At 41.1% G+C, this 60948-nt stretch overlaps 1 protein-coding gene across 3 annotated transcripts; it reads left to right on the forward strand.

Annotated features, from left to right (window-relative positions):
• Positions 1 to 3377: 3377 nt before the first annotated feature.
• Positions 3378 to 44303, forward strand: C6H14orf132 (chromosome 6 C14orf132 homolog). 3 transcript variants are annotated; one of them, XM_036383956.2, is made up of 2 exons: positions 3378 to 3583; positions 36304 to 44303. In XM_036383956.2, the coding sequence occupies exons 1-2, from the start codon at positions 3554 to 3556 to the stop codon at positions 36526 to 36528; spliced, it is 255 nt and encodes an 84-aa protein (XP_036239849.1). In that variant the 5' UTR covers positions 3378 to 3553; the 3' UTR covers positions 36529 to 44303. The 3 variants fall into 3 exon arrangements, 2 of the variants coding, with proteins under 2 accessions (XP_036239849.1, XP_036239850.1); XM_036383957.2 differs by having other exon boundaries at positions 3378 to 3580; XR_008508444.1 differs by lacking the exon at positions 3378 to 3583 and having other exon boundaries at positions 36054 to 36584; positions 38528 to 44303.
• The last annotated feature ends 16645 nt before the right edge of the window (positions 44304 to 60948 follow it).

Below are 60948 nucleotides of genomic sequence, written 5' to 3' on the forward strand. Positions count from 1 at the left end.
TCTTTTTAGCAAACAGCTTTAAAGCTAATTAAAGAGCATCTTTACTTGTTTTTAAGAATCATGTTATACAATCATGTCTGCATTTTTAGCTGGGTGCTACAATGTTTGTCCACAGAAATAGCAAATTGTGACATAATCTTTTTAAGTGGTCTAGATATTTTGATGATAAAACTGGACACAAGGTGGGCAGGACAGCTGGCAGATCTCATTCAAGCTCTGCCTTACTGAAAGACAGAAGCACATCCAAAATATTTGTTTTACAGAAGAACTTACAGAGCTCTGATAAAGCAATCTATATCCAAAATTTATATCAAAAAATTTATATCCACACAAATTTATATCCCCCAAAAATGTATTTTGGGGGAAGATGAAGAAACAAAGCTTTGTATTTTGCAGTATCAGAATTAAAAGCTTGAAGAGTGGTGGCAAATGGAGTTACATCCAGCTGGTGGCTGGTCACCAGGATGGTTCCCCAGGGTTCAGTGCTGGGGCCAGTTCTGTAACCCATTTTTATCAATGATCTGAGGAGGGGATTGATGGCACCTCAGGCAGTTTGCAGATGACACCAAGCTGGGTGGGATGTGCCAGAGAGTAGGAAAATTCTTCAGATGGGTCTGGGAAACTGCACAGTGGAAAGAGACCTGAAGGTGCTGATTAACAGCAGCTGAACACAAGTCAGTGCATCCAGGTGGCCAAGAAGGCCATTGGCATCCTGGCCTGTGGCCAGCAGGACCAGGGCAGGGATTGTCCTCCTGTACTCAGCACTGGTGAGGCCACACCTCGAATGCTGTGTTCAGTGGAGTGAGTCTGGAGAAGGGCAAGAGAGCAGGAGCTCCTAATGAGGAGCAGCTGCAAGAGTTGGGCTTGTTTGTCCTGGAGAAAAGGAGGCTCAGGGAGGACGTCATTGTACTCTACAAGTGCCTGAAAGGAGGTTTCAATGGACTGGGGGTCAGTCTCTTCTCCCAAGTAACAAGTAACAGGACAAGAGGAAATGGCCTCAAGCTGCAATACAGGAGGTTTTGATTGCATATTAGGAATTTTTTTTTCACTGAAAGGGTGGTCAGGCAGTGGAACAGTCTGTCCAGGGAATTAGTGAAATTACCATCCCTGGAATTGTTCAAAAGGCATCTGGATGTGGCACCTGGGGACATGATTTAGTGGTGAACAGGGCAGTGTCAGGTTAACAATTGGACTTGATGATCTTAGAGGTCTTTTGAACCTTAATGGTTTATGATTCTACAAACACAAATAATTTGGTGTTCCTCAGAAATTATTTGTATCTTAAACAGTACATACCATGCAGTTTCACAAACACGGCAGTAAATCAGAGGAAAATCAAAAGTGAAAACTGAACAGTAATTTTTTTTCCTTTGTCAGGCTTAAGAAATATGAATTAGTGTTAATTTCTTAAACTTGTTGAACATCACAATAAAATATTTGGAAACCTGACTGGCAGATCTTGGTACCATTAGAAATCTTCCTTGAGCACTTTCATGGAAAGGCCAAAATACCATAAGAATGGTAAAAGAAAAAGACAAAGAGCAGTTCTCAGATGGCAAGTTGTTGTTCCAAAGAAAATAATTTCTTCCTCATGTCCCTGTTTGACAAAACCTTAGAGAATGGTCAGTGGAATAAATCTGTGCATTGCCTGGTAGGGAATAGAACATTAGACACTTTAAAGAGATTGGGTAAAGAGAAACACCCTGTTTGTAGGGTCACTGGTTGCATTTTAAGCAGATACATGAACTAGATATTTCCTGAGGTTCTTTCCAGCTCTGTTGTTCTACAATTCTCATCCTCTATAGAATCAAATGAGTGTAGAAGTCAGTGTGATTTTGAAACTTTAACTATGTTTTTATTCTCATGAACTATTTTATTATTCTCTGTTGCTGCAGATGCTGTGACTGACCAGGCCATGTTTGCTATGAGGAGATGTTTACCCAGCACATTTAAAATTTATCTGGATGATGAAAGATTAATACTGTTTTGAAGTTAATTTATGGCTTCTGACACACACATCAATATCCTTTCAAAACTTTGGAGAGACTTTACAAAGAGACAATTCCATTATTTACGCAACTGAATTAAAAAATCTTAAAATTACATTGCCTCTTTGGGATTTTACTTGTTTACTTAATGGGCCTCTTGACATAAAAGCATTTTTGGCAGACACATTAATAGTCACTGAAGTAAAGGACTGATTTAAAACAGCTGATTTTCTTTCCATCACCTCCTGCTGCAGCAGTGCAACAGTAGGCAAAATAGCATGGAGCTCACAGCACACATGGTGAAACATGGTCTATTTTTTCCTCCAGGCTTTAAAATCCCAGCACAAAGCTGATTTTCCATGTACTTCTGATGGTGGCGTACACTCGTATTCTCATCAGCCCTTGTTCAGACCCTGGCAACATGCTGAAGTAGTAAAACCACGGTCAAAGATTTCAGTCTAGGAGATGAAACTAACATGTACATGTCAAAAGGTTAAAAAAAAAACTCCACACAAAAAAGCTTTTAATGCATTAGGATGCACATTTTTATTTGCCTACTTTTTGTGTTGGTGTCAAAGGTTTTTTGGAAACAACCTGTGAAGGAATATACTAAATTTTTCATGCTAAAAGTGGTAACAGTATCTGTGAGGAACACGGGAAAAGCATAAGAAAAGGGACTGTTTATTGCGTACTGCTGAATAGTAAATTCTGGGAACAAGGAGGAGAGAAGCTGAATATAAAGTTCCAACAGCTCAGCCATGAAAAGGTGTAACATTGAGCCGTCGGGAGCTCTTGTCAGCCGTGGTGAGAGAGGGAACCCACTATTTTAAAACCAGGCTGATGGATCGGCAACCGCGGCAGGATTAGCGGGATGGATTGGCAGTGTGGCCGCCAGGTGTGCATCCCCAGAGGCGCGAGTGATGCAGAGGAGCCGCACACGCCGCCAGAGCCGAGCCGAGCCGAGCCGAGCCGAGCCGCATGTGCTCCTCGCTGCTTTGTCCCCCCTCGCTTCGCTCCCCAGCACTGCCCCGCCATCGGCTCCGAGCGGCGGGACCCAGCCCGGGGCCCCCCGGCCGTGCCCGCGCCCCCAGGCTCGGGCTGCGCAGCCGTTCCGCGTAGGCAAACGGCCCCAGGGCCGAGGGGCTCCTGCCGGCCCGGGCTGGCCCCGCCGCGGGGCTCCGGGGCCGCCGCGGGCGCTGCCGGCAGCGCGGGGAGCGGGGCCCGGCGGGGCCGCCCCACAGGTGCCGCCGGGCGGAGCCGCCCCGGCCTCCCCCCGCCGCGGGGGCGGGCCCGGCCCAGCCCAGCGCGGGGGCCGGGTCGCCGCCGCCCCCGCCCCCTGCCGAGCCAGCCGCGCCGGGCCGGGCCGTGCCGGGCCGTGCCGGGAGCCGCCGGAGCTGGAACTGGTACCGGTGTCGGCTCCGCTGCCGCGGCCGCGCCCGCCGCTGCTGGGGGAGGCGGTGCCCGCGCCGCGCCCCCGCGCCCCGCCCGCCCCCGGCAGCAGCAGCAGCGGCAGCGGCAGCCTCAGCACCTCCGCCAGCTCCGCCAGCAGCTCCAGCAGCAGCACCATGGACCTCTCCTTCATGGCCGCGCAGGTGGTGCGCGACGGTGGCACGGGACGGGACGGGATGGGACAGGAGCCGGGCGGGGGCGGCGGGCGAGCATCCCCTCCTCTGCTTTCCGCTCCGGTCCCCTCTACTCCAAAGTTGCGGCGGCGCGGGTAAAGCCTGAGCGGCCCCGTGCCTTGGGGAAGGGGCGAGGAGGAGGGAAAAAAGGGAGAAAATGAGGCGGCTTAGCGCTGCTGAGGAGAAGTTGGCGGCGCAGCTCGGGGCGCAGCACCTGTTAGCGGCCGGCGGCGGGCCCAGCCCGGCTGCCGCTCCCCGCCCGCCTCCGGGGCGCTGCCAGCGGGCTGGGCGAGGCCAGGAATCATCTCTCCATCCTCCCAGACCGGCTGTAAATGGAAATCGGAGATGCGATTTTTCGGTTCTTTTTCCCCGTTCCGTATTGCGACTATATGTGCAGCTGTGGTTTTGGGTTCTTTTAAGTTGTTGTCTAGGCATACAGAATTCAGCTTGGCGTGTATAGAAATACTCCTCTGTTTGCATGAACAATTTTTTTTAATTGCAGCTTAGTTCTGATTCCAGCTCGAGGCATGATTGTGGGTGTTGGTGTTCAATGTACTCATGCTTGATATGCAGAGAAGTATGTACTGGCTATAAGCCACCCAAAGCCAAAAATCATCATGGTGAATCCAGGTGAATTGGGTTTTTAACAGAAAGTGCTGTGCTTGAGACAAAGCCACACTCACTGACCATCCATTACCTTTTCCAGGATACATTCTTCTATTCATGTGGCTACCTAAGTATAATTGGCCTTTTTCAAGAATAATTTGGCTCCAGGTTTGTGATTTTGCCAAAAAGCATCACCCACCATTGAGAGGGGGAGTAGGGGTCAGGAAAGCCTTTCTGCGCTGTTGCTGCCTGAGTGCTGACTTCAGCTGGAGGTGTTTGTTAGAAGCCAAATCTAATCCCTGAGCTGTTGTTCTGTTTCATTAATGCAATGGCTGTTTTGTCTTGTTCTCTTCCTAAAGTCCACCTCTGAGAGGGTGTCAGGCTCTGCCTTTCTGAAGTTGGCTGTCCAAGCATCTCTTCCCTTTGGATGTGTTTCTAAGAATTTTTTTTTAAGGAAAACCACAGTAGGGAGGAAAGCATAGTTTCTATTGATATGAGATCTTCCTGATAACTGGAGTATTCCAAAGAAATTTTGCAGGTGTCAGATCATTTTCCTATGGTCCTTCTCAGCATAGTCAGTGAGCTCCCTGTGTCCATCTTTTGTTCCCTAAGCACTGAGCTGAAGGGGAATGCCCCCATAGCACAGAAGCAGAGGTGCAGCACACAGCAGGAGATTTTTACCAATAATCAGAGTGGAGTGTGCCAAAGTGCTGCCCATTCTCTTTTTAATACTCTCCCTTATTCTTGTTGTCCCATATTCTACATAACTTCTGTGCTAATTCTGTGTGTTGGAAGACTCACAAAGCACTGTTGCTTTGCTTCTCTCAACAGTTCCCAGTGCAAATGTGTCTTACACTTCCAAAGGTTATTAATGCAACAGTTTACAGTGAAACGTGCTTTTCTCCCTGATCCTTTGGGGTTAATTTGTTGTTTTCCTTTGTCACAAGAAGTGTGAATTGATAGTTTTTGTTTCAGTGTGAGGTGAAGGCAAGACAAAACACCTCAGGAAGAAAGACTTGGAATACCTTGGAGCTGTGTGGGTCAAAGCCCTTTGGGTGGTGAGGGTGGTGGAAGCAGTCAGGGCTGTCAGATCTCTCCCAGTGGGGGCACAGGGCTCAGTGGGTCTGCACAGCACAGGGCATATGGGGAATTCCTCCAGGGGGTATTTGTGTAATTATTAACCTATGATGAGCTGTAGGAGAGGATTTCCTGGGCTCCTTTTCTACTGAAGGAAATGAATCAAGTTCTTAGGTCACTGTGTACAGCAGAGGCTGCAGTTACCCCTGTTACTCCCCATCACAGGCCTCTTGTACCTTTCTGAACTGTCAGCCCTTTCCATTCCTGTCACCATGGTGACATTTAACCCTCAGTGTAACACTCCTTTAATTTAAGTATTACTTTTCTTCAACTCTCTTTTCACTGCTATATCTTTTTGGGTTTTTTGTTTGAATCATTTCTGTAGCATCTCTGGTGGTGTAGTCCGGTGAGATATCTTCAATAACAAATGAGTGAGAACACAAGAGAATTATTGGCTTCTACTTCCTGCTCATAATCACCTTTAAAGATACTCTGCTATCACTCTCATTATCACCCACCTGCAGCAAGTATTACATTTTACCTGATGAATACCAGACATATTAATATTTTGTAGAAAAGTAGGTAATACCTAAACTGAGATGCTTAAAGGCATACAAGCAATGGTTACCTCTCAAGTTCGTTTATTTTTACAGGATACTGAAGACTATTTATGTTCCTCTAAATTGCTTTCATGTTGTCACACCTTTGCACTGCTCATTTTGGACTCAAGTTGGCTTTGCTAGATGTCTTGTGAGACAGCATAAATGACCTGTATGTTAGAGCCCCTCTGATGTAAACACAGAAGCAGAGTGTGAAAGTTTGGTCACCACTGGCAGCCTCAGTGATTCTACAGTGTATTATGAACAGTTCAAATCTGACCTCCTCCTAAGTGCAGCTTGAGCAACCACTTGAGCACCTCAGCTGTCTTGTATTTATTAGCTGAGCCATGAAGAACAGCTTTTGACTGCAACTATAAAATCTGTTGTTTAAATGAGCCCTTTTGCATTAGCCCTTTCATCTCCAGTCAGTAGCTGATTGAGCAGGCTTGGGTGTCCTCTGTTCTGCTGGTGCTCTAATTGGCTTTGGTTTAAGGTCCCTTGTACTAATGAGCAAGACTCACACCTAGTCAAAGCCTATTATCAGCTGGTCACTGGGTTTCCATTTTAAATCTGTATTTTAGTTAAAGTAATGCTGTACATCTCAAGATGCTGTGCCAGAGATGTTCAGCCACTGCTAAGCTGTATGACAGCCTCATTTCTGTGTTGTTCAGTGATTTGAGAGTGCTCTTGTAGTCTAGGTAACCTCAGAAATAGCCACTTCTCATAGGTAGAGACTTTTGCTTGCAGCATAAAAGCCGGGTTTGGAGAGGTGCTGAGTGCTGCATCCAGCTAAGAGCACTCCCTGCTTTTGTCAGGGGTTAGGGGGTTGCTGCCAGATGCCCAGGGGTGAGCTGCTCCCCACCCTGCTTCTGACAGACCACAATTAATATTGATTTAACAGCCAGCTGGAGGAAAAAATGTTAATGGGAGCAGGGTTGAAATGTCTTCAACCTGAAAAAAATAGAAGCTTTTAGTGGGAAAAAAATGGGAAGACAGAGAAATAAAAAATGATGTCATGGTGTTCAGTATGATCCAAATTGATATGAGCTGGGCAGCACCTGCAGTTATAATGTTACTGATACGTTTTTCAAGATTTATGTTTGCAATTTAATTTTCCTGAAGCGTTTCCTGTATTTTCTGTTTCATATTGAAAATGAAGACTGGATTTCCTTAATTTGCAGTGTTTGGTTGGGTATGTCTCCCTACAGTAAAAATAAAATTTTAGTTGTCAGATAAATGGTCTTTTCTTCTTTTAAGTTTAGAACAGGGAAAAGGTAGCAAGAGCCTTCAGAGTATGGCTATTTTGGTGGATTTTTTTTGAGTAAATCATGTATAGTTCATGATTCCCTATGTTCAAAACCTCTTTGTAAACAGGTTCTGAGGATTTGAAGTACAAGAAGTTGAATTCTTTGTGTATAGTTTAATAATTAAAAGTTGTATTTTTATAATCTTTCATTTCAATTAGAGTAATAGGGGTTTGTTTTAAACATGAAAAGTGATACCATGCTTCAGGAGCTAGAGAAACAAATGAGCAAGTTTGGTACAGAAAGCAAAACCATTATAAAATAAAGATAATTTCATTGCTTTTGTGTTCTCTATTACTCTTCTAGGATTTCAGGTCTGGTCAGTGATCATTCAAGTCACTTGAAGCCTTTCATTGCATTGACAGTAATCCAGGTCACCTTTCCCCACAGTAGGGAGGTGGTCATTGCTGTGTCTTGAAGAAACCATATAGTTCCCTATTGGGAGAATAGCAATCCATGCTTCCACATGAAACATACACTATTAAGAGCTATATAACCTCTGAAAAGCCCTGGAATACACCAGATGAACTGAGTTCATGTAGGGTCAATAATATCATGCAAGTTATTTGTGAGAAAATATTATAATAGCAAATTCTACAAACTTTGATTTAAAATATCCTTTCATTTTGACTTATGGAATCATAGCATCATTGTCATTATGTCATTTAAAGATTGGAAAACACTTTTAAGATCTGTTTCAGCCATTAATGTAGCACTGCCAAGTCCACCACTAAACCATGTCCTTAACTGCCACATCTGCACATTGATTAACTACCTCCAGGGGTGGTGACTCAACCACTTCCCTGGGTAGCCTGTTCCAACACGTAGCAGCACTATGCATTAAGAAATGTTTCCTAATTTCCAATCTAAACCTCCCCTGTCCCAACCTGAGGCTGTTTTTAAGTTGCCATGTCACTTGTTGCTTGGAGGAAGAGACCAACCTCCACCTGGCTACAATCTTCTTCCAAGTGGATGTAGAGAGCAATGAGGTTCCCCCAAGCCTCCTTTTTCTTCAGGCTCCACATCCCCAGCTCCCTCAGCCACTCCTTATCAGATTTGTGCTCCAGACCCTTCACCAGCTTTATACTCACATTTTCCAGCTGACATGGACAGCCCATGTGCGTGCTGCAAGGCTGGTGTGTGCACAGAGGGTGTGCTTGGCATTCTTGGACACCCAGCTGCCTGAACAGAGCTGCTGCATTTCCAGAAATCCCAGACATAGGTCCAGTATCCCTTAATTCCTTTCTAATGAGATTTCTGGATGTTAGAGGATGCACAATTAGGATTTCCTGTACTCTGCTGTATCAGCACAGAGGAACCAGAGTGTAGGATAATAACTGCATTTGTTTTCTCACTATTTCTTTATCTATTCTCCCTCTCAGGGGTCAAGAGGGATTCAAAGCCTTTATTAGCTGTGTGCTCTTTCTTTCAGCAAGGTAATCTGAATTAAAAAAGAGAGTTTAGATTTGTGGTTTGGGCAGGTTAGTCCCACCAGCTCAAAACAGAATCCAGGCTGCTTGCTCAACGTGAGCTGCATGTGTCTGTGTGTCCATTCTCTGCTGCCAAGAAAGCTCCAGAGAAGGACAGACCTTTCAGCCATGCTTGCACCTTGGGGAGTATGTCTTTGAAAGTGCTAAATAGTGGCCATTTGGAAGCTTTGACATTACTGGTGTATGCTTAGGACTGTTTTTTTTTCTGTAAAAAGTGGGATCACCAAAAAGCAATCTCTTTGCCAAACCAATGGAGATTTGGGATTAAAAGATGCATAAACAACTCCTTGTCAAAAGCTGCCTTGATTGTAGTCTAAGACCTAAGACAAAACCTCTTTGATCTATATCATTAAACATTAATAATGTTAGCTAGGAGCTTGTAGTCGTTCTTTTATGTAACCAGTTCAGTGCTCACTTATCTGCATAATAGGGCACTGACCATTACTCTACCAGCTCCACTTTCTTCCAAAGGTTAAAGTCATTTTCTCTGGCATTCTTTGATTCCTCCAGACTGTCTTGACTTATAATAAATAGAATCAAAGCAGGTGTGAGTTTAACTAAAGAGTTGCCAGATGCTTTGGTTCAATCTTAAGTCCGGATGTCTTGCTGTGGAATAGCACAGCCAGAGGGTCCAGCTGTATAATCCAGATGTTGCCAAAATCCTGGTTTGTGTGCAGAAATCAGTGCCCTCATCCAGGATGTTGCCAACAGTTGAGGTGAGAATAATTTTCTTTCTGCTGGCTGCTTGGCACAATTGCATTAGATTTTTATTAGTGTGGGGAACAAGAGGAATCCCTTCACTTTTCTTATCACTGCAGTAACACTGCAGACTACATTTCCAAGTCTTGTATAGTAGAAATTTCTGTTCCAGGAAAGCTTTTGAAAATTCATTGGAGATTTGGGCGTACTGTTTTTATAAAGTGTTGATACTGCACTTTGGAGGAGGCTGTTGTTCCAGGATTCTGCTTGTAATTGCTGTCAAAAGATGTTAAAAGCAGTGATTCCAATCCAGCAAATCACTTAAACATTTACTGCACTTGGAACACGTGTATATTGTTCCAGTAGCATCAGCAGGACTGTCCACTTGCTTAAAATGAGGCATCTTAAAGCCTGGCACCGATGGAGAGAGAATGCTTTGCTATTCATAGAAAAATATCCTAGGAGAGCAAGAGAAAACCTACTGTTGGTCATGTTATTAATTCAGGGAAGCCTGAGGCTAAGTGTTTTGGGAGTGACTGTGCTTTCATCAATTAATGGCATGATTAATTTCTCATAGGAGCTCTTACATGTTGGAAGAGGAGGATGTGGTAGGAGGTGGGTGGTGGAGAAGGGAAAGGAGGATGTGGCTCATGTGGCACACGTGTTTGTGCACCTTTGCACACTAAGGGTTAGAAGAAACTGGAAATAATTTAATTGTGTTTCATGTGCCCATTAACTGTGTGACTAATTCTGTGACACAGTTAATATTTATTGAAATAATTTGCAGGGTTTTCAGCAGTCACATGCTAAAAACTTCACAAACAGAGCAGATGTCACATATTTCTGTCTTTGTTGAATGTGGAAAGGAGGGTTGTAATATAATAGCAAATAGACATTCACATGTTTTACAGACATAAAGCATTTCACTACTCTTTATTGCAGCAGTAGCTGGTGTCCTGTTGTACACAAATAATAGCTAGAGATGGCAGGTAAGGGGAATGAAGACTGAAGCAGCACTACATTCATGCCAATTGCTTGGTGAGGTGCCTGTTTTTTCTTGAACAGTAAGAACCCAACCCTGTCCTACACTGAGCAATGATTCTCTTGGGAGACACAATGAGAATGGAGTTTCTGGGCAGCAGCTGAATAGCCCAGTTGGGTCCTCAGAATCCATAGGCTATAAAATCTTAACTGGTTATAGATTGGGGTGGTGATGGTGGTGTTATCTTGGTTTTTGCTGATTTTGGATGGATTTTTCCATTCATTGATGAGCTGCAAACATGAGGGTGGAAATCCTGGTTTAAGTTTTGTTGAAAATGGAATGGATACTGGCCATTAGGAATCTAGTTTCACCATCTTCCTAAGTTCATTCCCATAACAGACAAAAGCAAAAATCTCCAAATGATTCAAAGGGTTATATAGGATTAAGAAAAGCAGTGATCCTTTGGTGACCATACACCATCAAATTAAATCACTGATAAAATATTAGACCATTCAAATGTAGTGCAGTGATGTGGAAAGCAGAAAATTACAGCAGCAATCCAAGTAAATTCAGCAGTGACCAGCTCTTTTAGTTTGCTATGTCTCTCTGCTGGACTTTAGTTTCTTTGGAAGTGTTTTTGTTCATGAATTGCATTTTCTGCCTAAGCTAGTGAGATCTGTTGTAGTCCTCTGTCTGTTTTCAGCAGACATCTTGGTTTGATGAGTATAGTATCCTATGCAGAATTACTGTCAACCCTATCCTCTTCTCACAGGGATGATGATTATTAGAGGTATCTTTTGAAAAACTGATGGCTCTCTTGTAAACATTTTTTTTTCCAGCAGATACATGCTGAAGTATGAAAGAAAGATCCTTGAAAATGGATTGTAAACTGATGATAGTTGTGTGGCTTGATCGGTGGCTTGATCTACTTCTTGTGCTGGTTAACATGTCAGGATTGTTCCATTTCCATGGAATGGAAGCCTTTGGCAAGCAGGATCCTGACATTTCATATGCAAGTTATGAGCACTTTGGAACAAAAAAAGGGGCAGAATGAAGTGTGTGAACTCCTTGATATCTATTTTGAAGGTGCTGTGTGGTCAGGGTGTGCAGTGTGCTGCAGGGAGGAAGGCCTGTCCTTACACTGGGCACTGAATAGGCACAGAAGACATGGCCAGCTGTGACACAAAGACCAGGAGTGCCAAGCACTTACTGACTGTGTTCTTTGCAGTGCTGGCAGGATTACAGGGAGCAGCAGGGTGAAAATCTCTCCCTTTGAGTACAGCCATGAGCACACAGCAGCCAGAAGTGGAGCTGTGAGCGGTGCTCACTGCCTGCCTGCTCCCGCTGGCTCACACACACCCACACAGTGCTCTCAGTCTGTCTCACAGCACCAGGCTTTTGAAATGACACCTACTCTGACTCTGAATCTTAAGTCTTAGCTGAATTCCACACTTCTGGTAGCTGCCAGAGCCCAAACCTGCCAAGCAGCAGCTAATTAGAAATCATTACTATTACGGTCACTTGAGAAAAGCTCAGCACCTCTATGAAGCAAGCTGCTCGATGCAGGGCCATTTCTTTTTGTTTTACAAAGTGATTGTCTCTAGTGTGGAAATGTTTTAAAAAAATAATAATATTAAAAGCTGTTAGCCTCAGCTGGTTCTGTTTGTTATAATTTTGTTTGTAAGCTTTTCAAATATTACAAAAGGTGGAACACCCTATGAATGAGCCTGCATTACTAAAACAAAACCAAACTTCCACTGTGGCTTTTTTTTTTTTCCCCTGCCAAAACAGCTGGAAGACAATTTGCAAAATGTGGGATGGTGTGCTGGGTTCTGTGACTGATATAAGAGACCAATACCAGAGTTGCTGCATGGAAAGGAAAAAGACAGCTGTGTCTCTTTGATGTGTAGAGGTTTTCAGGTGTATGTTCAGAGAGAAAAAGTAACAATAGGACTGATGCAGAAACAAAAATATTAAAATTAAAAGTTTTAAAGGATTTCTGAGATGTCAGCTGAACCCAAGGACATGGAGCAGCTGATCTCTTTTAAATATCTAGACCCTAATTAAGTATATGCCTGAAGTATGTAATTCTCTGAACTTCCCTTCTGCTTAAATGAAGTATATAATTAAATGTCTTGATCATCTGCAATAATTGCCAAAGCATTTTGAGGTGTTATAATAGATCTTCTTTAAATGTGAGCTCTACTTGAAATATGTTGGGTTTCTCTTTTTGTCTTTCTACCTTACCCTCCTTGATGCACCACATAAGTTTTTATGGATCTTTCTCAGGGGTTTCCTCACAACTTTCCTCTTGTTTGCCAGTGTAGAATTTTTCCTTCCAACTCAGGTATGCTCTCCTCTTCTTCCTTCATCTCTCATATCCTCCATCCTTACCTTCTATAAATTATTTCAGATGCTATAGTTGCACGAGGTCCAGTCCAAGTCCTACAGAAATCTGAGTTTACTTCTGGAAGATGGGGATGAGAGAGTAAACAATTCTCCTATTCAGGATCAAGAGATCCAAATGCATCAGAGGAGTAATTAAAATGCTGCAATCACTGAAACTGTAAGCAACAGGGCAGAAACTTTCCCAGTTGACTTACTAAAGACAGAAGCCTGTTAGTATGTCTTTACTGGGCTGCAGGTTATTAAAAATTGATGGTACTTGATATGGAATCTAAATATCAGGAATGGAAATGTCACCTCCTTTGCTCTGTTCTATATTTTGGTTGTTCTTCAGCTAGAGCAGAGTAATTTACAATCTCAGTCTGAAAAGTTCTGAATTTTCTTCTAGATGCTAAGCCCAGCATCAGTATCTTGTGCAAAAGATACTGAAATTTCATTCACAAACACTCTTCTCTCTTTGCCTGTGCTATGATATCTTTCCCCTCACTGACCTAGAGGTCACCTTAATTAAATATGTGGTTATTAGCATAAAGGCATGCCAAATGGTTATTCTGTGATAGGATCCAGGCTGTGAAATGGTTCATTCTGTGCTGGTCTCTGAGCAGTCTGACTGAGCATGTGGTGAAACCGTGCAGATGAGCAAGGCGGTGAAATTTGTTTTCAGGGTGGCAGATGTTTTATTCTCCTGGTGTGTTCTCTGGCATTTCTCAAGGACATGAAACAGAAGCAGAAGAAATTGAATTGCTGTGCTTGCTCTCTCCCTTGTTCTCCAAGGTAGTTTTGCAACTCATTTCTCCTGTAATCTTATGAAGTGTGAGAAGAGACATGCACCTCCTGACTTCTCTTACAACTGTCCTTTACACTTTCACAGGTAACCTTCTTTACCCAGCCAGCTGTAGTTTTCAGCATGGGTGGTTTTCATGGTGCATATCTTGCTTATCACTTTAGTGTACATAATACCCTTAACAGCACTTTAAAGATTGGTATTTGGATGACTAAATAAACATTGCCTGCCTCTAAAACATTTGAATCCCGACCTCTGCTCTGCACGGTGCATGTCTGGAGAAGGAGGGCATGGAGAAGGCAGAGGACACTGTGCTGATGTAAGCTGCAGTCTGGGCTGCCATAATAACAATCCCTTTCTGTGCCTTAAAGCCTTCAGGTGCCAGCATATGCCATGGGTTATGCTGACAAGTGAAGGGAATGAGAGGAAGCAAAGGTAGGTTTGGCCAAACTCTGCTGTCTTCCTTGAGGACACAACATGGTCTGATTTGAACTGGTGTAGAAGATGCTGGCCAGCTCCCAGAAGCCAGCTCATTGTTTCTGTAACCGTTGGCTTTGGAAATAGCAAAGTCAACTGTTACTAAAAATCTTGAAACTCAGTTCTAGAAAACAATAAATAGGAGAGTCTCTTCTGTAATGACAGTTGGTCTTATTTTGCCACCTGATCTTTGCTGTTAGAAAACTAATCACATAGTCTTACACTCTAGCCTTGCCTAATCAAGGATATAAGTTCATCAATGCAAACAGATTCAAGAATTTCTTAGTGTTAGATTTTTTAATTATTAAAAAATTCAATACCTTGTATTGCCCATGGATTATGATGGTAATTCAACTGGACTCCACCACATCCATGGTATCTTTTTTTACAGAAATATGTAACATTTAGGGTATGGGTGCATTTCCATACTTAGTCTAGAGATCTCAGGGGCACTACAATATAAGCAGCCATCAGGCATCTACTGTAAATTTGTGTGAGACATGATTAGGATAGTGCACCCCAACACTCTGATGATCTGTGGTGCCTCTGCTCTGTCCCACAGGAATGTGGCATGACCAGGGAGGTGAGGGACCATAGGCTAGGCTAGCATGGGCAAGCACACATAGGGTGGCAACCAGAGACAGACAATAGAGCTGAGTCTGTTGCTCACTGTATTTCAGGGTTGTTGTCCAACTGCTGCATCCAGCAGTGACCTGCAACTTACAGAGTTGACCTTCTAATGTGATTTTTATTCTCATAAACCTCAAAACTTTTCATGAAAAGTGTGAAGTTTCACCTGAAATTAAAGGATACAAAGAGGAAGGTTGGACTGTCCCATGAGGCCACAGAGGAGATAAGGGTCTCAGTGAGCACTTATTCCCAGTTTGGTGCTCCTTAGTGTGGAAGCTCAAACTGGCCATTGGTTGCAGAGGCAAAGCAGCAAATCCTTCTTACTCCACATGTGCAGTCAGGTGGCCCTGCAGGGATGCTCAGAGCATCCCTTGAGTTCTTCCAGATGTTAGTGAAGTTATGGCTTGAAGCTTGTAGCTTTGTCTTTTGGTACTGGATTCATGACTATCAAGATCTGATTTTTATGTTGTTTTGTCTTGTTGTTTGGTTTTTTTAAACTGTGGTGTCGTTTCCTTCAAAATGAGTCTGGCAGGTGATCTCACAGAAGTTTAGAAAACTGGGACTTTCAGACTCTGGACCATTGCAGTAAAGTTTGGCCAACAAGCAGAACAGGGTGTGCTCTTCCCCAAAAATAAGCAGCATCTTTCTGCGTGCTGATTTTGACAGAAACCCTGACATCAGTTTAGGAGTAATAGAGCTCATGTACAACTCTTTGCCTCAGGATCATCTATGCTCCTGTCAGTCCTAGTAGTCATCCTGTTCACTGCCTGTCTCACAGGAGCAGCAGAGTGGTGACAACAGAGGAGATGCAGCAGCTGTCACACCTATTTACAGTTTCGCAGTCACTGATGTGAGAATAAACAAACATGATATTCCTGCAGTTGCCTTGTTAGCAATTTATTTTTAAAATCAGTCACTTGAAAAATATTGAGGCACAGGTAAAATAGCTCTGTCAGCACTTTCTGTGTGGTTTGCAACCTACTGCTTGACCTGAAAATTTCACTCTGTTTCTGTTAACTTAATAGAGGAGCTAAGGTCAAGGCCACATACTTACCTGGTGAAAGCACACATTTCCTTTCTGAGTGAAGTGGTATCAAGAAGGGATGTGGCTCATCAAATGCAGGAACATGCTGATTCCTGTCTGCTGTTGCCATTGTATTCACTGATTTTATTACCTGCTCAGTAGTGATGAGTAATTCTCACATGTAAGCAAGTGATATTTACTGTAAGAAAGGTCAAGTAAATTCATAGTTGAGCAAACATTTAAAGAAATAACAATTAGAGATTGCTTTCCTATTTTGCTTGAAAATGTGGAAGGGGAAAGAAATTGAAAATATAAACATTTTTTCTTGGATAGCCAAGAAACAAATGCAGAAGTTCATATTTTCCATCACTGCATCCCCAGAAATGTGGGCATGATACTTGTATTTAGTCAGTAAATCTTTATTAAGTCAAACAGTGGTTGACAACAGATATATAAAAAAACCCAGTAAGTCAAGAAAGTTGATAGGATTAAAATCTGTGATCTATTTTGGGGGCTGAAGTGGAACAACCCTGGATAAACAAAATGAGGGTGAGTCCATAATATCCCATGAAGACACAGCATTTAGGGACATGGATATTGTGCTTTGGTTTTCCTTTTGTCTCAGCTTTCCTCCTCCTCAAAGCTGTGGAGGGGACCACACAGAAAAAGCATCTCATGGCAGGATCTGTATGCTTGGCTTGGAGATGAGAGCCATCATCCCTTGAGTGCACCAGATTGGTTACATGGTCTGATCAGTGGTAATTGCCCCTCAGCAGCTGTCTCTTGGAGAGACACCCCAGCACAGTGGCAGCTACAGAGGGCCTTTGTAATCAGGCTGGTCTTGCTGTCAGTGTTCCTAACTGGGACTTACCTACCCTCTGTTTTTGAAGTGTGTGGGAAACAGTATGGCTGTGTGTGCTTAAAAGCTCAACATGGATGGTGCTTTCAGGGGCCTGACTTCAGAGCTGTGATGAAATATTTTACCCTTCTTTGTTCTTTGTTCATCTCTCTCACTGCCACCCTGCTTTAATGGGCTGCTGCAGCCTTGCACCTGAGTCACAGCAACACAGGGCAGAGTTTGAGTATCTGTGCTGCCATCTGACCCTCCTTTGCCATGGTTCTGTGTGATGGTAGTGTTCCTTTTCTGTCTAGTATCAAATAATGTGGGTGCTGATCTCTGAGAACCACTAAGGGTGTATTTATTTATTCATTCAGTAACCTATATTCTCTGTAGGGTCTCATACCTGGATGTGTATGTCGGTGATGTTAATCTCACTGGTTCAGCATTAGGAGAACTCTGCCTTTCCCTGGAGGTGCCTGACTGTAGCTTCTGAAGCATAACAGTCAGCAGTCAGCATATTTGGCCTTTTTTCTTCCCCTTCCACTTAATTTTTTTCTAATTAATCAGAAAGTAGACTTGCTTTTGTGATCCCTGGAATTACTGGAACCAGTGCTAAAGCAGCAATCAGTCATCTTTCAAATGTGATGTGAACTGCTTTTGCTATAGGAGTATTTATTTTCTAGACTGTCTGGGCTACATTTATTTTTGTAGGTCAAATTTAACTGTGGCCTGTGCTGCCCAAACCATGCACTGGATTTATGTCATGGGAACCATCAGCAAAAACCTGAATCATCCAGAATTGGATTTTTTTTTCTTTTTATTCTATTTTACAGAAGCCACTAGGTAGCATCCACATGTATTTTTTGAAAAACCTGATACATTCTCAAAGAAACAGGCTGATGGGAACAATTGCTGTTAAAAAGCAGGAAGCAAAGCAGCAGTGGGGGCATATGTGCATTCACGTCATGTAAACCTGATGCTGACCAGAGGGAGCCAGCCCTCACCTTCCTCCCTGCCCAGGAAAGCTCCCCAGCAACAGGATGCCACCTGACCCTGTTGCCATACAAGGACAGGGTGAGCCCTGGCCATGGTGCCAGCGTGCAGGAGCAGGTGGCCCCTGTTTGTGAGCCTTGGGCAGAGCGGTGGTCCCTGCGTCCCGAGGGGCACGTGGGCAGGCAGCACTGGGGGGCTGGCACTGCTCTTCTGCTGCCCATCTGCCACTGCATGAATGGCCCCTGTCTGCCAGAGCAGAAGTGCCTTTCACTGAAGAGCAAAAGGGCAATCCAGGAGAGGGGTGTTTGTGACACATTTGCTGCCAGGTCCGTGACTCTGTGCACTGAGTGCTCGATGCTGAGAGCAGCTGTGAATCATCGGTGGGAATAAACACAGGCTTTGCCTGCATGATATAGGCATGATTCAGATAAGAAACAATGCTGGAAACATTGTGTTACAGCTGTCACATGTGGGACACATACAGCAGAACTGAAAAAAAACCGAAAAACCACACAAGAGTCACAAGCAGATGTAAATCCGCTCGCTAATATGTCTTGCAGGCAGTGTCAGGGGTGTTTTGGTGATAGCTGCTTCTGCAGCAGAGCAGGCAGCCTGAGTGCAGTGCCCACAAACTGCTCAGAATCCGTAAGTAAAAGGCAAATTAGCTTTGCACAGACCTGTGGAGAGAAAAATATAAACTGAGGAAATAACAAGCGAGTGATATGCACTCTGCACTTCACTGAATGCAGAGCAAACTGGAAGTGCTGTGAAGATTTGGAAACTTGAAAATGTTAACCAAAAAAAACAAGCAATTGTTTTGTTAGGTCATGTTTGGCCTTTTCTTCATCTGTCTCAAATGAGGACCATTTATATGATAAATGAACACTTTTATCAACCATCTCATCCATTCTTCTGTATTTCCCTTCAAAAGCTCATCTAATTCCAGCTGCCATAATCTCATCCATTAATCACTTTTTGTATTTCAGGACTGCCTTTCCCCATATATGTCCTCAACCTTGTATTTTGTTTCACACAAACAGCAAAGCCGCTTTATGGGTTTTTTTCCACAATACCTGCTGAAAACTGTCTTTTTTTAAAGTTGGTAAAATACTGGGCCATGGCTGGACTGCTGATGTGTGTAACAACCACAACAGTTCCAGCTGGACTTCTGTTTCATTTCCATCTTTGCCCTGTTGCCATTCCTTTATTTTTGGGTTTTTATCAAAACCTTTTTCTTTATTTTCACAGGTCCTATGAGATCCTTATATTTAACTAGAATTGTTACTACCAAGATAGAGTAAAAAAATTAAGACATTTCAAATCACAGGTATCTGCATATTCAGCCCACTGAACACCATTTTGAAGGATTTTTGTCTTTTTCTCCACATCTGTGAAGAAAACAAGCATAATTATATTCCCATACATGAAACCATATATGCCTGAAGCTGTCAGCCTGTCAGTGATCCTCCCAAAAATGCTCCATAGTCACTGGCTGTTTATCATCCAGCTACTGTATTCCAGAAAGCAGTGCCCTTTTCTTCCAAGCAATGAACTGGCTTACAGAGGAGCCTAACAGCAGCCTGTGTATATCTCATTTTGGGCAGGCTTTCAATGGCTTTCATATCAGGGGTTTAGCCAAACAAATAAAAGAACAACCAATTAAAATGACAAACAATAAAGAGATTGTCATTAGTTTATTAATTAGTTTAAGTAACAGCGAGAGAACAATTCTGAAAGCTGCTTACAGTGGTGGTAAATCCTGTTAGCCCTACAGTTTTACTGCTCTCACCTCAGCAGCAATGCAGTGAAACTGACAGCAAGGAATCATTGCTTTGTGGATATCCTTATTTGTGCAAATTTCCTTTCACTGAAGCAGTCTGAGTTCCCCTGCTTCTTCATTTGCTGGTCGGGCAGTCCTGCTGAGCAGCCAGGCCAGCCCTGGGAGTGGGGACGGGCAGCTTGTTCACATCTGTTTGCAGCTGCCTGCCAGCATGCCCCTCCTCTTCCCTCAGTGCAGCATTTTTAGTAATTGAGATAAAAACATTCTTGTGCCATCACACATGCATCTGCTTTCAGATCTGGATTTCCAAAGCACGCGTTCAGATCTGGTTTTCAGCATCACTGCATTACAAGGACTCCATTTGCATAGTCCATTTCAGGTTAATCTGGTTAGATTTTTCACCCTGTCACTGAAATTATGTCAAGATGGACTAAACATGCATTTTCCTCTTTCCAGGCCTTCTATGATCAAATGATAATTGGTTGTACCTTTTCTGCACCCCTCACTCCATCTTTTTAACCAAGTCCTTTGAGCAACAAGTTCAAGTTACCCAGTAGGAGTTTGTAGTTGGCTGTGTGAAAGATGAGATTGTCTTGTATCTTTTCAACAAATGCATGAGTCCTGAAGACAAGAATTTCATTCTATGCTGACTCCATGTCTTTGGAGAGGGTAAAAAAAGCTTGTGTGTGAGGTATGAATGAGGATGTCTAGAAAGAGGGAGCTATCACCTTGAACTGAAGTCAGCACCTCTGTGTTTTATGTCAGATAGGCTTGGAGTGGTTTGGGTCCAGTTAGCAGTTGTCTGGTTTAGAATAATTTCTTTTCATTTTCTGTATCTTTATGGGAAAATGAGGCAGATTCATCATGAATCTACCATTCATCATTTTGTGCCATGATATAATAATCTGAAATCATGATATAAAATAGCAGTTCATTTTTTATTAAAAATAGATTTAGTCTCTCTTTTCCTTCATATCTTTTTCACTTGAAAGAACAAGATGGCCAGCAGATGTAGAGGCTATCACCTGGAAAAAGCTTTCTTACATATGTCTTTTAATGCTTGATTTCTGAACTGTGAAGGATAATGCATCAGTATTGCTTAAATCAAGCATTTACATTTCTACTGTAATGCAAAGCAAAATCATTAAGGTCACAGACTTTGTTCTTTGACATGAGAAGTAACCTTTCCTTATGTTATCCAGCACTTTGTGTAAAAATGTTTGATGTGTTACTGGGAGATCTTAATAGCAACTGAAGCATTTATCTTAGTGACATCATGTCTCTTAATCAACAAAAGATCACAGTAACCTTTTGAGAAATCAGAGTACATCAATATCCCTATAATTCACTCTGCTAATGTCAAACTTTTTTTGTGCAAAATATCTTGTCTGCATTTCTGCAAAGGAAAGAAACATGTCATTATCTAGATTTCAGGTTTAAATGAAGGCCCAAGATGAAAATAATATGGATTAGATAAATATTTTAAGGCTGTCAGCTCATATTGGTTCATTTTGTTCTGTCTGTGGATGCCCAAGTACAGTTGGCAGATGCCAATGCTGCATTTTTTTGCTTTTCTGCTGTCATAGCAAGAGATCAGCAGGGGTCAGCTGTGCACTTTTCAGCCCCAGAATGCCAAGCAGCCTTTGACCAAAGCCACTGTGTTTTCTGAAAAGAAGAATGAGCATGCCCCTGTATTTTAGCCTCTTGGTGAAAGGTGTTCAAGATCAGCCTTTGGCTTTACTTTTATTTTTCCAGCAGGAGAATAGCTTGCTGTATTTAGAGTTTGTTCAGTGTTGTGAAGCCATTGGTTCATTAGGATTGGTGAAACAAGCTGTAGATGAGAATGATTAAAAATTAACATCAGAATATCACTAGTCCATTAAGGATTAAGGCAGTTTTGGAATTGGAAGTGAGATGACCCTAGTAATGTTTTAAAGACTCATTAGCTGCTCTTGTGGTGGACACTGAAAATGTGCAAAAAGCCCTGAAGAGCTTACAATCAAAGCAGACAAGATAAAGCAAGAAAGAACTTTACATATGAATAAAAGGGGAAGATTAACGTCCATAAAGAAAATTAGTTCCACTTTTCCTTCCTCCTTCATTGTGCAAATAATCAGATTTGTAACACAGTTCTTGTTGTGACACAAATCCTGACTGGCTGTTTTTGCTGATGTTTCTCTGCATGTGAACAGATTCTGGCTCAGGGCCCATCTTGTTTGAAGCCTTCGCAGGCCACAGTCAATTGGCAGCCAGGGCTTGGTTCCAAGTAATGGATAAGGGTTTTCTCAACACAATATGGACTATACTTTACATTGAAAGTGGTTTATTCTAAAGGCCAGAGTGACCCAATGATATTTCTTCAGTAATGAGCTGTGCACTCTAATGCTTTCTAGAAATTTTATTTCTTCTTTTTCTCCATCAGATCATCAAGAATTGGATGAATTGTTAATTTTCCTTCTTTTTTTCTTATGGAACTGTAAGAAGCTTGAAATAGAAAGGATGGGTATTGGTGAGATTTACAGGGAGTATAACTATATGGACAAGGGGTACTTGTGGTGTTCTTAAAACCTTAGTTTTTCTACATTCCTCAAAGAGCAAGCACTTTCCCTTTGGGGAAACAGATGGTGCCTGTACTACAGGATTACAGAAGGAAATGGGTTATGATGGAAGGTGAGAGGTGGAAGCTTACTCTTCTGCAAAATCCAGGCTCTGCTTTCACCTTGGAGATGGTGGCACTGGTTTTGTTACCCCAGTGCTGGAGTAATTCAGTGCCTTGCAGGGGGAAAAGTGCTGCTGTGGTTAGATCTGGGATACACAGGTGGGATCTGATCTCTACCTGGTGTTTGAAGAACATGTTTAAACTCAGTGGTGTCCCTAATGTGTATGTAGGAATTGGTGTGTAGTCACACCAGGGCTCTGTCCACCCCCAGAACCGAAGGAGTGGGACAGAAGTATTTGTTTCTGTTTCCTATTACTTCTCTATTTAAGCTGCAAGAAAAACAAGCTGATTTTAATAAAAATGAATGAAATGAGCTTCATGACAGCAGTGCTGTCATGACTAGACTCAAGCTCCACACTCAAACTCCACTTTAATGAGTTCTCATCCAAGCTGGTAAGACCCAAGCTTGAGAGACACAGCCTCAAACTGAAAATGAGCGCTTCCCTTTCCCATCACATTCTTTGTAGATCTTGCAACAGAAAGCTGAAGTTGACCAAGGCCCACTCTAAATCTTATGGGGGTCATATCTGAAGTAATCAAAAAAACAGATTTCTTGGGGAAGGTTTGCTCTGGGACAATGGGAAATACCCAATGCATATAGAATTTCCCACCAGCCTGCCTTCCCCTGCACATGTTTGTGATTCACCTCTTCCTTCTGACCCCCTGCCTACGAGTGTTTGTCTTTTCATATCACTCCTGTGTTATCCTTTCAGCAGTGTGTGATGATGCTGGAGCCCAGACTGGAGGGTGAGCAGGAGCAGCACACTGCTGCCTCCCAAGCACAGTCAGGGGGGCACTGCTCTTACAGGCAGAGATTGTGACAGACACCAGCAGTGTGACAATTGTTCCCCTTCCTGAAACAGCATGGCACAGTCTGGTTCTCTTCCCTCTGTTGCAGTGGCTGAATATCCCTGTTGGATGAAGCAGGGTGTTGGATTTTGTGAATATTCTTTAGCTGTGTCTTGTTGGTTTTGCCTGCAAGTGTGCAAACCCTGCAGCCCTCTGAAATCAGTGACATGATTGTGTATGACAGTCATTAGTGGGTGAAACAGAAATCTGTCTGGGAGCATCTGTTTTGAGGGAGCCAAATATAATAAAAGTTTAATCATGCTGCATTTGCTCTTTTATTTACTGGGACCCAGTCCTTCTTAGGGATCACAGGGACATTTCTTGAGGTCCTTCTGAGGGCTTTGACTTGCTCATTGTATGTGTGTTTCATATAAGTGCCTTTTGTATTACAGGCTGGATCAAACAAGTTTGTTCAGAGATTCCCTTCAGAATAATGAAACTCTACCTTCTAGAATATGTTCAAGTTCTTTCCAAGGAGAATACTTTCTGGTTTCAGGTTGTTCTGAATCTGGACATCCTGCATTGAGTATTGCATTTTATCAGTTATAATTCCGTGGTGCTCTTTGAGCAATGGGATGGATTAAATGTGGTTTTATTCTGCAATTAATTCTACACACTTGACAATAAATATATAATGTCTTAACTTGGTAAGTGGTACTTGGTAGGATGTAATGCAGGCATCAATGATGTAGTCTTCCCAGTTGGGAAATGTCTCACAGTGTGGTTTCCAGTTTATGTTCAAGGGAAAGTTGATCAGGTATTGAATTGTGCTAGGAGGAAAACACTCAAAGCAGCATCCCTGTTACAAAGATCTTACTCAGGACCTTGGAAAAACTCTGTAAAATCTTGAGTTCAGCCCTACCAACAAATACATAGAAAACTTTGGTTTTTTCAAATGTTTTCTAACTTGATTTCATTTTATCTTGAGTGAACATGGTCATCTTTTTATTATGGTCACCTCTATGTTATCTAATGTGTCTTTATTCCTCTGACTTTATTTCCAAGTACAGTCATTCATATTACACTCATGACTTGCAGGGCACTTCCAAAATGCAAAACTGCTTTGGAGAAATTGTAATTACTTTTGAAAAATCCTTTTATTTTTATCTGCTATTCCTTTTACTACTAGTTTATTGATTTAGTTACATTTAAAATGGGTCTGTGTAGTTAATTTTAGATATATGTTTCAATTTTACTGCAACTCTGAAACTTTAAATGAGTAGGAAATAAGTAGGGAAATATCCTTAAATAGTAATAGGTAATAGGTTCCTATTCCAGCACGTAATGAGATACATTTTTTAGGTTTTGTACAGATTTTCAAATAAGCACTGTGTGCACTGCCTTAGGATTAGGTACTTACCTTCCCATACATTGCCAATGGAGAGCAATATCTGTCTTCTCAAGGGATCTCTTCATGTCCAATTTAAATCCCTAAATTTACCTTCTTTTGACTGGATGGTGATTTTGAGAATATTTTTGAAGAGGCATCTCTGAGGGGGCAAACCAGGTGGAATTAAGTCCTCTCTGTAGGGTTTTTTTGCTGATGGCTTTAATTGTTTCTTGTGGCATCCATTGTAATAATTCTTCTTTGTGAATTTTCTTACTGAGCTCTCGGTGCCTCTTTGTGTTATGGATTTATTCATGCAAGACACAGAATGGTGGTGTGGGATGCACAAGGCTCTTGGAGATATTTTTGAAATGAAGATCTTCAATCCAGCATTTCAAAATAGAAATGATTAAAGATGAGAGGAATGCTTGCATTTTTGCAAGTGCTACATATTTGCACTGTTTTACTGAACGACTCCTATGCTGCTTTTTAATATTTCTGTGCTGGGTTTTTGGTGAGTGATGCTCAGCTTGAAAAATGCTTGAGCTGTAATTCAGGTTTCCTATGGCTGGGAAGGTCCCTCTGTGGCAGATGGGAACCTGTCAGGCCACTGGGTGAGGGAGAGCCCTCTTTCTCCCCAGCATGCAGAAACCTTCAGCGTGTTATAGGGCTATGTCCAATGAAATTTCCTTTGCCTGTTACTTTTCTTTAAAAAGCCTCCCTTATCAGGTGCTGCATTAAGCTCTAAGGCTGTACTGAATGATGCAGGGACACCAAACTTTGTTGTTAACTAAGCTGCACCTGTCTCAGAGCTAGTGGCTCCTTGGTGTAAATCTATGTGGATGCTCCAATTTTTGCCTCCTCCATCATTTAATCTTTTTATGGTACACTCATTGCTGCCTTGATAAAATGAGATGGTGATATTTTAATTAAATTGAGTTCAGAGCGATAATAAATAAACCATGGGTAAGAGTATTATAATCTAGATCAGGGAGTTCATTATTCGAATATATAAGATTGGACTGAAGAACCCAGCCAGGGGCTGGGAACTGCACTGCCATGCATGTGCACATCTCCTGGGGCTGAGAGTGTTGTGCTTCTGCTAGGCTTTATTTTTTTTTTTCCCCAAGCTGTTTTTGTAGGGCTTGTACTAAGGGTTTAAAAAAGCAAGAGTTTTGGATTTTGGTGCAGTTCACTTGCTTGATACTTCACCTTACTTTTTGTGTTCCCATATTTGATAATTATTCTCAATCTTAGACTGCTTTTGGCCAGAAGGGTTATTTTAAAATTGCATCTGTAGGTGCAAGATACCATCACAAAATTGCATGTGTAAATGTCTGAAGTTACATGGGTGTACATGTGTCTTGCTTCAGTGTGAACCTGTCTCTTAAAGCACCTTAAAGGTATCCTGTAGCTGTTTTGCTTCTTTGCTCCTTTGCCTATCTGAGGTTCAGAAGGCTCTGACCTTCATCATGCAGAGGACTCAGAGCATTTACTCTGGCTCTCAGGCTGTGGAGGAAACCTGCCTGACCTTAGAGCCAGCCCATTTCCTGATTACTTTTCAAAACCTTTTCCCTGAAAGATTTTCAACTGGTGCACTCTTCTGGTAGGGGGATTTCTTCAGTACCTAAACTGCAGCATACTCAGGAACAGCTGTCAAGTTCAGGGACAATAACATCTCTCTCCTGTTTATGTACTTTCAAGACATTTCTCCAAACATCCTGAGATCCTAAGACACCAGGGGAGTGTGAACTTGCATCTTCCATCAGGCCTGTGAGAATACCAAATCGTTTCTCTCTCAACTGTTCCAGTTCTCCAGGCCAGCAGTGATTCCATAATTCATATTCCACTGAGTGAAATGAGAAGAAAATGCAAATACAATACATTTTGACTTTATTTTCTTTGTTCCCTGCTCAGCCTTCCATAACGCAAGAATAACTGAACAAGCTTTTACAGAAATCACTTTTGGGTAGGAAAACATTACTTCCTGAGGAAAACTGTTACATATCTATGGCTTTAATTATCCTGAGCAGCCCCAAGAGTTCCAAGCACAAGTATTGAATTATAAACAGTTGTATAATAAATTAAACATTGTTTTGTACCCATCCTAGTATCTCAAGCACTAAGGAGTGCTATTTTGCCTATACATATATAGACAGGCTTATCTAGAGAGAATCAGTGCATAATTTATTCTATTTTTCTGTAATGTGCTCTGAACTGTTTGAACAATCTCAAACATAAGCACACAAACACAGATGGCTTGGCTGTTCTGTGTTTGTTTGGTGTGATCAAGCTGTCATCAGCTGCTGTCTAGTTCAGCCACACTTAATCATCCCTTGATGGTCCTGGTACACAAGCAAAACCTGGGTTGTGACTATCTGGGTTTGTGAGAACATATGGAATATTTGGCTCTGATGCTGGCTGTTCTCACACTTTGATGAAGGTTTCTGCCCCCCCCAAAGAGACAGTGAAATGTCCTGTATGGATTCTTCTCTTTTGCTTCAAAGCAAAGTGAACCAGGCTTATTTTAAGTCGTTTTGAGTTCTGTTCCTGTCATGTCTGCTGATCTTGCACCAAAGGGGAAGAGAAATACATGTTGCTTCTCTTCCTTGGGCTCTGCTGTGGGAACAGTTAATCCTAGAAGATGATTGAAATGATTGCTTGGTGGCACTGAGTTCTTAAGCACTCAAGCTTGACATGTGATCGAGCTTTTATTTCTTCATAATATTCAACAAAGAGTTAATGTTGGATGGAATTTTTCTAAGCCCGGTGAATACTACTCTTCAAATACTCAAAATTAGGAAACCATCAACATTATTTCACCTTCCAGTTTTTATTCTCTTGTGTAATGTGTGATTGGCTCATTCACCAGATAAAAAATGCAAGGGAATAGGATTAATTTTTAAGCAAATTGTGTCTCTTTAGTTATAAACTGTACTTACAGAATGAGTTGAGAGGAATGTGTAGTCTGTAGGCTGCTCAAGCCATATGTTGAGGCTAATATGCCTGATGGGATCACAATGGATGCCAGCCTGACACATGTTGGTATTCCATCAAATGAAGTGTATGCAGTAGGGGCATTTGGCAGTCCTCCTTTCTTCCTGGAAGCAGCTCTCTATTTTCCTTGTTCTTCATGCTGGCTGCTACCCTAAGCATCTCCAGACATGAAGAGGAGTGTCAGTTTTTTCTCCATTTTTTGTCCATCTCAACTGGAATACCTTGTTTTTGTTGCCTCTCAGGCTTGTTGTGTGTCCTGAACTAGGTGCCAAGTACGCAAGCAAAAATGTTTACAAAAATAGCCTTACATAAGGCGTAAGAGAGATACCTCAAATATTCTCTCAGCATACCTCAGGCCTCCCCACTCTTTTGTTTGTGAAGATGTAATGCAACATGAGAATGAAAGGGAAAGAAAAAATTAAATAGGAAAAAATGTTGGATAAAAATGCTGCATAGCCAAAATAATACTTCACACATCATTACCAGTTTTCTCTCTCTGCTGTTTTTTCAGAGAACTCTGATAGAATATATAGGCTTAAGGAAAATAATCTTTATGGAATAAGTTGAATCTCTTAAATTGTTTTAATTTCCATTCTGAGGCTTTTTATTGGATGCCTGCAAGTATTTTCCATGAGAGAACTAATCTCTGGAAGTCATCATAGAATAAAATTCTTCCCAGTGTGTTTGCATTATTACAGTGACCTAACTCTTGTCATATTTGAAGATAGATTCAAGGTGGCTATCCCAAAGATGCTGAAAATGAGGCATTTATGTTACATCATTAGGTACAGCTGAGCTGCAGTGATAGTAATTACTTCTCTCAATAGATAAATGTATCCCAACTTGTCTCTGCAGTACTGGCCATCGCTATGTAACATTAGATACATGAGATTTATAGTTTGGCAGGTTTGAAAGCTTTTGAATCTACATGGAATAGTAAGTAATTTCTGTGATGAAATAGAGCTAAGCCTGTTAGTATGGCTTAGTTAAATCTCAGCCAATTAATTTTTCATGGGCCGTGTAGCAGGGATTGGAGGAACATGCAAGACTTTTTTATTGCTTCTGGGTTTTGGTTTGAGCAGTGGTCAGCATATGCAACATAGAGGAATTTCTGTGCAGTTATTTTTTTCCTCTAGAGGAATTAGATGATGTCCGAAATGCTGCATCCTCCTAGTTCCAGCTCCTAACACCTGCCCCTTAAAATTATTTTTAGTGTTTATGAAAAGCATCCTGATTACAAAATACTGAAGGATGTAGCAAATTACAAAATTGTTACTTTTGCCCATGCCTGAAGTCTAATGGTTTAAACAATTTTTCATCTCAAAGTAGTTCTACTTTTGAAATTGTCATTGCTTCCCTTGTTGGGAATGGCTGCCAATTCCCATCTCTCCACACACCCCCCCCACCCCCCTGGAGAACAGCCTAAGCATCTTGTTAGGCTAAGGGAGAGGGAGCAGAAGGAAAATCGAAATAACATGAAGGTCAGTCTCTTTCTTTGCTCCACAAAATCTTGGCCACATCACCAAATTGATAATGAGGCATCACCATTTTCTCAGATATGAACAGGACTGCAAAGATTACGGTGGAGGAAGGGTCTAAGCAGCCCTTTTTCACTTTGAGAAATGTGATTAGGATTTGTTCAATGATTTTCCAATAATTTTTTTTTGAGTTCTGCTCTTTGGCTTTCCACTTACAGCCCATAATGTGGCCTTTCTGTTTATGGTGGGAGTGCCTTTTTCTCATCAGATACGAAGTGCCATTACAATCAGCTTGTGTTACTCTTATTTTCCTCTTTACCCTCTGGCACATGCCACTTACTCTCTGCATAAGAATGAACCTGCCACTGATACTGTGCAGCCATGTGCTTGCTTCCTGTCAGTGATACAGCCTTCTGTCCTTGGAGAAAAGCTGTCCCTTGGGACATCAAAACGTTACACAAAGGTACTTTCCTTTTCTCCCCCCAGGATTAGTTTTTGGTTGGTTGATTGCTTGCTTGTTTACTTAATTCGGGGTGGTTTTTGTAATAGAGGAACTTGACACCAGAAAGAAATTGCCAGCCTGGATCAAAACAGGAGACAATTAAGTCCACTTAAATCCTGTAGTTTGGCTTTGAAGTCACCAATGCCAAAAATTTTGGAAGCAGTGAGATAATCAGTACCTCTTTCTTTTCATGTATTAGTAGAGTTTAAACTCAGAGGCTTGTTGTTTGAAGCTCTCCAAAATGATGTTCTGTGCTAAACTGTTCCAGCTCTGCAAATTGCTCTTATCTCTAAAGGAATTCCTGTTCTCCCTGAGTTTCCCAGTGTGACTACACATGGTGTGAAGTGTCCTCTGTTTTTCCATTTTGGGAAAGTGTAAACAGATTTTAATAGCTCCTACTGATGATAACATTGATGGTCAGTTTTATACCCTCCCACTGAGGTTTTCCATTTTGATAAGTGCTTGCCTTTCTGGCTGCCTCTGTTTAGATATTTTCTTTTATGTCCATGTTCTCCTGGAAGCATTAAAGCTGTAGCTGTACATGGGGGCCAGACATCTTTTCCCTCACTGTAGTGTCCACAATAGGACATTGACATCAGTTGGATTAGATATAGAAGGTCAGCTAGTGCTACAATTTTTTAATTGTTCCACAGACATTCAGATAGTTTAAAGCACAGTCTGCTTGGCTGCCCTGCACTCTTTCATTATATTCACCATTCCCTCCAATTTAAGGTATACAGATTCACAATATAAATTATGTGTGACTTAGAGTTGTGGCTTCTTCACAGAAATTTGAATTTTTGTTCAATGCTGACAAAACTTGCTCTTTTCCTTGATGCATCGTTGCCAGCTTTGGCTGTAAAGAGAGGAAGAATTTTTGAGATCAGAGGTGGTATGAGAAACTTCTCTGCATCCTTTTGAGACTTGTCAGCTACTGTCAGCTTTTTTATTAAAAAGGCCTTTGTTTGTTCTCAGTCTTATGCACTTGGAAGATGAAATCCAGCAGCAGTTGGTCGAGAATAATAGTTTAAAAGCAGTAGGGATCTTTGAAATAAGCTATTTCAATGAGGCACTGGGCAGATGTAAATTGCAGGAGTGGAATCACAGCATGTTTATCATTAGGGTATATTGGATGCTACCTATGCAGAAATATGAGAGTGAAAATTTCACTTATCTTCACACCAGTTGTCTACACTGCTTTTTGCAGCTGATTCAGCAGGGGAACTTTCCACAGAGAGGTGCTGCAGCCTGCCCAGGACCTGTGCTCATAAAAGCAGTAGCTTAGGGCCAGCTGATCTAGCTGAGCTCAGTTCCTTGTGGGAATACCTCAGTTAAGGGAAACCAGTTTCTACAGCCAAAAGCAAACTCAGAGTTGAAGTGTCTGCTGCAGCATCTTGGAACATCTTGGGTTGTTCCTTCCTAAACATCCAGACATCTGTTGATCAAGGCAGCTCTTAGAGTGTGTGATTCAACAGCAAGGTTCAAATCTCTAGCATCTGAGATACTGCTGGTATGGAACAACTTGGAATAGTGCTATAAGCTACAAGGACAAAGACATTGTATCTAGCCTAGCATGGATCAGAAAGCAGTGAAGGAAGTAATGCACAGCTCCTAGGAATAGAACGGATTGGAAGAAAAGCAGAGATTTATAAAGTTGAAAGTTTTTAACAAGATTAAAATAAGAGGTGACATCCTGATGCCTCCATGTCAGAGTGAAAATTTTCCATTGCCACTGGTAGGGTGAACATTTTGACAACTATATTTTGAAAATAAGCAGCTGTTTTTCCTAAGCTTGTCAACCTAAGACTGTGATTTCAGGGTGAAGCAGGAATCTGAATCAATTAAAATGAGAATTTGAAGCTAAGTGCATAAAACATTTTCTTCCTCTTCAGAATTAGACATATTTAATTAAATTAAAGAGGATTGTCTTAGGCGGTGGTTAATTTTGTGTGTAGGTTTAATGTGTTCAAAAGGACCCACTTGCAGTGAACATAGAACAAGTCCTGATTGTCACTGTGCACCCAACCTACATTGTAAACAGCAGGGTGATATTCTGGCAAACAGTGAACAGAAGAACTTGGTTCTCCAGATATTACCTGTAAATCAATAATAGCCAGTAGCACATCTTCATTTACAGTGTGTGCTTTAGCTAAGAAGACTATATATTCATGTTTCAGTGAGACACAAGAGAATTACTGTGGACAGAATACTGGTCATGTGGGGTATCTCTTTAGTAAAAACATTTATTTAAAAAGAGCTTAAGAATTAAGATGTTGTTATGGTGAATTTGTGAACCCATATATTGCTACTGCCTTTGTAGCAACTGTGTTAGATTAATTGATGAGTGCAGGTGGAATGTTTTCAGACACAAATATGCACTGCAGTGATCATATGCTACCAGGGCAGAAGAAATAATAATTTCACTTTATGTATTCAAATCATACCATCTTGTAAAAAGATGATATCTAAAATTTTACAAAAAAAGAAACACTGGAAAGTTAGATATTCTGAAGTAGCAACATGGATTTTACAAAACAACACCTGAGCTGTGGTGACATTTCACCTGTTTGCATCCCATTCCTGGAGTGATGCTAGGGGAGACCAGGGCAAAGATACAGCAGAGCTGTTAAAGCTGCTGCTGAGGTTTCTTAGTTTCTCACTAGAAGATTGAGCTGTGCTTTCAAATATCTATGCCTAACCTGGGTTCCCAACAAGATGGCAGCAGCCATATGTCAAAATTCTCTAGCTGGCTATGGTAAAATGTCAGACACCTGATTCTCAAAGAAATGGAGCAATGTTATTGCTAAGGGATGGATTTTATATGCTGCTGCTTAAGAATGCTATCATACTTACAGTATCAATGACTGGTATCTGACACGCTGTTTTTCATTCCTGTGGATCACTTTGGTTATAAAATAGGATTTTTCTGCTAACTAGAAGTGCATCACAGAACTGTTCAAGGGCTGCTCCCCTCGTGACCCCAGAGCATGCCAGTGGGAGGTATTCGGCGCAGTGGGTGTTCTCATTATCACTTGACATTTTGTTGTTTGGTTTTCTGCCTGTTGCTATTTAATGATTTCAATTCTTTCTTTGCTAGTCCTAGAAGCCATTTAGCAAGCAATGTACTATTACTGCTGCTTAACAATGTCAACACAGTCTCTAGGAAAGGAGTTTCATTTCCAAACAGTGTGCTACAGCGTTACCCCTCCCCATCTGTCCCTCACTGTCCTGTTTCTCAGTTAACCCTTTGCCCTGGCCTCCTCATCCTGTGCTCTTGGGGAGGGTGGCAGCCTTGCCTGAACTACAAATACCCTCTGAGGCTAAACAGACTGCAGGTCACTGTAATGGCTGTGACATGGGTGAAGGTTTTGGATGATGTAAATTGGCATATATTTGCTTTGCAGAGGCACAGGCAGAAAAATAGAGCAGTCACAGAGAGCATTGCAGGTTTCTGTCCTTAGCCTACTGTTAATCACAAGCACTTCACAACTCCCATTAGTGTCAGGTCTGGAGGTCTCAAATAAGTAAAATCTCAAATAAGAATGCAGAGGGAAGATACTGTACCTTATGGGAGAATGAAGACATAAAGACTGAGGATGAGATTCATTTCACTGAATTTAATCTACCAAAAAGATAGATTGCCATTGATAGTAATCATCCCTCTCTCCTGTGGAGAGATGGCATATGTCCCAAGGATGATTTACATTACTCTAATCTCTGAGCAACCCTGACTGTTAAGTGGCACCAAGAGCCCAGATTGAGAAGGATGCTCAGCTTCAGATGAGATCAGATATAGTCTGGACAAGTTCATGGTAGCAAAATTCTTTGCAAGTTGTTAAATCCATAGCAAGGTGTCTGGTCTATGAACTTCCTAAGCTGAAAACAGAGGCTGTGAGTTATTAAGGGGTAGTATCAGACATGTTTCTCCTGTTGTGCTGTTACTCTCCTAAGCATCTATTTATGGCCACTGTTGGAGCCACTCCCACCCAAGGGAGATGGACTTTCTCTTGGACACCATATGGCAGTTCCTCCTGCTCTTATGTGAGGCTGCTGGAGCAGTGAGAAGGGGGAATGCACATTTAGCAAGAGATGATTTTTGCAAATGGGAAATTGGCAGGAAGGTTTATTTCCAGATCTGTCGTGAAGTGCTACTGACCTACAAACAGAAAAACTGGAATTCAGTCTTACAGAAAGAGCCTGTACCAGGTGCTGAATGTCAGTGCTTTACACCAGGTCACCTCAAGCTTTTCAGAGATTCAGATGAGCTGTTTCACCATGTGCTCCCCTCAGATGGTGCAGACAGCTTGTTTGAGCCTTAGACAGTACAAGGAGATTCAGATCTGACAGAATTTACAGCGTGCTGTGTCGCTGCGCTGCTACACGGATGCTCCTGCCTTTGTGACAGCAGCAGGGGAACTAACAGGGTGGAAACTTGTCATTTAATATAACTCCTTGAGAGCACAGAATGTGCAGCCCAAAACCCAGGTATCAATCACCAGAACAGTCCTTATGACCTCCCACTGTATTGGGCACGTGCACTTGTGTGTGTACCTCTATACTTGGAATGATTCAGTTGAAAGATTTTGCAGAATTGACTGTCCTAAATGCTGATAGCATTAAAATTATTTGTTAAGGAGGCAAGCACCTCTGGTTGAGCATTTTGCTGCCAGTATGGTAAATGTATTCCTGTCATTTGGAGCAGAGATCTTTAATTAGAGTCTCTGTAGCTGTTACATGGCATCATCACTGCATAAATACACTTCTGTTTGAAGTCAGAGCTGCCTTTTATGGCAATCTCTACATAAAAAGAAATTTTGATAAAACTGAGAAATGCTTTCCTTATCAAATCCCATGACATATAAAAAGGCCGGTGGAATTGGATTCAAGAGATCAAGCTAGGCTTTTGAAATGGAAGCTTTTGCTCTCTTTTAAACCACACTCTGTTGAAATTGCCAGCAAAAATCTTTGATGCAGGGAGAACGTATCAGACTTTACTTTTGCAATTTCCTGCTTGGTTTCTTGTAAACTGCTTTTGTCTAATCATATCTGATATCAAAGATAATTTTATTTAATGTGGATTAGGTAGCATGACATATCCACTGTGGTCTTTCATCATTCTCTGTTTAATTTTGAATGTGACATGATATTTTCTAGCACAGATGAAATTTGTTCAGCAGTCAGCTTTGAAAAAGAGCCTGTCTTTTATGTCTCTCTAAAACGTTACTCATGGCAAGCAAAAAAAATGACTTCATTCTCTGACTATCAAAGTCTTTAGTGCTGTCTGTAGATTTCAGCCAGTATAGAGAGAAGAGATGGTTTATCCTCACATGCTGTCCATTTCAGCAGCCTCCATAGCACAGCTGCACACAGCCAGAATGGGTGTAGTTTGATTGCAGAGGGAGAGGTTACTGAGAGAATCAAAATGTGATGCAGGAGAGGAAGGACAGGGTGCTAAAAGAGATGATTTTTCAGCCCAGTGAGTATTTGACAGGGCAGTTTAGGGCTGAAGGTATAGCAGCCTTCTGTGATATGGCTGAATGAAGGCAAGGCTTGTTCCTCTGTTATTCATAGGCTGTGGTGACTTCAGCAATAGTGCTGAAGTAGAAGAGAAAGGTGAAAATTAATACCAAAACCCCAAAGGCACTTACTAATAGGGTGTAAAACAGGAGATTGTGTCTAAAGATTGGAGGATGACAGCAGCAGTGTGGAAACCACAGTGAGGGTGTTTCTAAGGACAATATTCACAGATGTTTTCAGCTTTCCTTGAAGCCCTGGACTCACAGGGGAATGTAGGTAGGATGCACTGATGTCTAGGTTTTACTCATTGCTCAAGATCAAACAAATCATCTATGCCATGATGGAATTTTGGCGGAGAAATTTAGACATATGACTCTGGGGGTTTTTTATCCAATAAATACATGGGTTTGATCTACCTATGTGCTACAGTCCTGACAGAGTTTGGTTAGAGAGTACTGCAGAAACTTGGGCTTTTCCATACCTCCACTGCTTGTGGTTTTTTACAGGATATTCAGGAATGTATGTCCTCCTGAGCATTTATAGATATGTGAAAGAGATGTTCTGCAGCTTTTTCTGAAACATTGTCCTACACTTACATGAGACTTGGAGCCGGCACTCAGTGAGTCAGGGGAGATTCTTACAGTTCTGCATTCCTAAACATACAAGGGACAAGGATGGAAGCAAAAAGCTTTTGTGTGAACCTTTTTTAGTTGTAAATGTTCTTTCTACTGCAGTAGGTATCCTTCTCTTGCCTGAATGAGGAATCCATTCATTTGCAGAAGGATGTCATTTTATACCACTATGTAAAATAGTTCTTGAACACTGAAGAATACAGTTTCTTCTTCCTTTATCTTTTGCAAAGTATATTGAGTAACTGTTATCTTACCCAGAACATTTTCTAGTACTGCTGAGAAATCCACTAAGAGCACCAAAGAAACTTGGTCCTTCCCTGTAGGAGGAGTCTGGTGTGGGAAAAGTTTTAGAAATCTGCCATTTACTGCATTGTGATGGAGCCTTTCAAAATCCAGTTTGAAGTTTTCTGTTGTATTGATTTATAAATCCTGGATTGTTGCAGTGCTGTGTTTTGCAAGTGAAGTTAGTGCACTGAGTACATTCCAGCTTTTTTACAGTAAGAACTTTTTTGCATGATCTCTTCATAAGCCAAGAGTTTGCTTCTGAGTGATGCATAAGAGGAGCACAAATTCTCTGCATCAGATCCTCTCTGTGCTTGTGCAATGTCTTGCAGTGACATAATACCTTTTCTGGTAGTCACAAAACAATCCTGTTGCTATCAACTCAAATTCTGATATGTGGGTGCTTTGTGTACATGGGTATCTTCTAAATGCATATGATTACTTAGGCTGACTTGAAGCCTGCATTTGAGCTCTTCTGTATAATTGCATGTATTATATGTAGGTTTTCTTCAATAATAGTGATTCCAACAGAAATGGGAGAAATATTAGTCTGTGATATTCCTGACAGGTTACCACCATGTCCATGAATCTCAGGAATTTTAAAAGTTAGCTAATGGTTAGTCTTTGATAATGACTTTGAGGCAATGCAAAAGCAGATGCTAGCTTTCAGTCTGATTCTGCCGTATTTTTCTTCACAGCTTCCTGTTATGGGAGGAGCCTTTATGGACTCACCCAATGAGGACTTTAGTACAGAGTACTCCCTGTTTAACTCATCAGCCAACGTCCATGCAGCTTCTTCCATGCAGAATCCACCAGAAGAGACATCCCGTTCTTCAAATGATGCCATATTGTTATGGATTGCAATAATAGCAACAATTGGAAATATTGTGGTTGTGGGAGTGGTGTATGCCTTCACCTTCTAGATGACTGTCACTACAAACACTGGAAGAAAGGAAATCTTCAGCAGTATTTGTCATGTGTATGTATGTATGTATGTATGTGTGTATATATACATGTATATCTATATAAATACATATAACTAGAGACTTTGTTGATTAAGTGCTGCCACAGTCATGGAAATGAAATGCAAGTTAATCATCTTAAGTCTTGATGGCAGAAAGTTTGGATGCAAATTGTGTGGAGGTGAGAGCTTTATTTGAGAACAGAGCCAATACCAGTTTTGTATAGAAATGTAATAAAAGAGAGATCAACTTGGGTATAGTAAATACAGAGAGATATTTATATAGAAAGTGCTTATTTTTTACTGTAGATTTTTCTAGCAGCTCTTCTGCAGTTTGTCAGCTCTCTTTTTTTTTTTGGTGCATTTTTTACTGTGGTATAACATTACATGGAATTGTTCCAGGTCGTGTTTTCTGGACATCTTAATTTCCTTGATGGACCAAGTGGTTGGCATTGGCTTGGTTGTGATGAAATCCAAGTTCATCATGTGTGGGTCTTCAGCATGGCTGTAGACTCCTGGGCTGTACTCAAAATCATCAGTCTCACAGCCATGACAGGCAAATGCAGGCTGTCTGTTACCTGCCTCCCAGTTTCAGTAACTGGAGCTGGTGATCAATACATTTATGCTGAACCTGCTGAACTGCTGCTCTGCAGACCCTCTGAATTTCAGAGGAGAAAATGATAAACAGAGTAGCAGCACAAGTTCCCATTTCTGTCTAGAGGTACTGGTTTGCAGTGGTTTGTATATGCATTCCTTCCAGGAAACAAAAGCCTAATACCACACTTCTCATCTCACTGGACTGCAATCCAGATTTCTTACAGCAGCTGTGTGCTTTCGTAAGGTTATTGATGTACTGAAAGAATGATGGAAAATTTTTAAATCCTAATTAATAGTGAATATGTCTATGAGAAAGATAAAATTGAAAGAAAGCTTGCTCACTTCTGTGCTTATGCAGGGGTGAATTCGAGAGTTGGGTATGTATGTCCTGGGGTAGAAACAACACAAGAAAAGTATTAAGTGTCAGATGTGCAAGTGCTTGTATCTCAGTATTAATATATCTCTGGGTTGTGGTGAGAGCCTTGGATGAGATGTTTTTTATAACTGGCTTTAGGTAAAGACTCTGATTATCCTTTGGATTTGTTCCACTGAGAGGCAACATTTTTACTGCATTTTTTCCACGGGCAGTTCATTTTCAAGAGCTGTGTCTTTTCAAGACAAGCTGTAGCTTTCCTTGCTTGAGAAATTGTAAAATCTTGAGAGAAGAAAAAAAAATCACCACTGTTGGAAATCTTCCTTCACCTCCATAAAAATTAAGCAACACTTCGTAAAATGTATGCACTTTGAGAGCAGCAGACAAATTCTTCTTCTATTTCTGCATGTACTGTCTAGGTTTTCTGTCTCATGTAGCTAATACTCTAATTCCAGAAAGCCTTGTCTGCAGGAACAGAGACTATTTTTGACACATGCCTGCTACTGAGCTTGAGGCTGGGCTATGAGCTGCTGAATGTATAGAGAAGTTTGGATTTCCCACTTTCCTCTTTAAACCCATTTTCCTGCAGGGCTGGTGGACAGTTACTTGAATCAAAGCAGCATGCCCCAAATCAGTCTTTATAACCACTCAGCAGTCACTGTGTATATTTTTTCCCTCTCTATGAACTGTCCTTTAAAGCTAGGAAAGATGCAAACAGAGCTAGCAGTGGGGAGAAAATAAATTAGGTTATTTTGAGGCTGAGAAAAACAATTATGAGCTTCTCTGTGTGTTGTTATTTCCCTGTTTGGAGGCAGGATTTTGTGAAGATGGTTGAGGACAGACAAGACCTCTACTGGGAAAAAGTTTAGGAAGTCCAGTTCTGCAAGATCAGAGAGAAAGAAAAAATTCTGTCCAATAAAATAACTGAAGTCTTAAGGACGATAGAAAAATTATGATTTTCATTTCCTAAAATAGCTATTAATTCCTTCAGGGCCACAGGACAACAAAAAGCAGAGGAGCTGCATAAATGATCTACCTTGTTTGTTTTTGCATCCCTTCTTATTCTTGCTGAGCAGAAAGGAAGCTGTGGAAGAAGGAAGAATTGAGCAGGACAAGGTCTGGTGTGTAAACATGTAGAATCTGTGAAAATGTTGCTTAGTGTAACGTACTGTCCCCAACCATTTTCTGATATTCTGTTGCCTTTGTAATTGTATCACTCATGGACTTGTCTTCATTGTTCCTGCAGGCTGTCTAGTTAGGCCAGATCCTGCAAGCATTTTGGCATAAAGAGCAAAACATTTCCACCATGACTAAAACCAGTTTGACACAATGGTAATTGCCCAGTGGGATTATTCTGCTGCCTAATGAATTTGCCAGTGGAGTGCTTTGCTTAAATTTCCTAGAATATTAATCTTAGTGCAATTAGCAATGTTTGCATCTCTCCCAGAGCACTGGACTAAACTCTTCAGCCACGAAGAAAAGCATTAGAGTGGGAACAGCAAAAAAAACCCATTATTCTGCTAGTGAAACCAAGTGACACTTTTGTGTGGCTTTTCCCAAAGAAAATGCCCTACTTCATGTGAAACTGATAGTAATAGCAGGAGCCTTGGAAAACAATGAGTTCCACCTCCTGCATCCAGATCATCATCATACATATTTTCATTGTTAGAGGCTGTGTTGTCAAGAAGGGCCAGACAAAACTTTAATTTAAGTAATTGGCTTGACAGGGTGACATGGCAAGCTGGGTGCAAGCAGCAAGTGCAGGCATTTCCTGCCTCATAGTTAAACTGCACACTAACTGTGTAGCTTCTCTGTTGGGAGGAAAAGTTAGTTCTAGGATGCAGGTACAAGGATACTGCACATGAGTGTCTGTGTGGAATATTGTCAGGTGTATTGAAGATCCCTAAATTGCAGAGGTGGTTCAAGCTCTGCTCTACTTTGATAGTGACAATATGCACACTGCATTTCTGGATGTTGTGTTCTGGCTTTGTCCACTACAACCACTTCTCTCTTCTGGGAGGTCAGTGGAGGTTTAAATTAAACCATTGAAAAAGGGGACAAATTCATCAATAAGTTCAGAGAAGCTACAGAGGGGAATGGAGCAGTGGCTGAGTGGGGGATGTTTCACAGGTATGGTCCTGTGAAATATGTTGCCTCTTGAACTCTCAACACAGCGTGACTTGGAGCACTGTGGTTTCTCTGTTCCTTGGAGACAGGCAGCTGGATAATTGATATCACTCACTGAGGAGTGATGAGGAAGCCAAGCCCAGACACATTCCCCAGAGCTGTTTTCTGAAGCCTTTCTTTAAAAGAACAGGGTTCTGTGCTTTGCTGAGCACTTTGTGTATGAGCCTGAGAAAAGGATTCCACTTGAACAGTGCTTCAATTAAAAATATCTAGCACAGATAGCAGTTAGAAAATTCTGACTGCAGTTCATTCTGTGGGAGTTGAAGCAAACCTTTCTACATTCTATATGCTCTATCTCTAGAGGTGTTTTACCTCCAGCCCTGTTGTGCAACCTCATCATACAAACACAAGGAGCAACTTTGCCCTGCAAAGTTATCAATGAGCCAAGGAAGACAAACTGGGTGCCCTAATAATTCCCTTTTAGCCATGGATCTAGGGATCTATGGCAACATACCAAATAATCAAACTCCCTCTAAAGAATTTTTTTTCCTCAAAGCAGCCACCTGCTCGACACAGCAGCTGTGCAGCCACCACAGCAAAGAGACTAAAGGCCAAACAATTATTCAGGTGGGTGCAATGGCACATTAGAAAGGAGGAACTGAGTGGGCAAACCCACTAGAGCTATTCCTGTCATATTTTTATCTTCAAGTAGGAGTCTGTGTTTGCCTACAGTATTAACAACCTGTATTTCTGTGTCAGCACACTTGCAAAGCTGAAAAACCGACTTTGAAATGGATGCAACAGTAATAGCAGGGAGACTCATCTGATACAAAAAAGACATTTAGCCTTTTCAGTGGGCAGATGAGGTCATAGATATCTCAGAAGTAATGAGATCCCTGCTCCAAAATCCTCACTTGCAATAGGACTTGAGGGCAGTCAGCATCCCACCCAGCTGCTAAGCAGACTGTAATAATCAGCCCCAAATCAAGAGTGAATAGAAGCATCCAGCCATTGTTGTCTTGCTCTGTACACCCCTTTGAACATAAAAAAATACACCTTTGTGTCTGGGACCAAATGAAAACAGGAGCCTCTAGTCGCTGGGTTGTTATGTATTTTGTCTATTATTAAAAGCTTTCATTTTGCTATACTCAAGCAATTCCAGTTGTTAATATCCTTTTCACATTTCTCTGCTGGCTGCTGAGAGTTATTAATTTCATGTAGCACTGTCCATTTATCCAAGGTAATTTGACTGAGTTTCCTGTGGCTAATCACAGAGTAGAATCTGGAAATTTGCTCTATTTAGGCGTGATTTCCATTTGAGGTAAATGGACTAAAGATCAGAATCCCAGATCAAAAAGGCATCTGTGCCTTTGGAACATTCAGAGCTCTGGAGAATTGGATTGCATGTGATTAATGTGCAGGAAGGAAAGGGCAGTGAGGTCCCTGGTGATAATGTCAGCCATGAGGGTTCTGACAGGCAGGGCTGAGTGGTTCATTAGCTGCTGCTGTGTCCCCCTGAGCCCTGCTGGCTCCCTGGACACACAGCCAGGGCTGAGTGGGAGCTGAACCTCCAGGTACAGCACGTCCCTCCTCCCCTCACAGCCTGCTAATCCTCAGGGAAACAAGCACATTTGTTCTAGTCACAGAAGAGCCAGAGATCAATATTCTGTTAGCTGTATTGTTCCTGGTACATTGTTCAGTCACCAGAAGGTCAAAAGAGGGGTGGTTTAACATGCATTTAGCCCTTTACCCCTTGTCTGAGAATGTCCTAAAGCAGTCAAGGCATCCTGAGCCTTAAAGTCTCCTACTGCCCTTAATCTGACACTAACTTTTTGTGTTGTACAACCCATCTTTGCCTTTTACCTCTTCTTTTCAGTGCAAAACAGGGAAAATGAAGTCATCACTATGCTCTTCTCTGGACATGTAGGAAACTCGTAACAGCTGTGTGCCAGCCATGTCCCATTTTAGTTTGTGGTTCTTCAGGCACAAATAAAGAAGAAAGTATCCAATTACCTACATAAGCAGTTCCAGGGAAATATTTGCCTTTGCAGAACAAAATGACAATTTTATCTCATTCTGGCCTGTCCCAGAGCATTTACACTGAAACAACATGGGCAGAACTACTTTTGCTGGTTTGGAGATTACACCTGCACAGCCGTGAACTGGAAAAGAAAACCCTGATAAGACAAACATGTCACAATCATCTCAAGGACATGTTTCTAAGGCAGTTTTTCCTGAGTGACAGACTTGAGCTGTTGGTAGCAAGCAAGTGCCCTTTTGTGTGAGCACAAATAGTCTCCCTCTCTTTGGGAATTCTTGGGAGCATTGTCCCACCCATTCTGTCCTTCTCAGGCTGCTATTTTCAGTTGTAGAAAATACTCTAAAATATTCCTGTGTTAGTAGAATACATATAGGATTTACCTCCCAAAGCTCTGCTTAGTCTTCCTGCAAAAGCAAAAACAACACTATTTTCTTAAGCATGGAACATTAATGAGTCAAGTATCATCTGTACAGTAGCATTGTCTCATTTTAATCTTCAGTTTTCCTATTATCCAGACTTTAAAGATGCTGAGAAAAGAAACAAGCAAGAGAATCACAGAATGTCTCCAAAGTCACTGCCCAATCCTTTAGTCTATCATTCCTCATTCCTCCCCATATAATCCTTAAACTCACATCCATCTCTTTTAACTCATTGTCACCATCACATAGTCTCTTTGCCTTCATTTTATTTCTCCCCTTGTCTTTGCTGTATTCTTTTCATTCCTTGGTGTCAGAGCATGTGAGCATTTGGAAGCCAGCAGTGTTCTTCAGCCCTTTCTAGCCAGCTCCCTGGCTGACCTCTGAGAGTAAGGTTAGTGATCAGAGAGGACATTCCACAGTGAGGACAAAGAACAGTGACACAAGGCCTCTTCTGGGAGAAAATCTTAATCATTATCTGCCTTAGCAAATCACAAAGTGTTTGCCCTAAGCAGAAGGGCAAGATGTGGCCGTGAAGCTTGGTAACTGTGTTGTCAGTATCCATACAATGCAAAGTTACCTTTCAAAAATTCAGACTTTATAGATAAACTGCACTGTTCTGCAGCCAGCACTTACTGAGCTTTTCCCAACACAAAGTCCTTTGTTTTTTTTAGCAGATCAGAATCACTGGTAATGCTCTTGGGGTAAGGTGAGGGCCGTGGGAGTGGGCCCTAAGGAGAACAGAAAAGCTCCATGTGATTTACTGTGGGGTCAGGGCCATTAAGGAGCAGTAAAAAAGTTTTTCTTTTCTATTCAGTAAAGAAAAACAGGCACAATGTGCTAAGCTATTTCAAATCTAATCACACCTGCAGTTCTCAGACACACAGCCAAGCTGCTACAGCCAGATTGAGCATTTAGAAATGCCATTGTACCCAAAGGAAAGCACATTCTTCTGCCAGAATTGAGGGAGCTGTGCAGCCTGGTGTTCTGGGAGCTTCCTGAGCTGCAGCCATTACGGTGATATCGCATTTCCTCAGGAGTTCACTCCCACCAATGAACAAATAACATCAAACTCTTCAAGTCTAGGCCTAAAACCCATCTCAGCTGCTGCCTTCATAAGGATGATTGAAGTTCCTGAGCCTGCACGCTGCTCCATCCAGAGGGACCTTTGCCTCCACCTGGAGTCAACTGCATTAATAACACTTCTTCTGTACTTCTGACATCTGCTTCACTGGATCAGTTTGCAGGACTAGCTGTGGGCTGCTGGGGTTTTATTTTAAATGTAAAGATGTCTGTAGTTTCCTAATCAAAAGCAAGAAAGAAAGCAGAATGCTGTATTTTTTTAAATGAGAAGGTAATAAAACCGAGTCTGAATATTTTGATAGATATGCTGGAAGGGTATATAATGTAGCAAACAGTTGCACTATTTTTTCCTAGTATGAGTATCCAACCTGAGAAATATTTGTTCTTTCTCTAAGTCCTCTTCCAGTTCTGAAGTTTGGAAGTTCAGAAGGAGTGGAGTACAAAGTCTCAGTGAAATGTGAAGCTTATGTAAATAAATCTGGTTGTTAGCTTTGTGAGGTAGCCTATTACGTTTGTTTTTCAGTTATCTCAAATACTGCCTAATTATCTGGGACTTTTTCTCCCTAAAAAGCTAAATAGTGACACTTCTGAAAGCATCTGTGCTTCACACAAAATCACAGTCATATGGAAATTATATTCTTCAGTTCATGTAAAGCAGCTTTACAGGAGCCCTTTAGTAGGCACTGTTACTTTTTCTTAATAATCCTGAACAATTTAATTCTCTTGTGCTTTCTCTCTGCTACCCTGTTTTGTACACTATCAGGTTTGCAGGGATTCTCTGTATTGTTTTTGTAATAAATGGGTTGGTTTCTAGAAAAACCTTACTGTTGTAATCATTGTTCTTGGATCGTGGAGCTCTATCTGTAAAGACAAAAACAACTTTAAAGATGCCCTCTGCTTTCTCCAAGTTTACTGTAATTAGCAAGTTTAGTTAAGAGAAATGTTCTTTTAAGCTCCTGTTATGTTCTTTTCCAATTATTGACTGCTTTCACTATATGTGTACTTAGTACTGGTTCATTCCTTTACTATGGTGAAAATGACAAGTTTTGTTAATATCAGATGGAAATTGTGGTTTTGGATAAAGTTCTTCAAATTGATAACGGTGTGTGATTTTTCATTTTGTTCTCAGTTCGCTTGAGAGTAGTTCGAAGTCTGGAATCGCAGTTATTTGATTATTACCTCCAGTGGTACTCTGACACCACTTATTTCTTGCAATTTACAAACCTGCATGATCGGTAGTCTTGGGAAATGATCTCTATTGAATGTATGGCATGGAATTGTGGCTGTTTCTACAGAAATGCATTTACCAGCTCTCAAAGTCCAAGAAGTGCTTCAACACATCTGGGAGCCCAAAAAAAAGGTTTTGTTTTCTTCAAACATTAGCTCAGAATTCCTTACCCCATGAGCTGCTCTCTGCTGGTTCTCTCCTCAGCTGAGCTTGGCCATCCTGACCCCCAGAGCTGTGCAGGGGCCTTTGTGGCTGTGGCCCCAAAATCCTGACCAAAGGCTTCTGGGGAATTTAAGGGGGCACCAGACCTTGCTGCAGGATGTCCAGCAAGCCTCACCAAGGCAGATAGTGGCAGTAGGAAAAAAGGAAAACGTTTAGCTCTGCTAATGCAATACAGCATACAGATTATTATGGGCCTTTCCTTATGATCCTCCTAAAGGGATGCAACGAGGCAAGTTGAGTTTAGATCTGCTGAAAGAATGGCAAAAGGGCATGCTAAGAGACCTCTTAAGCACAACTTAAAATTTAAAAAATTATTTACCTTTGAATGTAGCAAATTCAGTTCATGAAGATGCATGAACCAATCCTAATAGAAAATCTCACAAAAATTCACTTAAAAATACAAATAAAATGCATGTTTTATGTAGCCCCAGTCTTTATCAATCTAGCAACATTACATATTCCAGAATTTAGCCATCAGAATGTAGGGCAGTGTAATTGCTACACTACAGCAATATCTAATTATAATTCATTTTTCCATTGCAACTGTGGAATCATGCAAGTCACATTTCTGTTCATTTCTGAATTCTGCAAAATATTAAGAAATGAGTATAATCTAGAAATGGAAGAGAATGTTCTTCTCAACAGTCATTTAAAAATTCAGCTATGTGTGTTCAGACTGATAAAACCAATTGAAATTGTCAGCACTGTTTTTTGCACAGCATTATCAATATAAACAAGCTGTCTGCTAATGTAAATTGCTCTGCAGTGAGACTAACAAAGAACATCATTCTTTTAGCCCAAGAGAGCCTGTCCACTATAGCATTTCAACTGACATATTTTGCTGTGTCTAATGCTACATTACAGTTTTCTTTAGGATAAAAATAATGAATTCAAATCTGACCAAATGGCTTTAACTGCAGCAGGCAGTGGATATAGGTGAAGTTCTTCTATGAGCAACCTGCTATCTATTTCACTGCCTCCTGTCTTAACAGAAGCATTGGACTCAAACAGGAGCTTGCCTTTTGCTATTGCTTGCAAAGGCATTATTCTGAGCTAAGCAAATCACCCACAAAATTTGTATTCCATTTTGTAAAGACAGACCTTGTGATTCTGAATACATGAGATCAAATAACTCCTGTATTTCCCTTACATATTCAGACAATCCTTGCTCATTAGAGGCAAGAAAGACACTCCTTTCATGAAGATTTTTTTGTGATTTCTGTTTGGAATTACAAGCTTTTGATGCCTACAGATGTTAGTTGGGTATAGAAAAAAAGGCTTACTGCTCTCTGAATTTCCCTAGTGACTCCTTAAAGGATAGGTAAAGTGATTTATGATTCCCAGGGCCTTCAGTGTAGCAAACAATTTTAAACAGAATTCTATTTTCTTAGCAGCTCAGCTCTTCTTCCAAGCGCCTGGTGCTTTTAATTTATTTCTTTAATCTCTCTACTCTTTCATTTCTTACCTAGTGTGAATACCCAAACTCTTTTGATCTTTATCAATATTTATTACTTGAAAAGACTTTGAGTAAATATACCTCAAAGTCCTCTGCAATAACAGCTGATGGAAACAAAATAATTTAAAAGTACTTATTTCTTTCACCTTTTGGTAAAACTAAGCACCCCATTCATTCCTTTGAAAGTCTCATGCTCTGTGTTTTTTAAATAATTTTTGTGACCACACCAGCTGCTCTTAGCCAAAATCATTTCTATCTTCTGTGCAACCTTCCTTAATAATTTCTGCTTACTATTTACTTGACTTTGTTTCAGGCAAGTCCTATCTTTTGAAGTACATCTTGACTGGACTTTCCTAAAATCAATCTCAGACTTTGACCTTGTAAGAATTTTCCTTACCTTCCTATTTCTTTTATAGTTCAAGGATATGTAGGACTCAATTCTTAAAGTTGTTGTCCCCCTTGCCTCGCTTCTGATTGTAGGGTACTCTAGATGAAACCTTAATTTTTCCATCTTCCAATCACGATCTAGAAATTCTTCTTGTTCTTCAGGCAATTTTGGGAAAAAATACATTCTAAATGTGAAAAAACAAAATAAGCAAACATAAAACTTAACAACATTTTGTCCTATTTCAGAATAGTTTTGTCTAGCTTTAATGCTATCTATAAGATTTTGAGACCTCTGACATGACAAGAATCAGAGCATTTTTAGTGCAGTACAATGGAGCATCATAACTGCAAACAGCTTTGGACATTCACATGCTGAAATTTTCAATATAAACTTGCCACTGAAGCAATTTTGAAATATATCAGTATGTGAACAGCACACTGTGTCAGATTATGCTGTATTTTTTTTATAATCTATTATCTGTTCTGTGATAAAAACAGCTCATGGGATGTGTTTTAATGTGTGTTCAAGTGCCGAGTTAAGAATGTTTTCTGCAGTGAGGCTGATTTAAGTTAGATGAGAACCATCCATACTTTATAACTCGACAGCAGTCCTCAGTGCTTCTATACTTCCTCTGCTTTAATTCTTGCTAAGTGGGGAAGAGCTGTCTCAGAAACCTGATGCACCATGAACAAATTACTTAGGGATCTACAAAGTTCTGCTTTTAAACTGACTGATTATCTGATCAGCACAGGAAATTGTCACAAGTGCTCACAAAACCCCAGCAGGGCTGCTCTGACGAGGAGCTGCTGCGGGTTTGTGTGCAGCCTGGGGCTGGGAATGAGGGCTCAGTGCTGGCTCCTGGCTGGGGCTGTGCAAGGGCAGACACTGGGCAGCCTCACAGAGCTGACCTGGGGCCTTGCCTGGAGGTCACCCCATCTTCCCTGCTCACATAAACCCCATGACTCACTCCAGGGAAATAGGAAGTGCCTCCTTCAAACCTGCCTGGTAAGAGACTTCCATTGTAGCACATCCATTCTAACAGGAAAGGACCACGGGAAAAGAATATCTGTTAAATCAAGTGGTGGAACAATGTTTTATATTAAAATAAAGCAGCACCAAAAATCCCCATCAAAACAAAAACAACAAAGCAAATTTGGCATAGAAAAGAGGATAATGTCTCTCAAGCCACTTGACTATTTCCTCCATGCTATAATACAAGCCACGGAAAATGCTATCACATCAGATAATCAGAACTAGAATGTGGGGCCATTCCACAACTGGAAATTAAAAATCCAAATATCAGGAGTCTTTTTCCTGTACTGCAGCTGTCAATTGCCTATTCCATGCACATCTCAGTTACAAAATAATAGCATAATAGCAAGATTTAATAAGGAAAAAACAAAAAAACCAAACAAGCCAGCTCAAAACACAAAAGAAAACAAAAGAAATACAAACAGGGAAAAAAAAACACTAAAAAACCTTAGACAGTTTCTGAGCACAGAAAGGCAAGTTTTGCCTGGAGGCTTTATTCTGACTGTCCCCTTGAAGGATAGACTGTGCTTTTTGTAGCCTGCTGGAAGGGCAACTCTGGCAGGTCCAGGAGCAATCCTGTGACTGACACTTCAATGGCAAGAGCGACTTGGCCATGACTTTGACTTACCCTCTGGACACCACTGATGGACTTCACCTTCCAAGGGACTTCACTTCCCATTCCTCATGCATCTCCCACTTAATGTTGCAAGTTTTTCATAACAAAGATTGTAAAATAAGATTGTATTTTCATAACCAGTTAAGTATCATGTCATTGCACATTTCTCCCACTTTATTTAGCATACCTACAACCATGTTAGTTTATCCTGATGTGTTTGCCTCACATCAGAATTAAGATTTCACTGAAAAACTGCCAGAATTAATATCTCAAGTCTCCTCTGTGAAAACTAATGCAACCTAAAGACTGATTATTACTTGTTCACCTTGAAGTCTTTGCAGCTGAAATTTTTGGTAGCATAGGTTCAGCTAATGATAGGACCCATATGGTTAACAGCTCAGGTTAAATGGAAAATGTGATCATTTCTGAAGCATTTCTTGAAACTTGAGGCCAAGTCAGCTGAAAAGTTCTTAGCTGGTCTAACTGGTTTTCACAGTGTCAATTTGAGATTTCTCTTTCCTGACCAACTTGAAAAGTGTAATCACTTGGCTGGGGATATTTGAAGGCAATAAGTTTTTTTCATGCAAAATAGCTCTCACCTTCTCTGCCTCCTTCTGATTTCGATTCTCACTTCATCTCAGGGAAGGTATTTAAGAGTTAGCATCCATCCCACTTACCACTATGGAAAAAAAACGGGCTAGGAGAAGACATGAAAACCTTTAAATAACTTCAGTTGTCTGTTCATCAGCTGGAAATCTGCACAGCATTTTCTACGAAATTTGAAGTGATCACAGTGGCTGCATTAATAAACTCTGTCTGCAAAACTGCACATTAGTGCTTTTTGTCTAATCCCTCTTAAAATATGCAATTGGAGAAATAGTTTAAGACTTGTCTACTCCCAGCTGTTTCCTAACCACTAAAACACTTGGATTTGCTCTCTTGTCCAATTAATCTCTCTTTAGGGCCTAAGCACTAAAATGGGAATATGGCAAACAGTATTCTACAGCTCAGTGCAGTCTTGGCCTCAGAAATATGAGTTTGCCTCCCCATGTGCAGAAGGTGAATCTGAGCTTTCTCCTCCACAGTCAGGTAAGTGCTCACTCTGACAATGACTGCTGGGCATTGCTGGGGGAGGAGAAGGAAGGAGAAAGAATATAATACCTTAGTCTTTCATGGTTAATTAGTTCTATGGTGCACTGAATCTCACAGATGAAATCTGTCGTTCATGGAACACAAGCTGCACACTTGGGGTCATCAGAAGAGCTTTCCCTTGGGTGGTATCCCAAAGCCAGCTTTAAGAACCCACAGATATTTGGAGAGTTCCCAGGTTAGACCACTTCCAGGAGAGATTTAAAGGTTTTACATTTTGAAGTTTTGGGAAATTTGGAGCTTTGGGGTTCTTTTTGGTTGGTTGGCTGTGATTTTTTAAAATGGAAAACTAATGACAAAATTCAGAAACTTAGCTTTATTATGGAACTCTTTTTAAGCCACTTGGATGCCTAAGTCTTATCTATTGATAGATTTATACTTGAAATTCATTAAAAATTGGTACAACTTCACAACTGGTTTGATTTCTGTCACTGTTAGGATATTCAGTTGTATGTTTTTTTCCAGTGAACAATATTATTTATAAGCATGTTACCTCTTCAGGATGGAAATCTTTCTTATAATAGGATTCAAGACAATATGATTTTGGAGTAACAGATTTTAGTGTCTGTGCAAAGGTTTTGTTTAATTTAATTGGCTTAGTGCAATCTGTCAGGCTGTCAGAGGATGGCATCATGGTTTCTGTAAGTGGAATTTAAAGAAACTAAAGGAGATTTCTGAAAGGAAACTGTAAAAAATGTCTTCTTCCAATGAGAACTGAAGCAATTCTTCTGATTGTTGGATTTTCATTTGCAAAATGCCATTCCATGTAAACTTTGCAGTGTCTGTATCTCCAGTTCCTTAGTTTTAGAAACAAGTTAGCTTGGCTATGAGGTACTGATATAAGTTAGAAATGGTATTTCTTCTTTGCTATGAAATCAGAGGCAAAATCCTTACATGCTTCCAAGAAAGAACAGCCTCTAAGCCTCTATTGCTTAATTTTCCAGATTCAAGGCTATCCATGTTCCTTTTTTCCCTTGACCTACAATATTACCTCAACACATTACAATTTATAAAAATTATTTTTATTCTATAGTGATATTTACTTACCTTCTTTTTTCTCTCCTGTCTTGTTTAACTTATATTACTGCACACACCACAAATGCCTTCCATTCTTCAAAGATAATTTGACCCTGGATAAGCACATGGCTTTCCCTGGACAGCTGCAAAGCTGAGACATGAGATTGAAGTATTATTCCTAATGAAAAGCATCTAAGACTGGACAATCTAAATCTAAAGTGATATTTTTCCTATCTTGTTTGAGAGACCAGTAGCTTTGAGATAATCATAACCAAAGCATTTCCCTTCTGTTGCATCTGTAACAAATAGTGTGTAATGTAATATTTTAGCCTTGAGACAGCATTAGAACACTCTGCTGGAATGCTGCATTATCTACCATGAACAAATCCTTATATCACATCACAGTTGCAGTGACTGATGAGTCTTTTTCTGTATGGGCTATGAAAACATGATTTATATCCCATCTGTTCACCACTACATGAGGAATTCACAGAAGGCACTCGCCACCCCCCTCACTGCTTGCTTTATCCTAAGTCACCTAGGATACAGTCATGTTAGTTATGTAGAGATGAATCACCGACTCGAAATAGATATTGAAACAAAAATATACTGCTTTTCTTCTCCTAGATTCATTTTTCAACACAGTGTTGCTTTGAAAAACTATTCCTGCTCAATAAATGTCACTCACTTACGGAAAAGATTCGGCACTGTTTGGAAATTTGTGCTCTATTTATATATAAGATCCAGTAAAATAATCACAGTGTCCTCTGGCTTTGGAATCCTTTTAAGGATTCCTCTGAAATATTGTTGAATGTCTATAACACAGCCTTGAAGCTTTCCTCTCTTGTGCAGTTTAGAAACACAGAAAAGTTCTTTTCAGTGGCTTCCTTTGTAGTTTGCTGAGAATCACTGAAAGCAAGGACATGAGAATTTGGTTTCCGTTATTCAAAATAGCATCATAATCTACTGATTGGAGCAAATTGAGCAATATTTTCAGCAGATAATATCTGCTGAAAAAGATAATCTTACTCATCTTCTCCACACACATTTCAAATGATTGTACCCAGTGCAATGCTCGCTTCAGCAGGGTCTTTCTTGATTAGGGCCACTAATAGTAAGCTCAAAGTCAGACCCTTTATTCCACATACCACCCAGAAAATTTCTAAGTGCATGACTGAGAGGAAAAGGATTCTCCCAAGTTATTCTTTAGCAAGCTCAAAACCCAGGGGAATTAGAAAATCTTCCCTTTTTGCATTGCCATGATACCTGTAAATGTTTCTATTTGCAGAACAGTGACTCAGCTTTCCCCTTTTGAATCAACATATTAAAAGAGTGAATCTGTTTCTCACATCCTGCGAGTACTTTTCCTCCTTTGGTATGGAAACCTACATCCCTGAAGGCAATGGGAGGAAAATTGTCTGCATAAGGATATGAGAACTGCTGTTTGCCTCACAAATAGATGCCTATTGTCCTTTAGTTACTTCATATTTTTGAAACAACACACCCCAAGACTAGTGGGCCTTGAAAGAAATTTGCTGTTATGTTTCCTGTCGCCACTATTTGACACTGCTTTCCCACTTTTCCATGAGTGATATCCTGTCTCACTAGGGCAAGAAATAAAAAATAACAGGTTTCCTTTTTCTGGTGTTTCCCATCAAAAGAAATAGCATCTTAGTGGACATTATATCTCTGATCAAGCTTTTTCCTTGCTTTTTAAATTTTCTTTTAAAAATATATTCAGTGCATCTTCTGTTTTTTGTTTGTTAACAAATCATATTTGTTTTCGGATTCTTTGTTTTGGGGGTTTTTTTTAGGGGGTGGGGGGATGCTGTTTGCAAGGGAGTTTTTGTCACCTTCTTACAGGATATTTGCTTTTAATTTTGGTCCCTTTCTATGTGTGAGATTTCATTCTACAGTTTGGTAGTCACCACTTAGGAAGCCTCAGAATCTTAACTCAATGAGTCGGAGCTCTTATCTTAAATCTATAGTGATCATTGTAGTGAGACCCACTTTGAGGCATTTGGGGTTCTTTTGTTTATTTGCTTTTCCTTAAATCTACAGCATCCACAACAAACCTTCAATTTTAGGTCCCTCCCAAATGAAATAATCTATTCTAATATCTCGAAAAGAGTAAGAAGACTCTATGCTTCAGGATCTCTTGATTATTGGTTCAGGGTTGGTTTTTGTTTTCATCTTCATTCTTTTCATTTCCATCACCTCTCCTATGAAGACAGATTGAGAGAGTTGGTGTTGTTAAGCTGGAGAAGGCTCCAGAGAGACCATACAGCACTTTCCACTCCCTAAAGAGGGACCTACAAGAAAGCAGGAAAGGGACTTTTTACAAGGGCAGATAGGGGATGAGAGGTAATGGCTCTAAACTGAAACAGTGTAGGTTTAGATTAGATAGATACTAGGAAAAGAATCTTTCCTGTGAGGATGGTGAGGCACTGGCAGAGGTTGCTCAAAATTTTGGATGCCAGGTCTCTGGAAGTTCAGGGCCAAGCTGAATGGAGCTTTGAGCAACCTGATCTAGTGGAAGGTGCCCCTGCTTATGGCAGGAAGATTGGAAATAAATATTCTTTAATGTCCCTTTCAAACCCAAACAATTCTATGATTCTGTGATTAAATATGTTGGGCATTAAAAAAATGAAATAAAAAATTGTAATTTCAGAATCAGCAAGACTGCCATTTCCACCCTCGATGAGAAATCTGAGACTTTTTGCTTATTGTCAAGTGTAAGTGAAGAGAAATAGGAGACAAGCTTCTTCAGAGATATATTTAGTGTAGGAACCTGACTATGCAGAAACATCTTGGTAAATTATCATTAAACAGGCAAAACGGTGCTGGGCAACAAAGCCACATTAGTGGAATTAGTTAAAAATAAGTTTTGTCTGCAACACAACAAATTATCAACAAGACAGATGGCCAAAAAGAGGAAAATCAGAATTGTTTCCTCTGGGACTGGATTTCTGAAAATAAACACTCAGTCTTGTCCCGACTTTGTAACAGAAAATAGAATTCAATAGCATGGAGGAAACTGGAGAATCACACAATAGCAATGCAGTGTTTGAAAGTGCAGCAATATGAGGGAGGGGAGCAATAATGACAATTGCTCTTCAGGTCTGTGCTGAAAGCAGACTGAGAGGAAGTTTGGTCTGCCAGAGAGGCAGAGGCAGTCTGGGTGCTGGGAGCCCTTGGCCTTTCTGGCTCCTGTTTACTCCTCATGGCTCAAGCAAACATTGAATCCCCCTGTTTATACACTGCTTCCCAAGCCATAGCTCTGCCTGGGAGGAAAAAGTGATCAAGGTTTTCATCATATTTTAAACAAGAAGGGAGTTGGCAAATAGTTTTTCAATGCCGGCATGGTGATGTAATGAATAGCTCCAAGAGAACACTCTGTGGTGGTGGTGGAGGTTACAGCTATCAAAGAACAGGGAACACCTGTCACTTTCATTTTAAATGCTTATTTTTAGCTTATTTTTAAAGAATTCTATAATTTTGTTTAAAGGCTTTGATTAGTTTTGTCACCACATTTTCCAGAAAGACTCTGCTTAATTTCCCCATGCTTATCCAGTGAAACTTTGACCATGCTGAATGAGGGTGTCTCCAGATGAAAAGATCATTTTGTTAGCACAGATGAAATGGCTGCTCTGGGAAAGTCTTCAGCCCAAGGAATCTTGAGTGTGCCTAATTATATGGATGGAACTGCCCAAAAGACTACTTAGGTCCCCACAGATTTTGGAGACATTTCTAGGCCTTTCCATGTAGGAACAAGTTCATCTGTGAAAGTTGAGATGAAAATCTTTTCTTAGGAATAGAGTTTAGACACATATGGGTCCCTAACACTCTGAGCCCAGAGATAAAAATCTGTCTACAAAATTCTAGGGCATACTGAGGCTTCTTCATTGTTACCAATGCAAATTCTGATGCTAATAAAAACCATTTAGCTTTGTTGAGCAATTATTGAGCTCCTTAATAAAGTGCTTGTCAAAAGAAGAGATTTGGCCAGAGTACCATTTAGCCTTACTTACCTTACAGCAGGGGACAAAATCTGCTGACTAAATTGCTCACAACAGGCCACACACAGCAGCATAACCTGGTCTAATCCTCCAGGCTAAACGTGGATGAGGAAGAAACAAAGGAGCTGAATACCACAACTGCATATTATCCAAAAGGTGTCCTCTAGCAGGGAAATTCTTCACAGAGCTGGAGCTCAGGGGAGGTGGGACAGGACTGCCCAGCCACAGAGCCACCACCATATCTCACCACCAGGAGCAGATGTGCTGGACTACACTGAGAAAAGGGATGGTCAGCCCTTCTGGTGTGTGAGCTGAAATAATCAGTGAGCATCATGAGGGTGGTCACCAACAGTGCACATTTCTGCCTGCTTTGTGCAAGTTTCAGACACCACTGACCCTCAACGACGTAAGTACATGGTGAAAATGAAAAATAAATTACCAGCTCTTTGGTCCTTCCTTTACAAATTATACTTAGACAAATTTATGAAAAAGAATGTCACTTGCAGTGCTATTCACTTACTTCAAATACTGCGGACAGGAAGTTGTGTTTGCAGTGCTTTTATTTCACATGTAAAGGATGACCTTGAGCTCACCTCCCTGTGGGGATGAGGAGGAGGCCATCACCTCCCTGGTGCTTGGCTCTGTGTCCAACCTGCTGCTGCACATTATCACTGGCAGATGGTCACACCCTGGGTCTGCCCTGTCACACTCACACAAATCACCTCACCTGCCTTTAGGTCACAGCCCTATGCTGCCAGAGAGTGGCAAACACCCCTCTCCTGTTACAATATCCCTTCCCCAGAGGAAGGGCCCTGGGGCCACGCCAGAGCCTGGGGAAAGCAGAGGTGGGGTCACTTGTTTCCTCTGCTCCCTGTGTGCTGCAGCCTAACCAAGCACCCCTGTTTCCTGGCAGCACACAGTAGGGCTGGACTGCATCATGATTAAAAAAACTTGACTCTTCAATTTAGTGATAGATAACACTTAAAATACTTAAAAATATGAGCTGGTGAAATAATACATCACAATATGAGCTGGTGAAATATTAGAACTCATTTAAATCCCAAGCCACTTTGGGGGAAACAAGCTCTGTACATTTGCTTGTAGTTGCTATAAACACCTCAAGGCTGCCCAGCTCCTGGGCATGGCAAGGGGAAGCACATACCTTTCTCACAAATGCACATCCCCTGCTTCACCATGCAGTGAAACACCCTTCCTGCCAAAGGGTGTTTTCAGCACTGCTTGGAATTTATCCCATGCTTTTAATCTGGCCATAAAAAACAGCATTGCATTTGTCTCTCTCATCTCTGAATGTTGTTTATACTCACTTGGATGCAGTGAAGGCTGGCTAGTCCATCTGGATTTCTTCCCCTGCTGCTTTTCCAGGGCAATTAATAAACTCTATCCTGTTTACTGATCCCAGTATGAACCCCCAGAACCAGGGAGCTGTGGTGATTCACAGTAGTTGTTTTGAATTCAGTGAGGCTGAAAAAAAATGTACCTGCATTCCCAATACTTCCTAAAGAGGAATGAAATGCTAGTGGCTCTCAAGAGGAGTCAGGACCCTGCCTCTCTTAACTCAGTGAGGCCAAGTGAGCAGAAAGATGCACCTATGGCATTTAATAGTATGTAGGATACTGAAGAGAGCTTGGACCACATCTGGGCCTTTCCAGCCATGGGCTCAAAGCTCTCAGCAATCCAACAGACTTATTTTCATCTAAATATTTGAAAGGTCTCTGCATCTAGTGAGCTGAGCAGTTGTAAAAACCTGGGCACTTGTCTTGGAGCACTTGGTAAAAGTGTGCAAGGGCCTTTTCTGATAAGAAGCCTGTATGAATACCTGTGTACATATAAATGCATGTGCCAGCAATTGCTGCAAAGACAAAAATTATGATACTTCTGAGTTTTATTTCGAACTTGGTAAATAGATGCAGAAATCAGAGCATAAACCACTGTATTAGGCTAAAAACCTGTCACACATGAGAGTGGTTTTTGTGAGGCACACCTATCTCCTACTTACTTGTATAGAGAAGCTGCCCTGAGAAGTATTCTTCTTGGCTGGAGTCTATGAAAAATTAAATTTAGTTCTCTAAGCAAGAGGAGGCAGGAGTGTGGGCTGGTTACTCTCAATTTCCTGGGGGAGATTCCTAGGCAGAGTCTTTGTCCTGTTTTAGTGAGAATGGCCAGACTACTGGGTATTTTTATATGTCAGAAACTAATCCTAGCACAGTTTATACATACTAAAGTACTGTCAAACAGTACCACAAGCTAATTCATCCCAGCAGTCTCTCTAAAAGAGGCTGCCATGATACAGCCAGACCCTGCAGTCACATCTGTGCTGCACATTGCAGGGATGATGTCAGGCACAAGCCACATCATTCCAGAAACACCCTTTGGAAACTTATCTAAAATAATCCTAAATCAAGTACAGCAGCACAACATTTATTAAATCTGATGATTACTGTCAAAGAAACCTGAAAGATCCTGGTAGGGTTATGTGCTTTCCCGCCCACTGTCCATTGGAGAGGACCAGATGGAAGCCACGTTGCTTCCTGAAGAGATGGGATGGAAGCTGCTCCCCTTCCTGGGCTAATCTAGACCACCAACAGCCAGTGGGAGCACACCTGCCTGGTGTCAGAGTCACCTCTGCTCACACAGCTTTACACCCCTGGCTCTATAGCAATTAAGGCAAAAGGAGAAGCCTCAGATGGATTTGGTGGCCCAGTTGGACACAATCTAGTTAGGAGTCTGTCCTGGGGTCAGCAACATGGGTCTTCATGAAAAGTCCCTTCTTTAGAGCCAATGATGTGGTAACTCTTCTGCAAACAACAGGGGAGCAAAGAACTGCCTTGGATCCAGACAAACACAGACACAGTTTCTTGTTCTCATTTGAAATGGAAATTTAAACACAGATGTTTAGATAGACACTCCTCTAGCAGCTTCTTGCTTGCTGCTCACTTTCACTTAAGCCTTTTATAATTTAAAACATATTTGAGGCTTCTAATTACTCAGGAATGCTTTCCATTACAGCTGTCCTGAAGCTCTGTCCCTCTGAATGTCCTCAGTAACCCTGTGAAGGCTGTGGTTCTTATCCCTTCTGTTCTCCTCTGCTACAGGCTTTTCTTCCCAGTATGAATTTGCACACTGCAGAAATGGTCTTTTGTTTTCCAAAATGCACCATAATGTAGTACAGTTCAACTGAGCTGAGCAGGGATCTCAGGCCTTGGGAACCATGACTGCAGGTGCTTTCCAGCCCAGGAACACATCTCTGTGTGAAAATGCTCAGCACAAAATGTCCACATTGTGTGAAAATAAGTAATAAAGGATAAAGTTTGGATGGATTATTTTTAGATTTGTCCACAAAGACAATGAAACATATAGTAATTTTTTTTAAGTGTCTGGTCTAAATACCAATTGCTGGAATTATAAATAAAAAGAAAAAAACAATCCCAAAACAACTCTTAGAAATAGATTGAAGTAAAAAAATAATTACATTACTTGGGTATAGTTATTTTCCACTAGTGCCTATAGCATATGCATTCATGGGGACGGATTTATTTAGAGGTATTTAGTAAGGTTATAGAGATACAGAGATCAGTTTAAGAAATCCTAAAACTGCTTCAGTTCAGAAGAATTTTCCACACATTGACTGTTCTTATTTTATTCTGTAAGCTCAGACCACCAGCCAGTGCTGTGGACAGAATAAAGGCCTAGATTGACTTTTGATTTGAAGCTGCACACCACTTTTCCTGCTCCTGTGTGCACCCCCTGCTCTGGCTGCTCCCCAGTGTTTATGAGATACAGCAGCTCCATCCCTTCCTCACAGATGCAGAGCAGCTTGCATGGGAGAATATCAAAGTGTTTTGAAAAACTCAGGTGTGTGCAGGAGTTGGCCAAGAACCATCTCCATTTTTCAGCACCATGACAGAGGAGTTAGAAAGTTTCAATTGCAGAATATCAAATCTCCCCTTATGACCAGCCATATCTGAATAAAACAAGATTAAGCTGCAACTAAATCTTTATTTTGTTCCAACAGCCCTAGGGAAAAGTATTCTGCTTGGATGGAAACCCTAAGTGTGGGAGCATGGATCAGTAAAACAAACTGGGTAAGGGAGCAGGGAGAAGATAACACTTGGAAAGGGGAATAATAAGAAAACAGAGACTTTTCAGTATTTTGTAGGTATTTTCTTCTTTCCTGGGTGAGGCACCCCCTAACTAGGTGCAAAGTGGTGCTGAAGCTGGGAGCACAATTTCCCTGGATTTCTCATTTTGTCAGGGTGGGAGATAGGTAAGGTTGATGCAGAATCTCAGCAAGCAGCAGCACTGAGGCAATGCTCTGAACTTACAGAAAACATGAAGGGACCTGCAGTCAGAGACCTTCATCCCTGCCATCAAGAGCTGTGACTCTTCAAAGGAAGGTAGCAATATGTATATGACCTGTACACAGGCACTACTTGTGTACTAAACACAAATAAAAGCACACCTCAGCCTACTGGGCAAACAAACACAAAGGCAAAATATTATTTCTTTTTTTTTTAAAGCAGGAAAGTCAAATCAGAAATCCTAGTTTGGGGGGAATACTTGGCAAAATGAAAGACATTTCTATTCTGATTATCCTTACTAAGACAGGAACAGTTCTGTAGAAAGGTGATTTTCATGATCAGCAAAGGCACATGAGGAAATGCAGCTACCATGGTTAAAGTGTTTCTTCTATAGGAACTTAATTTATTCAGCCAAAGTGGTATCAAGAAAAATAATGTGTCTAACATGCTCTTTTGCTTCTATGAAGCAATGTCACAGTAAGAGGAATTACTAGCAAACACACACCAACCAACTTTTTTTTCCTGTATCAGGCACACAGTTGTAGCTATAACACACATTTCCTTTTAGCTGCAAAGCATTTACAGTTTGCTCTTAATCAGATTTTCCTTCAAAAAAAGAAATGAGTAAGTAACAGACAAAAGTTCATGAACTCAAATCAGTGGTGCAAATCTCTTCGTTAAAAATCCGTTGAACTTTGCTGAACTTCCAGATTTGAAGTGTAATTTGATTTACACTGTATCATTTCTAGTGCTGCTGAGTGCAGCTGTGACACTGACACAGACCAGAGGCACACAAAGTGCTGTTTGGGGGAGCAGAAATAGTTTTATAGGAAGTGTGATAAATAAAGCTTTGCTTTAAGTTTTTAGTCTGAAGATCATTTACTGTCTATTTGAGACATTTTCCCATTCAGATGATTAAATGCATATTGGTCAGATCCCAAAAGACAGAGAATCATTGCCTTGGCCAGTTCTACACTGGAGTTGACCTCGGTACAGCAAGCTGTACAAGCAGTTCTCAAAGGAGTCTGAAATTTGCATGTCCAAGTCCTTCATTTTGCATTCCACAGGCACAAAAAGCCATGCATGTGCCCAGCCCAAAAGCACCACATTTAATACTGGTATTAGATAGGAAACAACTTCTTTCAAAGATAGTTGTAACAGCTTTAGTTGTTAGTGCATCACATTTTTCTCACACTGAAATTTCTGAAAATCAGTATTTTAAGATAAAGGATAGATTGAAAATAGAAGAATTACCTCGACTATGCAGAAAGAATATTCTTGTCCTCAAGCTCAGCTCCAGCATATCAACTATTATCAACTTGAAATTTATTTTCCATGTTTCTGATGGAAGTATTAAAATATTAATGATTTCTTAGCTGTTAGTTGCTTGTAGTGTGATGAATTATTTCAATGGAATTCTGTGTCAGTCTTCCACTTTGATACATGCAAACTGATTTTATTTTATGTTCAATTATGCAGTGGAAACCCATTCTTCTCATTGCTTATGAGGGTAGAAAGGAAGAGAAGATTTGTCCAAGTGATCTTTAGGAGTGTCAGTACCCACCCTTCCCATGACAAGCACGCAAGGGAGTGCTATGGCAGATTATCCTCAGCATTGCTTTTGAAGCAAACTGCTGCACAATTCAAGTGGCTCACCTTGGGAGCACCAAGCAGAGAAGCCTTAGAGTGCTACCTCAGACTGAGTCACAGCAAGACACCGCTCTACCCTTCCAGGCACTGTTGTTGCTTTCCTTAAAAATAGTTACTGAGACCGTGCTGCAAAATGGATACAGCTGCATGCACAGCAAAGAGCAGAGCTCAGTCATAGCAGACTAAGGCTCAGCCCCCAGTGACACAGACCATGCCAAAGCCATCTCAGAAGGAGAAATCACTTTCAGTAGAAAAGCAACTGAAAGGAGTCAAAATCATGTGTTTTACCAAGTAGCTAGGATGTAATAAAATACCATACCCATCACAAAATAACAAAAACTTCACTGATAATCTACAACAACAAAAAGGTAATGAGCCAAAATTATCATATCAAGTCATAAGACTTCCCTCTCTGCTTTTGTGCTGGTTTGCCATATGGAAGCCACAGAAGGAACATACTGATGTTTTACTGTATGTTTTTACTATGCACTCAAGGAATATGGAGAGCATTGAGGAAAGCTCCAGACACAACTTGCTACCAACAACAGATGATGTACATTGTCAGGGTCAAATGGCAGAAAACTGAAAGACATTTGCAAGCCTTGCACATTCCTTTTAGAACATAGCAACCCTCCAAATAATCTAATTA

This window comes from Molothrus ater, chromosome 6 (assembly GCF_012460135.2).
Source record: "Molothrus ater isolate BHLD 08-10-18 breed brown headed cowbird chromosome 6, BPBGC_Mater_1.1, whole genome shotgun sequence".
NCBI lineage: Eukaryota > Metazoa > Chordata > Aves > Passeriformes > Icteridae > Molothrus > Molothrus ater.

Coding starts and splice junctions, on each gene's coding strand:
- C6H14orf132 (XM_036383956.2), top strand. CDS start 3,554: ATGGACCTCTCCTTCATGGCCGCGCAGGTG. Junction 3,584..36,303: donor CCTTCATGGCCGCGCAGGTG/GTGCGCGACGGT, acceptor TTTTCTTCACAG/CTTCCTGTTATGGGAGGAGC.